At 41.4% G+C, this 71510-nt stretch overlaps 2 protein-coding genes and 4 non-coding genes across 8 annotated transcripts; 5 read left to right on the top strand and 1 right to left on the bottom strand.

Moving 5' to 3' along the window:
• Nucleotides 1-30793: 30793 nt before the first annotated feature.
• SUMO1 (small ubiquitin like modifier 1) lies at nt 30794-41461 on the bottom strand. 3 transcript variants are annotated; one of them, XM_059820431.1, is made up of 5 exons: nt 41373-41461; nt 36103-36177; nt 34784-34861; nt 32786-32857; nt 30794-31885 (listed from the first exon to the last, which is right to left on the bottom strand). In XM_059820431.1, exons 1-5 carry the CDS (start codon nt 41382-41384, stop codon nt 31817-31819), a joined length of 306 nt encoding a protein of 101 aa, XP_059676414.1. In that variant the 5' UTR covers nt 41385-41461; the 3' UTR covers nt 30794-31816. The 3 variants fall into 3 exon arrangements, with proteins under 3 accessions (XP_059676414.1, XP_059676415.1, XP_059676416.1); XM_059820432.1 differs by lacking the exon at nt 32786-32857; XM_059820433.1 differs by lacking the exon at nt 36103-36177.
• Nucleotides 41462-45526: 4065 nt separating this feature from the next.
• On the top strand, nt 45527-70801 carry NOP58 (NOP58 ribonucleoprotein). The gene is made up of 15 exons (XM_059820162.1): nt 45527-45620; nt 49089-49165; nt 50916-50968; nt 52819-52943; nt 53978-54114; nt 55301-55365; nt 56677-56811; nt 57687-57832; nt 58798-58924; nt 59597-59760; nt 60494-60628; nt 61898-61959; nt 64330-64463; nt 69581-69702; nt 70472-70801. The coding sequence occupies exons 1-15, from the start codon at nt 45576-45578 to the stop codon at nt 70529-70531; spliced, it is 1587 nt and encodes a 528-aa protein (XP_059676145.1). The 5' UTR covers nt 45527-45575; the 3' UTR covers nt 70532-70801.
• Nucleotides 51244-51332, top strand: LOC132317454 (small nucleolar RNA SNORD70). The gene has a single exon (XR_009484088.1). It is a non-coding gene; the product is annotated as a small nucleolar RNA SNORD70 (small nucleolar RNA).
• LOC132317455 (small nucleolar RNA SNORD70) lies at nt 55960-56047 on the top strand. The gene has a single exon (XR_009484089.1). It is a non-coding gene; the product is annotated as a small nucleolar RNA SNORD70 (small nucleolar RNA).
• On the top strand, nt 57937-58020 carry LOC132317452 (small nucleolar RNA SNORD11B). The gene has a single exon (XR_009484086.1). It is a non-coding gene; the product is annotated as a small nucleolar RNA SNORD11B (small nucleolar RNA).
• On the top strand, nt 59094-59179 carry LOC132317451 (small nucleolar RNA SNORD11). The gene has a single exon (XR_009484085.1). It is a non-coding gene; the product is annotated as a small nucleolar RNA SNORD11 (small nucleolar RNA).
• Nucleotides 70802-71510: the final 709 nt, after the last annotated feature.

The raw sequence follows: 71510 nt of genomic DNA, 5'->3' as shown, positions 1-71510 counted from the left end.
CTCTCACTGTTTTGCTGTGTCCTTCCCTGGGGCCTCACTTGGTCTCTCAATTTACTAAATTAAAGGCTATTTAGTAACAGTGGGAAGATTATTCCTATCAGTCACTGTTCAGTCCAGGTCCTCAGTAAAGTGTTACTTGGCAAGGCTGCAAAACCTGAGAGCACAAGCTGGGGTATCAGGCTCCAGTTGCCTCAACGCATGTATTGTATAAAGAGATGCAAACAAGAAAGCCTTATATCTCAGTTAGCAATAACACACCTCAAACTTGGGAGCGATGCTTGAAAAAGAAAAAAAGTTTTAAGAGAAGTTTCTCATAAAAGTAGTTATTTCTCCCCCCACACAGTTCCACCCACTTCAATTATCATTACTCTGAACTGCAGAACTTTCTAACAAAGCAAATAATTGAGTGACAGCAGAAGGGTGGGAGGCTTATTTATTTATGCATTTATTTTTTATTACAGGAAGTTCCTGGAATGCAGACCAGACAGGCATTTCAATCTAACAAAAAACTAGTGAGTAGATAGCTACTGGAAGATTTTTCAGGATTTATGAAAGCAACTGTCCTCTACAAGAGTTAGGTTACAAGGAAGAGGAGACCATCCCCAATGCAGCAGCGGGAAAACATGACTGGTGTCACTGTCACTCCAGCCTAATACCTAAGTCTGTTATTTTGCAATCAAAAAAATCAGTGACTGCAGTCATAAGCACTGTCCTGGACCTGCATATTACACAAAGTTGTCCATAAAATTACTCATGTGCATAAGCAGTCCCACATGGTTCAGTGGGTCTCATTACGTAAGTGTTAGCAGGGGTCTTAGGTCAGGATACTGCATTCCTTAAACCAGACAGATTCCCATTGAAGTGATTAGGAGCGCTCCATTTGCCAAATAGAAAGCATTCCACAGGTATTTTTTTTGAAGTATGATACAAATTCACTTTGGCCACATTTCAACCTTTCTTCATTGTTTTCAGGAAAAAGCTATTTGAGTGCACAAGTATTACTGACCAAAGCAAATTTCAGACTTATATTCACAGGTATTTGCACCGGAAGTTGTGTATGCAGCTTGTACCACACACATTAGTTATCTGACCAAATCATAACAAACCAACAACTCAAACTTCTGTCTCTCACACACAGATTTACTGATTCCCAAAAGCATGTGAGATTTTTGTTAATTTTTATACATATGAAGAAGTCGTTGCCCTTCTGCAACTGAAAGGTGGGCTATATTCAGTGCCAGGTAAATCATTTGGTTTGAGCAGTGAGCAAAAGCTGCAACAGTGAAACGCAGTAAATTAAGCAGACATCTTGCTAAATCAGCAACACAGGATTGAACCCTTAGTGCTATTCACTACAAATGGATCTATTGGATTATGGGTCATTAATTCAACCACTTTTAACAAGTACAACCAAATAGGAATGTTATTAAACATTTATCTTCAGGGGCAGATTTACTGGAGAAGATAAGGAGATTGTAGAGAGACTCTCCATTAGCACTGCCTATTTCAGCATGCATTCCTGTCATAAGCACCTTTCATTCATAAAAATATCTCAGGAACCCAAAGCATCCTACAGATGTCTGCCTTTACATGCTGGTGACTGCACCCTGGCACCCTCCAGACACTGACCGCTGACCGGTTATTTCCAATACACATTACTTGATAACCTCTTGCTGCTTTCCTATGCCATGCTGTCAAGACAACAGGGGCAAACTTTTTTGAAAAAAATACAAACTAAAAGCTGAATTTCCCAATATTCAGTCAGTCCTAAGCACACCAAGACACGAAGCTTGCTCCTAACAGCAGGCCACCAGCATTTTTTCAAAACCAGAACAATTTAGAAATGTAATTTCTGTCTCCTAAGGATTTATTTAACTCTCACCCCGGGCCTCGACGTCTGACCCCTGCCTCCTTCCGACCCTCCCACTGGCTAGAGCAGGAAGGCACAAGGCAAAGAACAGGGCCTGCCTGTGAGCCCCGGGGATGTCTCGGAAAAAATCTAGACAAAGAAATTATCCCGTATGTTTTGCAGGTCTTAATCTTGAACAGGCTCCCCAGCCAATCTGTAACACAATGGCACCAACAAAAGTGGCAGAAAGACATCTCCCTTAACAAGAGTGGTTTGTCAGGGCAAGGACAAAGAAAGAACATTAGAAGAGAAACAGGAACAATTTACCACCTTGGCTGTGGAAGGGAATGGATCTTACTAACTGCAGCTGAAATCGTCACTGACTTGCTAAGAAAGAGGGTAATTAGACACACAAAAGCAGTCTCTCTCCTTTTCCTCTGAGGTCAGTTTGGGTTCTTAGAAATTTGTACCTTGGCCCAGAAGTAACGAATTAATTAAGCAGGAGGAGAGTGCAGTTTTCACCACCCTGGTCTATTGTTTCAGCCTCTGCAGACACTAACATTTGTCATTGCTACAGTTTACACTCCACATTTGTGGTTTCACCACAAGAAATCAAAACTATTTAAATTTTAATTTAATGGTCAAATTCCAGAAGAAAATAATCACATGAGGAAGGATGGGTTGGGAGGCTTTTTGTTGCAGGTTCCTTGCAGGTTCCTTCTTCTAAGAGTGAGTCTCAGGCCTTTTTGTATCCCTTTAAATGGATCAAGACTCAAGCAAATGAGATTGTTGTTCCATTCCAAAAGTCTTCAGACCTGTCAGAGGATAGTGACAGAAATACACAAACTGCACCCTAGCCAGCCTTGTGATATGAGAGATAGCTAGCTGAGAAAGAACAAGCCAAAACAAAACTCAAACCCCAAGAATAAAGTATTGAAATTCTCAAAAAGGCAGCATATTTCACTGCTAAAAAGTGCATTTTTATGGAAGGGTGTTGGCTCTGTTATCAACTGCCATGCCCTTACTAGCTCTTAAAAGCAGAACAAATGTTAGGAAGGGTTTATGACTGGACAGGGGAAGGCAGGAGATAGACTATTAAAAAAGGTATGGGAAGGAGTTAGCACAGAGCCAAAACAATCTTGCAGCTGCATTACATTATCCCAGTGGGAAGTTGCCAGGCTGGCAGCAAAGTTAAGCTCTATGCTTATGAAAGTAAAGCACTGATACCACCAGCTACAACTTGCATTAAATGAGCTTCCCACACCTCAGTGCCAATCCAGCTTGGTCCTGATCTGCAACAATTTTGCTATTCCAGCCCTGGGCCTGTTTTACGTAAAGGCTGCCAGTCAATCTGAACAAACTGTACATCCAAACTGTGTAGTGATTTACAATTAAGCTTCTTTCAAACCATCATAATAAATAGTGAGGATTGTTATATGTAAGTAACAGCTAGCAGGATAAGTACTTCTCTGCAGTCTGCAAGCTGCTACCCATCCCATCGCAATCTGATCATAACACTTAAAATCTATAACCCAAATGAGCTCCTATGTTATTCGTGCTAATTGTTTTATAGTACCACAAACGTACACAGTACTTTTTAAAAAACAAGATAGAGACATTATCTTTTCAAGTCAGGAGAGTTTACGTTAACCCAAGATAACAACTTTGGAAAGGAGATTTATAGAAATAACTGTGGTAAGAAAAAACATCTTGGAAAAGTTTCATAAGGTAAAGCAGGATCAAGAAGCAGTACGATGGATAAATACCAAAAGGATAGGCTATGCATAGGGTAAGATATGGCAGAAAGCCTGAAACTTTCTTCATGTCCTTGTCAGCACGACAGAGGCTTAGCGTGCCAGCTGAATGCTTTCTTTCACCTGCAACTGTATCTCCGTGGTCACTCACTAGACCTTTCGACACTGTTCAAAACCTACTGCTTCCAGAGACTGCCAGAATTTGCGGAGACCTTCTCTGCTGATGTTAAAGTGAAGCCATAATGCAAACACTAGCGTGGAACCACAGAAACACAACCAACCTACTTTTAGTTCTTAACTGTTTCGTAGGGACACAGGCTATGTTGTTGGTTTACAGTTGTACAGCTCCTCCAGGTTACACAAGCTCTCAGGGAGGAACAGATGTCAAATAATACAAAATTCTGTGCCATTTAATTCAAAGCACTTTATAAATGTTAGCAAAAACAAACCCTGAGCTATAAAGGCAAATTATAGATGGGATGACCTCACTAGTGAAATGCAGCTGCCTCTGCAGTGCAAAATTGCAGCTAATGGTTCACAGTGACATTACACAACCATCCAATGCCAGGAAAAGGACTGGCTGTCAAGCCACATTCAGGAGTTAACTTTTAATATTTGCAGTTACGAGAACTATTTCTGAAAATATTTCAGATATTAAATATCATTCATTGTAGGTCATGGCTCTGAAATTCTTCTGGTCATCTTCACAGAAAACTCTACAGTTTTTGGAGGCAGCTGTCCCGAAGAAAGGAGAGCCTCAGAACTTCAGAAATACAGCGCCAGTATGTTTGGTATTTGCACGTACCATTTATGCGAGTGTGTTGTCTAGTATGTTGTCATATACCTGCATGACAAACTTAACTTGCCAACTCAAGAAAAGGGAAGCTTTCAGTTGTAAAAAACAAAACAGCAAAACCAACACACACACCACAGATGACTGAATTTTTCAGTAACTAGTGGGCTGGGTAACACATTTCCAAATAGCAGAGTGACTAGCATAAAACAGCTCTCACAACAAAAGAGATTATATTTAAGAAACTGAGCAAATCTTCTGCTCACCACCCATGTTCTGACCAGACAGGTATTTGCAGCCAGGCAGAAATCAGTTCCTTCATAGACAGCTGTTCTTTATCAGCTTTATCTGAATGCTCAGATAAAGATGTAGAATGATCATAGACAAACATATCAAAGTTGGGAAGAGGTAATACCCCAGTACTTCATTTCCAAACTAAAGTTTGGCTAGCTTGAGGCATGTTAGAAAGGCCAGATTATACTTTACCTTTTTTTTTGTTTAATATCAACAGTCTAGCCTATGCTGAGAGAAATATAACTAAAGACCTTAGGCAAGGGATCTTATAGTCCGAGGACACAAGAAAGCCTCCATAAACAGAAGTCTACTCTCATAGATTTTATTGCAGAAGCAGCGTCTGAGATGACAGTCAGAAATCCTCAAAGACAGTTTGATATAAATTTAGAGGAACGGGAAAGAAGACTAAGTCCTCTTCCTGTACTATGTACCCTCCCACAATCATATAACACTATCATGCAGCTGCACAGTTGCATCTGCCACCAGAACAATAACATTTACCACTTTCAGAATGCAAAAAGCAATACAAAACCCAGTTTATGTAATCTAAACACATGGTTAATATTCCTATGGGAAAATAAAGTCCAAAGAAATTAATACACCTTCTAAATTCCTTGCATTGACCCACTGGCCCCAGTTTAGTGCTGTTCTTGGTGTTTCTGATCTCTGAACAGTCTAGTAAAGAGGCTAGAGTTAACTCATCAGTGTTGGTGAGTGAGTTAATCAGTTCTTTAGTTATAGTTTCACACTGGCTCCAAACTAAAGTAGGCGTTGCATCACACTGGCTTACATTAAGTATTTTTTCCACAGCTCTTTAAAGTATTAAAATAGGGCTTTGCTTTGATTAGATTATTTCAGAGCAGAGTTCCATGGGAGTGAATCCATTTTGTAAATATAGAAGACGCAGAGTCCTATACACTTTGCTGTAGCTTTCTGTAATATGTTGAATTTACTGCCCTTTAAGGGGCAAATGCAAATACATTTCTTTATTAAATGTACTGACTATGGTGCTCTGGATTACACTTTCCTGACTTGACCAGTTATGCCTCCGTCCTCTCTTCCAACAGAAAATCCCCGCAAAGATGCAGAATTACATAGGCAAATTATTTAAACAATGTTCTTAAGAATCAGTAGGGAACATTTATTTGCAGACAAAAAAGGTTCCTACTTGTTTCACTTGTATCTTCATCTTTCCCTGAACAACTTTAGTATTTACAATAGACATTAGTCTCTTTGCTTTTGCTAGGTTCCATAAGGATGCACAGATTCCTTCTCAAAAGTATCCAGCCACAATACAGTAGCACTGGGGGAAGAATTTGTTGGAAAAATGCCATCTGGATTTGCAGAGCTCTATAAACAAAGATATCACCAATCTGATACACTGTAGGTCAACTCTTCCTTTCTTTAATGTTCACTTTTCAGCAACTGAAATCACAAGGCATGAAGTCAATAGATATTTAAGCTATTTAAATAGCACCAAGGATAAAGGTCATACCTCTTATGTGATTTATCTTCACAGGAACCCACCCAAATCTTGGAAACCACTGCCTTGGAGATAGGAGATTCTGGGGGTTGTATAGATAAGAGGCTGGTATATTCAAACTAGAGATAGCTTATAGAGTGTATTTAAATAGCTTAGAGCAAGGCCTTAGGTAAAAACAAACAAACAAAAAAACCCCGTCAATGTGATATACTCAGGAAAATGCCCATGGAGTTGTATAGAGTTGCTGTCTCCTGCGCTGGCCGAGAGGCTGGTGTTTTCCCAAGCCTGTCACAGTAAAGGAAATCAGCCGTCAGTTCTTCCAGTCACTGCTGCCTCATGGCCCAGCACTTGTTTTCTGTCATGCTCCTCCCTTTACTTCTAAGGTAAGAATAATTCTTTTGGGCCCTGTTGGTTTGTCCCTGGCCTAAAAAGGAGGGAGACAGCCTACCCCTTTGCAAACCTCAAGTGCAGTTCAGTGAGCCAGGCTAAACAGCTGACCATGCCAAAACAGGTACCCCACACTTGCCATCTTCCCCCAACCTACCACACACACCCCCTATTTCCCTTATGCCAAACGTGGCATTTGCCTAACTTCTCGATGAGTCCATCAGCTTGCTCACCCAGCTGCAAACTAGCCCAGGGGAAAAAAAAAAAAAAAATAATCCATCTTCTGACAAAGTAGCAAACTGGATCATGTAGTCAAAGGTCAGTCAAACATGAGAACTGACTCCAGTGAAAAAAGGGAGAAGGTAAAGTGGCTCTCCCTGAACATCTCAGGAAACTAGTTCCTAAAGAGGTAGCAGAAATAGACAACTCCAGCACCACCACTACATAGCCACATGCAAACATGTCAGCAAATAACTTGGTAAATAATAAAAAAGTAGTGAAATCAGACAAACCTAGAGAGGAAGGGCAGTATCTCCCTGACCTTCTGTGCACATTACTACACACATGTGAAAAACGACTGTTCGCATGACTTTAAAAAGTTTTGACCAGTCCTATGAATTCTGCTACAAAAAGTCTAATTTTTGTCTCAAATTTACTCTGTGAAACAGAGCTCCAGCTTGTGTAACAGAGACAGCAATAGCACAATTAAAAAATTCCACCTGAGGCCAGCTCTGTTCAGCAACCAGAGGAAAGGAAGAGAGCTAATTAAAACCATGTTCTTTAAAATCAGAAGTGGTTAGTTGCACATACCAGAGAGAACTTAGTATCTGTCACAGGCGACTGACCTCAAAACAGAGGAGGGAGCAGGGGAGGTGAATGTAGTTAAGACAAAACACACAGTCTGAAGGAAAAAGTGATTTAAGAGCTACTAGAATTATTGGTATTTGTGCTTGGGTGAAAAGAACAGCAGACATGGAACTAAAGTAGATACTAAAAGCACGTTCATGCAATCCTGGCACAGATAAAACTGGTGATATAATTGGGAGTTTTGCCTATTTTCTTCAAGATCAGTGTCTCAGTAATTTATTAAGTTCTCTTAACCAGTCAGTCCAGATAGGAAGGATTTCAGATTAATTAACTACAGGCTTAAACCTGCAAAGGGGCATTTTTCATCTCAGAGACCACCTCACACCTTGCAGGAGGGAACTGGAGGTATCTCTTGAGAACAAACATGGGGACCATTACTGTTCAATTTCAAAAGTTTCCCTGCATTGCCCAAATCTCCGTAGACTACAGCAACTATCATTTTTGCTTCTACAGCAGTCAGAAAGCTCTTGAATAATTAACATGGGAATATCAGCATTGCTATTACTCCCAGACATTTCTTTCTTCACTTTCCAATGTTTTCTCTGCGCTATCTGTCATTACCTTGTTTTCTCATTTTCCTTTTCATTAAAGATTATTATTCAAGGGAGGAAATGTACCACAGTCTGAGAATTCATTCAGCATGAATGGAGAGACATACGGTCTAGTGACTTAAGCAGAGGATCAGGAGCCAGGCTGCTTGTAAGACCTAGCCTGACAGTCTCCCTCTTGGCCTTTGTGCAAGTCATTTAAGGTCAAATACTTTTCCCTTCCCACAGCCAAAAGTTTAGTAGGGGCTCAATTCCTTTGCACAGAAGAAGGAGTTACCTCACCAACATTGACGCTCCAGCTTGTATTGTAGTTACACTGTCCTTGTGTGAAGGGCAGATACTTCCCGCAGGCTTATCCTCACCACACTTACAACACAGGAGATCATGAGCTCAAATATTTTGCGATCACGTCAATGCATAGCATGGCTTTACAAACACCGCAGGCGGGGACAAGCTGTGTATACTATATCAGCTGGTCAAGGCAAATTTGACTTGGATGAGAGCCTTCTCCCAGCATGACTGAAATAAAGAACATGGTTTTTTTCTCATCTGCTCTAGCTGCAAACTTGTGTGTTTGCAAACATCACACAAACCAGCCCCCAGCAATAACTAGTGCTGACTGGTTCACCACAGTCATTCCATGAAGGCAACTCACTGTGGTTGATACCCAGCCACCTTTCATCTCCTTCAGTCTCATGGCATTGCGATTAAGGAGGAATTCCCACAGAATGGGACTCTGCAATGGACAGTGTGTGGAGTCCAGGTGCAGTCCCCCATGAGCATCCCAGCCTTCCCATCAGGTTGCCAAGTCTGCTCTGCACACACATATGACAGAGCAGCAATGCTTCTTTCAGCCTGCTTTAGTTCTCCAACTGAATAGAATAATTCTCACTTAACAACAGAGTTGGGAAAAAGACACTAATTCACTTCAGCATTAACGTGTTTGTTTTTCTTTTTACCACACAGAAAAGCAGAACCAGACAAAGTAGGTCCTTCTCAGGAAATGAGCTAGTTAGAAGTAAGTTACGTGAAATTTAGTCTAATTCCTGTGGCACCATTTGTTGGGTGCATGGACCTACAGCTAATTTCTCCCTCATTTTTCCTCTATGAAACAGGAGCACTATTGCTGAATTCAGAGAACCACAAAGTCAGGATTGTCTCTCTGGAAGCTTCAGATTAATGCAGGATAAACAGACTAAGTTGGACTTTGGTTCTCTGCTGCATTCCTGTGACATACCATGGATACCTGAAGCAGAACATCAAGGTAACATCAATTCTGTGAAAGGTGCAACTATCATTTATATGCAAGCTGGTACATTTTCAGAGTAATAAGGGTGAAGGAATTTTCTTAGTAAGATGAATAGATCAAGTATGGATTAGACTGAATTAGCAAGACTTTTGTTCCCTGTTCCCTTTTTTTCCCCCAGATATTAGCTTGAGAGTCATTGCTGCACTTTTCTTTCCAGGTTGAGAGAAAAAACAAACTACCTATCTTTCAAAGCTTCTCCAACAGTCAGGTTTCTTTGTCCAAATTTTCATTACCGGAATTCTAAGCAAACTGAGGGTTGTCCAGGTACCTTACACCTTCAGTTCACAGTTTCAAAACATGGCAAACATCAGCACTGGCACAAAAAACCCAAACAAAACCACAGAGCAATACCTACATGCCCTCCCTCCCTTATTCCTTCTTCATGTTCTCACTCTGATGCTACATTGCCCCTTCCACATATGCCAGCAAAAGTATTAGTTTGAATGGATTTGAACTTAAAACTAACCAAGTAAAAAAAGGGAAGGTTAGTAAACCTCAATCCAATTCACTAAAAAGTGATACAAACCTTTTGGCCAGGCTCAAGTACATAGCATTTTAGTAAGTGTCAGCTGTAAAATATTGATGAAAATAACTCTCAAAGCAGAGTTACACTGAAACTCCCTGATCTAAACCCCTACACACCCAAAGCTGCATTGAGAACTGAAATACAGGGACTTTTAAAAACATACTATTTTCCTCCTTTCTAAAAAAGTAAGCAGAATCATACTTGTCATCTTTGTGGACAAAGGCAGAATCCTACTAAACATCACCCTTAGCACTAGTTGAAAGGAGGAAGTTTGGGTACAAGTTTAGAGAGCATTGGCTATTTGGCATTCACTCACCACACAGGCATTAAGCAGAACGTGATTTACTTTACTTTCAAAGCTAAATGAACTGCCACAGAGAAAGGCACCATTACCATGCGCTAAGAATATCCAAACACAGGGGGAGCACAGAGGAGTTGGTGCACTGTAAATTCATATTCCAACATATTGCACACTAACTTTCCTGTACAGACAAGCCCTTAGACTAATAGGCACCTGGGAGTCTTCAAGTCTGAGTGCCCAATAAATAAAAGGCTATTTTTTTTTTTTTATTGGTGCTCTGGAACCAAGCTCTGATGTCCCTAACTCAGACAATGCTTCCATTGAAATCAAGTCTTGGTCTATTATTAAATACCATTTCTTTTACAGCTGCAAGCTTTCCAGGTTAGAGGATAGGGATTTCATATCAAGCCAAATCACTAATCTCAGTCCAAAGGGGATTGTGCAGGCATTTATTTTGCTTTTATATAGGTACCTAGATACTGCTTGATTCAATAGACTTGCACTGATGCCTAGTGAAGTAACTCCCCTCATGTCTACCCATTCCCAACTCAGATAAACTCAAAACAAAATAAAAAAATAAAAATTCAAATTTAATCTCATTTTAAAAACTGGTCCACATTCAGATTTGTTTGGGACAAAGTTGACAACCACTAAGTTGTTTGAAAAATCATTAACACAGCTTTCAGTTCTAGTTCCCCAAGCTTTAAAACCATAATAGACCCTCAGAGCAGAAAATGGTGGGTGTTCAAATGCTCCACAGTACTGACTTCATATAGCTCTGTTCCTCAAGTTACTTTGAGCTGCTCCCCCAAACAACTACAGTGATCTTCCATACTGACAGACGAGGCTTGAGTCCACTGAACTCAGTGAAACACCACTAGAGATTAAGTTAACTCCCTGCCAAGAGTTCACAACCCAATTTATCAATTCCCCAATCACAGCAAGCAGTCCTGTTTCAGGTAATCTCATAGCCAGGCACTACTAGGAATTATTTGCAATTCTGTGGAGCTGCAAGGAAGCGACTGCAGAGGTGAGCCCTAGGCTAACAAAGCAGACCTAGCCAGCATTTCCTTGTTAGCTCCATCTGCAAGAAGCTGCTCAGATTCTGACACAAGAATCCATTTCCCCCCTTGAGGTACCCAGCCAGCACATGAAGGAAACAATCACTTACATCCATGCTATTTTAGCTTCCTTCCTGCTACACTTTCTGCTTTTTTAGAATGATGGGTCAATGACAAACATTTTCCTTCTAGGCAGTTCACTCACTTATAGTGGTGTTCATGGAAAGTTTGACAGCTTTATCTTCTTTCTCAGCTACTTACAGCTGTGACTCCATTACTTTGAAGTCAGCTTGGATTTGGGTGGAATGAAGTGCAGACATCAGTGACTCAGGCTTAGTGTGTCACCTGCATTTGTTATCTTGCAGTAGACAATTTAATCAATTACACTTTTTTGTCTAGGCACAAGAACAAGGCAAAAATGCTGATCAGCATTTCACAGGGTTGTTTCTTCGCTGCTAGCAGGCCATTTAACATCTGATAGACCATATAAAAAGGTCTTCCCAGGGGCTTAGAGTGTTTGGGTTGTTCTTTTTATAGTGCAGAAGGTCATTAATGAGCAAGTGAAAGCAGCGTGGAAATAGCTAGACAAGTCTTGTTGAGTTAATAAGAAACTGTCATTCTGCTTCAGTACGTTCTCATTAAGCCTAGCAACGTTCACGTCTAAGGAGACTGATGGTACAAATCTATTTTAATGCTCAATTTAGTTCCCCAAGACTTGAGTCAGAGCAAGTTTACTCTTCCTTTTTTTTCCATGACTTTTTCAGTTCAGCAATTTCTGAGGAAAAACGCTACAATAATTTTTTTTACAGATACAGCTCAAAAGATGAAATTCAGATTTTTTTAAGAAGAGCTAGATGTACCTTGACTTTTCTGAACACAAGACCAGTCACTTCAAATCAAATTTTGTCCTCCTGCTCTTATAAAACAGCCTATAAAGCTAGTCGCCATATTATCATACTTAGCATGTTTTCTTGGTCTAGAGTCTTACAACAGCTTTGTTGTTGGGTTTAAGTGTCACACATTATGTCCTCATTGCTTAAATAGAAGCAAGGCACAGACACCACCTTTAACTGAGTCTGTCATGCAACATTAACAATAAATCCAGAAAGCCACTTCTTGGTAAGAACTACATTACAAGAAAGCTTTATTAACTCTTTAGCTACTCTCCTATGCCTCACTTAATTTTGGTACTTCTGACTAGAATCTTAACTGAGTTCACTTGCCTTTGTTCTTGCCAGGTATCCTTCCACAGAGGATCAGTTACCTGTTTTTCAGAGCTTTTATTGCCAGATTCAAGCACTTTCTCTTAAGCAGCTTTTACTTCTGTGCTTACTATTCCAAGCAACTGACAGTAGAAGCTCAGCATCACATGGATTGCTTATGCAACAGTGACCTTCATGTCACACTGAGGTAGGTTCCCATCAGCCTTGTCACACAATGCATTTAAGTGAAGATATGGGGTAAAACATAACGTCCTTGCTGGTCAGTTGCTGATGCTTGGTGACTGCAGGGTCAGGCTCTACATAGCATCACCTCAGATTGTGCACAGAAAGCCACACTGGCACTGATGCAGCATTCGGTAACTTAGGCCTAGATTCAGGCATATGGGAGTCCAAGAGAAGAGAAAAGGAACAGATTAGAGCAAAGTTTAACAAAGGAAACGGATGGAAAAGAGCCACATGTTCCCTTTTGTACTTTACATGCACAAAACCTTCATGTGTGTATCAGGCCAGAACTGCTAACATTGAGCAATACCAGTTCTCTCCTGCTGTTTTTAACACTAAAGAAAACAGTGCAGTGCATTAGTGAGGGAGTTTCATTCTCTTATCTGTTATTCTCCAGCATTTGTTAGCTAAACCTCTTAACTCTCCCTGCTACCCATTGCTCACACCAGGGAAGTTCCTAAAGCACACCTTTTCACACAGCATGGGTTTCATCTCATAGTTGATTTCTCTTTTCTGAACTCCACACATACGGAATTTCTTGTTAGTAAGCCCATAACGACTGCACATCCCAGGTCCGAAAACTCCCTCTAGAGCTGTTTTCACAGAACTCATTTTTATGTTCGTTTCTTTTCCTTTTCTTCTCCTTACAACAACCTTCCAAAAAGTCCCTAGATCTTTCAAGGCAAAGTACTACTTCCTGCAGTGCAGATACTGTAGTAAGGACCTGAAGTTGCTGAAGGTTTGAAATCTCAAATCATTAAGGTCATACAAAGGTGAAAAGCATTTAAAGGACTGAAAAAAAGAGGTGAGAAAGATAAGATGCATCCCAACATACCAAAATACTGCAGAATTCCAGTAAGGTAAATAAATGGTTTTCATTATAGGCCATACTGTTTTTGTGGGATGCTTCAGAAACCAACTGATCTGAGATAACTTGAGAGAAGTCTCCAATTATTTTAATTCCATGAGTGCTTCCCCCTATCATTCACTGTTGCAGAAACAGTGCAAGACAACTGCAGAGTCTTTTTCCCTCTCAACTACACTTTTGCCAGCCGAGCACTGGTAACTTTCTCAGTACTAGCACTCTTGACATTAGTGCAGCTGCCAGGGAGGAGAAAAATGAAGACTTTAGTTAAATCTATAGTATATACCCCCCACTACCTTAAAGCAAATTTAGGGCTGGTGTTGGAATCATGCCTAGCATTACTACAATCTACTCTGCACCATGTGAAGACACAGTGGACAATAGCATGAGACCACTATATACTAGTATAAGTGATTGCTTTATGGTCAAAAAAGACTTTAACTGCATTTTTCTGGTGAGAGAGAAGGGGTGGCAGCAAGGCAGCAGAAATAACATAGCCACTAAGACCAGTAAGAGCTGAACATCCAGAGCAGCAAGCATGCATGCTTTGATTGTGTTTCTGATTCTTTCTGCAGCTGGTCAGCTCTGTGACATCAAGTCATTTAGGCTTACTACAATATGAAATGCTAAGAAATAAGCCTGCAAAAACAGTAGTGAGAATTCACACAAGGCTTAAAAGCTACTGAAAGATCAAACAAATGCAAAAAACACCCGAACAGTCTCAGGAAGTTTCCTTTTCTGTGTTGTGGTTGTCATTGGAAAAAAGATTAATATTTAAAGACTTATCTCCATTTTGATATTTTTATTACATACCCTGCATCATACAGGTTTGGCTTTTCTTAGCATATACTGCTGATTCTGGATACTTGAAGTAGATCTCCTGAAGTCAGTATTATGTATTTAAGGAAGGAACTCTATTTGGCAAAAGGTAGTTTCCTTGCTCTTCCATCTGCACTTCAACTTTTAGTGACAATTGCAAGATATGTCAGCTGCCATCACTGCTTCCTTCTTGCTGTTTCATCAGGGCTGGCCTTAGATTCTACAGGGCTCTACATGTCAGTATCACATACAAGCTGGTATCTGACTCCTTCCTCAATTATGATTAAGTCAATATAATCAGCCAGCATGGGGGAACTATGCAGGCGTTGCCTCCTTTCTGGAGACAGAAAGATACTGGAGTTTTTCTCCCCCAGGCAAAAAATGAGAAGTGTGAGATGTGATTTGCGATGAAATTCAGAACCACACAAAACTTGCCTGGTTTCAGATTTCATTACCCCCACACTAGAGAGGTTTGGCAAGGTAAGAGATCCTCCGCCAGTTAAGGTCACATAACATCAAGAATTCAGGAAGTTTCCAGCACACAGCAAGGGGAGAAGCTGCAGCTTCAGTCGTGTCTTCTATTGCGATTTGTTCAAGCTCTGAAGTCCTACAGGGTTTTGCTCATGGGCCAAGAAGCTGCCAAGCAGCTACACATGCCCCAACAAAAGTAAACAGACCCATTTCAGCTTTGCAAATGATCATGGGTAACAAAACAGCTGAGAATGCTGTGTTCCTTCTTGGGCTTGCAATATCAGCCTTACAGCCAAAATAAGACTGGTGCACACTCTCAGAAGGAAGCTCAAAACAGGATGATAGCAACTCCCCCACACTAAGGATGCACCATTTTCAGCACTGCTGACAACGTTGTATGTCTGAACAGCAGCTGATGACTTCAGGAAGAACAGTTCGTGCAGTTACATTGAATTTGATTCCCATCACATTTGACATAAGTTTCAAGACTCATAACTACATATTTAGTTGGAATTCACATCTACTTCAGCCCTTTCCTGACCAACATCCCATGGCACATGAGATTGCCCCCACTCTATAAGCTCTTTTGAGACAAGCTCTGCACATACCCTAGGTAAGTCATTAAAGGTTACACATTGCATAAAAAAGCAGTAGCATGGATTTAAGTCTTTAACGGTTAGGTGATCCTTGTGCAACTTTGTCCCAGTGTTGGGGGGGGGGGGGGGGCGGCTTTAGGAGGGGAAGATCCTTCTCTACAAGAATTCTTTTATCTGCTTAAAAATTTATGTGAGCTTTTACAGTAACACACTTCCGTGTTGTGCCCTGACAGCAAAGTGTACCATCTATACGACTTTTCACACATCCTTGAAACAATGGCTCTCTCTGCTGGTGCCTTCACATCCTATACCACAAGCCAGCTCTGAAGACAAAAGCACTGAATACCGACAGCAGAATGGCTTGCTTTTTTCAGGGAAAATCCTGCTCCTTCCTCTCCAGGCCTGAGGTTCATTCTTTTAGTAGGTGTTTCCCAAGTACTGTCCTTACATATACACTGGAATGACAATCTTCTACTGCTAAAGAATTGCTTACTTCTACAGTTTAATCTCTTGCACTTTCAGCAGATGCTAGCAAGAAAACTGTCTCCTAGGGCTTTGCCAGGAAGAGAGATAGACCACTGTTTACAGATCCCCTTGCCCTTTTTTATTATTTACCCAACAGTTGAGGTCTGATAATTGACAGCACTACAGCATTGATCTAGCAGCTTCAGTCTAGCTCATAGGTCACCTGCAAACTTTTAATTTAGAAAACAATCCCTTTACTACTGCTGCCTGGTATAAGGTTTCAGGACACCTTTTACTCGTCTTATAATTGGAAGGCTCAATACTAGTTCAAAGATTTGGAAGTACATCTGAACCTCAAACCTTCAATTCTAAAATACTACCTAAAAGCACCCAAAAGGGGGGAACTCCCTCCCCCCACCCCCAAGCAGTACTATTGTCATTTTTGCCTCTAGAAAGTCTTTAACCTTAAACCTAAGTTTGGAGAGTTATTTTGTTTTTTTGCTTTGCCCCTCAATTTTCAACTAATTTGAGATCGTAACCACTAGTTCTTATTTAAGCCTTATTACAACTTATTAAATCATTCTTTTTACCACCCTATACGTTGAGAAAGAATACATTTGAAAGGACTATCAGAAATCAGTAATTCAAGCCAGAAGATACTACAATATCAAGTTCCAAATTTCTCTTGGGGTAAGGGAGTTCATTTAGAACTACAGCTATTCTCTCATCCTATGGTTTGGCTACTTATTTACTGAGACCAATGGCACTGAACCACAGCTGCAGCACAGATGTTCAGAGAGGAAAACTATTCTGCACAAACTCGAGCCCAGCCTAACCTGACCAAGAGTTGATCTTCACTTTTACATATCCAGACAAGCAAATGGACAGAAAACCTGAATGCAGTATTACACAACTGGAAACCTGCTTTGACCATACAGCAAACTTTACTAAAGAGATAAATTTACACAGAAATGGCAGGTTTTAAAATTTTAACTTTTATTTTTGAAAACAAGACTCAGACTAAGTTTCCACTTCCTTTGTTTCTATTTTAGTCAGGCATCTTAATCACATTATTGTCCATCACATTGTCTAACACAGTGAAGCATCAGAGTGGAATTTCTCAGCAATCGTACCCCAACAATAGATGTCTCTAAGGCCCAGTATTCATAGCAAGAAAGGACAGTCACTGCCTCCTATTTATACAGAGGCAGATCCCCTGTCAGAATCCTCAGATTAAAATGTTTGACTGCTACAGCATTTAAGTGGTTTTTGGAACTTTGAGACCTTTTAAAACTGGGACTGAGGAAAAAATAAAAGGCTACATGAAGTTTACTGCTCAGGTGTAAAGCCATTCATTCAAGTTAAACATATAACCATACATTCCAGTCTAGACAGATTCTAGAGTAAAACTAGCAAGTTGTACAGAAAATGTATACCAGAAACAAGCTGCATGGTGACACTGCAGAAAACTTAATCAGATCGTTAAGTTCCACAGGCTTTGTGCTACATGGATGATACAAGACAACTATAAATTAGTCTTAAACAGCCAGCTAAGCCAGGTTTATGACTCTTCTGCATGGTGATGTGATGCTAAGTACCAGGGACTCTAGAAACAAGGGGAGAAGATACATACTTAACACAGATTGTTCTCCACAACTCTCTACATTGGTCTGGACAAGTCCCTCAGCATGTATTTACAGTAGGTGCCCAAGGAGAGGATCTTCAGTGGAATTTACACCAAATGACCTCAAAGCAGAATGAGTTTTTAAATCAAAATGAAAATAAAACTAATATCCAACTACGATTAAGAAAGACTTTTTTTGCCTTCTCTCTCACCCTAGTAAGTGAAATGAGGTGTTTTATACAGAACTTGTGTTAAGCTGAATGTAATAGTTATTACATTCCATGCTCAGAATGAACATTTTTTTAACTACTGTGATATTCTGGCAAGAAGAGCCAGGCACCATGATAGTGCTAACTCTTTCATACAAAATCCTTACATTCAGGTCACACCTTTCAGAATCAAGTGCCTCCTCTAGACCAATTTACCCTAAGACAAGAAGCAAAATAAAGCCTCTCATTTTGTCTTTTAATTATGCTATTGATTTACAAATGCACCTCTTAGAGCCGTATTCAGGAAATGCACTCCAAACAGGACTTCACAGAACATTCATACAGAACTTATTGAAATGTGGAATATGTCACTATTTGTAGCTTGATCTTCAGAGAAACTGAGCACTTACTGCTGCTGCTAAAGTCACTGGAAGCTATGGATTCACATCACTCCTAAAGTAAAAAATCAGACCATGAGTTTCTAAAATACTCCAAGATCTTTGGATGGTAAGTGTTACAGAAATACAACTGTAATTATTAAAATATTCACCATTATTAAATATGCAAGGGACCTGCAAATGAGTCTTTGGATCTTCACTGCAGCATAAAAGAGAATGGGACTCTCTTTCCTCAGTAATGAGGACACAAGTAATCTCCAAGGAAAGTAGCAGCTACCTGCTAGGGCCATTACAATTACATGAGCTGTTCATTATATAATACTGGCAAATTATTCTGAAGAATTTCAGGGCTTACAGATGTGCAAAACATGATGAGAGGTTAAGGCAGGAGCAAAACCAAACTCAAGATTTTTCTACACCTTCCAAAGCTGTTTTTTTAAACTGGAATCAAGTCTAAATTTTAATGGTTAATTTTATTGTTGCTCTCTCACATCTCCCAATCTTTTAAAGACAGGATATAGAGCCTGAATGTGGATCAAGAGTTTTGAGACCTCCCAGTCATCAGGCAACGCAGAAGATGTCTGGAGTAGAACCAAGCAACCCTGAAAAGCAGTATGCAAGAGAAGAGATTTCCAAACAGAGAGCAGGAAAAAAACCGTTGGCAGCAGCTTTGATATTGTAAGTCCTATGGCAGCAAAACTTCCTGCCCCTTCTCCTGGAATGTCTTTGACTATATGTTATAGACTGGTTTCAATCATGGTTCAGACACCAAATGCAACACAGTAAGTGCTGTCTGGCTTGTAGTACAGATTGTCTGCTTCACACCATCAGGGTAAAGTTAAGGTGGCAAAACAATCATTCATTTGCAGATGAAATTGTATATAGCCAACTGCTAAGTGACATATATGTACACATAAGTATAGACACTACTGATTAATGGTAGAACACCATTCTTCCTTATAACCCCTCATAGGCCAGCAGCACTGAAAAAATACAGCTGGAATAGCAGAGGACAAGTTCTGACTCAAAGTATGTTCTGAGATCCCATCTATTTTCCCTCACTGATCCAACAGCTGGTCTTAGGGTAAAATGAAACAGGAGGACCCCAGTGCACAGTAAACAGCCAATCTGACATTAGAAGGAACTACAGGAACAGTTATATCAACAGCAGATAATAGAAAAAAACAAAACCCAACAACCCACATAGAGCAAATAGCAGTTCTTTATGCAATCAATAGACATTGGTTTAGCTTTTATCATAAATCCTAAACTGTAACTTATAGAGGAACATATTTTCCTTCATCTTTTCCTCAGCTATTCACCATCGGTGAGTACACAGAGCAACTTGAAGTTGTCTTCATGTCTCAGGTATGTTTTCATGTAGAATTTTTAGACCTGGTAGCACAGGAATAGATTTCATTCAGGGTGCTTGTACAACAGCAGACTGCAGCAGTTGTGGTGAAGTCCTAGTGTGCAAATCCTAAAGAGATACAAATATTCTCTAAATCAACAACTCTTGTGAGGTAACTAAGAAATCGGGACAATTTCAGCATTTGCTCTTTGCCAGGAGATGAATCAACACCCCTTATCACCATATATCATGAAGAGCATCAGACAGAAGTTGTCAAAGGCGGATCCAGCATCCAAAATGCAGAAAAACAGCAATAAAGACTGGCAACACAAGGCAGAATTCGTTGTAGGTAAGGTTAACAAACAAAAAGCAGATTTTTTAGCATCGTGCTGAACATCATTGTATGCACCTTTCTAGTTATTGCAGTGGGAGATATAGCAAGGATATATAAAGGATTAGCATGTTATAGTCAATTTCTTCAAAATAGAATGAAAGAGACAGTCCAGCCAACTTTATTTTTGTGCTTTTGCTTGGTAGTTGCTTACAGGATCAAAGACCAGGGAAAATTCATGTATTTAGGGATTATTTTGTAGTTTTTGTGAGTAGTAATAATCAACTGTTATTAAAACTAATTTCATTATTATTAAGCCTCAAACAAGATACATCAAGCATCACTAACAGTCAGAAATATTTTAACTACACTTAAAGTGTAAGGGGTTTTTTCCTTTTTATTTTATGTCAAAAGTCAAGGATTACAAATTGTATTAACAAGCAGACACAGTAGCTAGATTTTTTTCCTCTCTAGACTGTGCCTGTAAAGCAGATAATCTCCAAGTATGTCTGCTAGAGCATGCACTTACAATAAACATGGTTTGAGGTTATTTAGGCATGCCTGTTTGCATTAGGGTGGTACCTCAAAACAGAAAGTTGGATTTTGTTGGGTCTTACACTGTAGGCAGCAGACTTTCAGAAACAGAAAACTTGTGCAAAATTAACCAGCAGGCCAGAAGCAGCACAAAGCTCACAACTCACCTGTCTCATATTGCAGCTTCCCTCTGCTGGATATCATGGCCTTCTACCATTTGCCCACAGAAGAGGCTAAGTTAGTGTGAGCGTTTAATCTAGACAGACAGACAAGAGCCTCAGCCTTTAGGAGAGCAGTCAGAGCAGCAGTACCATTGATTAGGACAAGATAATTTGTTATAGGTTAATAGTTGTCTGCATCAAAGTCTTAACATTTTCCCCCAGTTTTTCTGTCTGAAGTTCACTACAGTCCTGATGATGCATTTGTTGCACCTTTTTGACCATAACAATGAAGATGCAAAATAAGATTCTTGGTGTATTTGATTAACGCAGGTGAAGCAGGAAACAGAATAGGGAGAAAGACCAAGAATAAAAGTTTTAATTTCAAGAGTCACCAAGTTATATCATAGAGGAAATTCTCACCTAGAATGAGATTTAGATGAAAACACAACACTCATCCTACTTATGATTTGTTCTGATACCTTCCCCCACCACAAAAATACTACATAAATCCAAAAATAAACACATTAACAGAAAGAACAGGTTTACCTCTAGATTGAAACATTTGAACGAACAACCACCACAGTATCCACAGAACCCAAAAGCAGATCAACAGCAGATCCAAACCCAGATCAACAAGGTACTGCTTTGGCAGTGATTTGGCCATATTAGGTTTGGAAAGCTTTGTGTTGTTCCAGGAAAATCAAAAGAGAAGGGAAGTACAGGGAAGAAAAAGACCCGTACAGAGAAGGAGCAAGGCAGAGCAAGGTGACTAGGGAGAGGGGAGCTGGCAAGGTGGCAATGGCCAGCACACCCACTCTCCTCCCAAGGAGGACAAAGCCCTCCTGACAACCAGCCCCATGCAGATGACTGGGGCCTTCCCCCTGGCTTGGGCTCCTTGCCTCCAACCATCAACCCAGCCAGCAGCACCCACACAGCAGCAGGCGGGAGCAGTAGGGCCGTGGAGGTGAGAAATGACCCTTGCAGGTACGGGCAAGGACATGCGCTGAAGCAACTCCCATGCAACAGGGATACAAAAAGAAGAATAAAGACTTACCCGGCATGTCCTTACCTGCTACTGTAGGAGGGCAGCTCTGCCGCCAGCCTCCACCACCACAAGATGGCTGCCTCCTCAGGATGCCCATGCCCAAGCTCTGAGGAAGAGTCAGGCCCCTTTCTCCTCACAGGTGCTTTCCCAGCCCCACAATCCCCTCGGCACACCCTGTCATCACCCTGGCTAGAGGCTTCCCCTCAGAGGGAGCAGCACGAGGGGCTCCCTCCCAGGGCACGGCACCAGGGGCTTATATCCCCAGCTCTCACCCCGCCAATCCCACAGCTTCACAGGGCAGCACCTCCCCACACAAGGCCTGGCCCCTTGGGCTGCCCCATGCCAGACAGAGCTCACCAGCAGCCCTGGCTCATTTTTGACCCCAAGCACAGCTGTAGCCAAGCTCAGGTCAGCCCCACACTCATTTATCCTCATTAGCAACAGGCTTTGTTTTGGTTTGGTTTTTATTTGCCTGAGCATCATCCACACAGGCAGGTATGGGATGAAGCCATCACTCCTGGAGGCTTTCTGGCAGGTTAACTTGACAAGAGAAAGGAAAGGAGCAGCTCCCACCTGCCATGTCACAGCAGGCTAGGGCAGTGAGTGCTCCATGACAGCCTGGCTGAGGGTGACAGGAGCAGTGGGTGAGCCCAAGCAGGCCCCCACTCCAGCGCACAACCAGCCCACTCCCTCAGATCCTCCCCAAGGGCTGGTTTCTCACCTAAGCCAGCAGACCTCCTCCTCCGGCCAGGCAGGCGAAAAGCTAGTCTTCCTGTCATTAACTGGAGCTTCCCCTCAAGAAGCCCTAACAGACATGGAGCCCCCTGCACAGGCGGGCTCCTGTTCACACCCTCTCTACTTCGCCCCTTACGGTCCTTCGGTAAGGGCGTTTTCGCTCACACAGCCTATCCGTGGTGGTTTGCTCACCTGCCTCAATGTGAGCGGAGATGCTCCCCCGCCAACCGAAAGCGGCAGCAGCGCTCGGAAGGGCCCGTGGGGAGGCGCGGGAAGCAGGGCGCTGAGGGGAGGCTGGCGGCGCCTCTTGCCGGAGGAGGCAGCGGGGAGCGCGCAGCCCCAGCCCGCCCGGCCCGGCCCGGCCCCACGGCGGCAGGGCACGCAAAAGCCGCGATTCCCAGATCGTAAATCTTTAAAACCAGGCTCAGAGAAAACCTGGAGCACACAGGCGCTCTCCGATGCCTTCTTTTAAAGCGACAGCTCGGACCAAGTGTCAGATACGCTCCAGAGCTGCATCTTAAATCCCTGCAGCTCCTGGAAACATTCTCCTCAGTCCTACTTTAGAACTGGAGAAATACGGACTGTTTGTAGGCTTCCCATTTCACTATAGCCTTCCTCTAGGTGACAGATCAGCTACCAGACTTTTAGGCTTTTTTAGACTTTACCTGTTTCCTCAAAATGCCCTCTTTTCTGGGGCTAGATTGAATCCCTGTACCTGCTCCCTCATATATTACAACTTCAAAACATTTAGAAAAAATACAGGGGCAATATGAAGTTGGCAGAAGTTCGGAGAATATAGCTTAATTAGCAACTTATTTGGACACTAAATACTAGGAAATTAACCTAAGAGTCATCAGGTATCACAAAGGCAAGTACCTACTGGAAGAAAAAAATAGTAAAACATTTACCATATAGAGAAAACAGGTACTGTTGGCCACAGCGACAGGAAAAGTCCCACATAAGGCAAATTTACTTTAATATGTGCATAAAGCATATATCTTTCAGGAATTTAAAATCTCAATTAATAACAAATAAATCATCATTCACAAAATGTCAACTTTAAGTGCATTATTAATTATATTCCTGTTCAGATTCCTCCTGGAAAATGGCAAGAGAAATCTGCACAGGAAAAAGTAAGAGCAGAAAAGGCAAAAAGGTGGCAGCTACAAGTAGAGAAGAGGAAGGAACAAGAACAGCAATGGAGAAAAAGAACAGCAGGAACAAATGGAAGAAGTGAAGGCAGATCTGTAAAAGGAACAACAGAGGATCACAGAGGAGATGCTGTTAGTGAGGATAATATTATTTGAGAAGGGAACATTTGAATGGAATTATGACACAGAGCTACTGTAGTCTTTGTTTTGCTTTTTGTCAGCCAGGCATATGCATGCAAACCCATCAATGTTCCAGCATGAAGAAACATTTATATAACAAAGCATCTTCTAATAGAATAGAAGACTAATAACGCAAAAGAGCATAAAGGAGCCAGCAAACTGATCCAGTACTCCCGGGGCAAATTCCAAACTGGAGTATAACATCAGAGACCTTTTCATCTGCAACATGTGCATACATAAAGTTCCATCTTTTAGTAGCATATTAGATTTTTCCTAAGTTTAGTATTGTGTGTATGTTTACTAGTTTAACTTATTTTTTAATACATTTTAATACATCCATTTATCATTACTCTGAATTCTGAGTCTGTCCTAAAGTTACAATTTTCTACTCAATGAAAAATCAGTGAATCGAAGTCATTAAACAAATTCAGTTTTTCAAGCAATTGTACCTAGCCGAGTTCATGAAGGTGGTATTCCACACTTTCCACAGAGCACCAAAACCACTACTAAGCATCTTCCCTGGCAAAAATCTCAGCATGGTTACAACTACACGGTTATAAACACATTTCATAGCAATGTAGGTTATTCCTTAATGATACAAGAGTTTTATACTACAAAAAAATGCAGTAAGAGCACTTCTCCTCTTTACCTCTACTGACATAGCTTTAGGAAAAAAACCCAACAAATACTTAAGGCAAAGCTCTGGGAAACCCATCAGTATCAGAAACAAGCTCCGGTATAATATAATTATCACATTTCTATTCACTTTTTGAAATGTTCTGCTTACACAAAACAACACATTCTGACACCATCTTATTGTTTTGCTTCTGTTATACTGACTTTTTCATAAGAATTGTATTTACTGGGGAGAACAGCGACCTCCAGGGGTGATTTTGAAGAGCTTACAGCCTACCTAGAAATCACAGAACCACTAAGGTTGGAAAAGACCTGTAAGATCATCAAGTCCAATCATCAACCCAACACCACCATGCCCGCTAAACCATGTCCTGCAATGCCACATCTACAGGTTTTTTGAACACCTCCAGTGATGGTGACTCCACCACCTCCCTGGGCAGCCTGTTCCAATGCTTCACCGCTCTCTCAGTGAAGAAATTTTTCCAAATATCCAGTCTAAACCTCCCCTAGTGCAACTTGAGGCCATTTCCTCTAGTCCTGTCACTAGTCACTTGGCAGAAGAGACCAACACCCACCTCTCTGCAACCCCCTTTCAGGTAACTGTAGAGAGCGATAAGGTCTCCCCTCAGCCTCCTCTTCTGCAGACTGAACAACCCCAGTTCCCTCAGCCGCTCCTCATAAGACTTGTGCAGAACATGGAGGATATCCCCCTGGACATGGGCATTTGTAAGAACCAGATTTGTAGAAGCAGCATCTTTTAATCAGATGGTTGAAAAGGACGGGCAAATCTGACTTATGAGGCATTTTTCGATATTAGTGCCATGCTCTGCCTAGCTTTATTTCAGGAAAAGCAAGTAGGCATTCAAGTCAAGCTGCTGGACTGAGAACCCAGAGTAATTTGGAAGCTATTTTAAATAGCACTCAGTGAAGCAGAAGACCTTTAGTTTGATTGTCCTTAGCTTCCCATTCCCAAAATAAGGAGAATATTCCTTCGCCTTATGAACCTGCTTGACTTTCTTTCATGCTTCTTACTCACAGTGTGAATCCTCCTGCAAAAATAGCCCATTTGACCACCATTCTGTTTACACCTAAACCTCAGCCAAGGCTTTCCATTGCCACCTTGCTTGTTGCATAGCCTGTGTTCTTGTTCTGGGTTTGTGTTCTTGTTCCACAAAGACACATTCCAATTTTTTCTTCCATTTCTCGTTCTCTGAGCTTTCCTAGCTGTCCCTGTGCTCTCCTCCATCCCTTGTCTCCCCATCTTTGTTTCCTGTAAACCACATACCTGTATCCCATAGTCCTCACATCCTCCTCAAAAGCACACATGTAAAAATTATAATTCAGGTTTTTGCCCCTTACAAACAGTATGAAGGAAAGTAGAGAGTAATTTTTTTTTTTAAAAACTAATTTGCAGAACCAACCAGACATATGCTAAGTATCACTAACCAGCATCTGTTCTCTCTTTATTCTAATTTCTCTCCCCTTTCACTTTGGCAATCTGCTTAGCTCTTTGGGCTAGAACTTGCTTTTCTTCCGGCAAGAATGTTCAGCAAACCCAAGGTTGCTATAACAATTAATAATCATTCACATTATAGTTTACAGAAACAAAATCTAGAAGAGTGGAGACACCAGGAGGAGGCAGCAAAGAAGTCACAATTAGAGAAAGCAGTACGAGAACATTATTTGGCAGCAGCAGGAAGATTATCACAGAAAGCTTCTGCAGTTCCAGAAGAGACAGCTATAGGAACAAGAAGGAGCAGGTGGTCTACAGAAAGGCTAATGCTTACTTTAGCTGCAGATAATTAATCTGAATAGATGATTTCTGATAAAACATAGACTTAGCCTGTGCATCTGCCATGGAATTCCTGTGACACCAAGTCCCAAACGTGCAGTACCTCAGCTGCTCTTCCTCTATTAAATAGATATGGCAACAATAGTCCTCTCTCCCACAGTCCCTGCAGCCTGAAGAAGAGAAATTCCACAGCCTAGCTACAATGCAACTGTGCAAGATGCTAACAATAATAAAATTAATGCTACACCTGTTCACTTCTTGATGTTGTCATTATATATCCTCTCTGAAAGCCCAAATCCCAGTGGCTGCACAGTTTAAAAAGTCTATTTCTAACAAATAGTTGCAGAGGAAGGCTTAAAAACATAAATGTTAAGCAGATTTTTTTTAAAAAAATCCAATTACAGTTTAAGACAAACTCATGTGTTTGAGACAATATTAAATACTGTAACGTCACTATTATAACAGTATTTTCTTTCTATTTGTCATTGATGAAAACAACATTTCCTAAATAGGAAGTACATGAACAACTACTAGTTGTTGATGATCTGTTTCTAAGAGGCAGAAAAACGCAGACAGAAAGAAGGAGCAACATGGTTAGAGGAGGAACACCAGCAACTGACTGGAGATGGCAGAAGAATGCCTGGAGCATTAAAGAAGAAACTGGGAGAAGACTAGATATGAGGCTGAGGAGCAGCCGAAGAAAGAGTAAGATGCTAGACTAGCTCTAGAGGAAGCCAAGACACAAGCACAGCTTTTAATTGGGTATGTAGCTATTAATCAGAGAGCGAAGTTTTTTTTTTTTTTCCCCTCAGTAACAATAATACATCTTTACACCTAGTGCCAGACTAGACAAAAATACTTCTGTAGTCCAGAGTCCTATCAGTGCAGTTAACATTGAAGAGCAGCATTAGTACCACAGGAATTAGTTAAGCTGCCTTCAATTCAAACTCCAAGACAATGCATTTCTTTTGCTATTTAACCAGTTTTCCAATGTTTCCCCAAATTCCATCAGCAATTCACGTACATCTTATCTGTATTCTTTAACTGTTCTAGAGTTCATAACATCCATTTACACTACAGAAAGAAGCCCAACGAGATTTCTCCATACATCTGAAACTATGATTACCTTTATGCAGTCCCTCGAAGCAGACTCCAGCATAATGTGCTTCCAGAACTTATTCCTGCTAGCATCTCAGAACACAGGAACTGGGAGTCTGCATACCACATACTAAAACACTGCAAATAGCGTAACAGGCCTTCTTAAGGGAAGCCTAGATCAATTTGTCAGGCACAAAGCAGTGCCAGAGGAAAGAGCATACATGAGAACTACAGCTGAGGAGTAACTATCTCCTGCTTGCTCTATTCATACTGTTGTGACAGGAGAACAAGAAGGTATTAGCATAAGCCAACATTTTCTCCCCCAGCCCACTCCAAACCCTGCTCAAAGCTAACTCCTGGGGGTAGTACAATCTCCCATCCAGGCTCAGTGCCTCAGAAGGCACTGTATGCACTGTGGCAAAGTCAAAGAAACTGCCAGTGAACCAGCAATGAGCTAGATGACTGTGTAGGTTTCAAGTCAAAGCACTAGCTTTCTAACCCAAGGAGGAATTCTGTCCTGTGTCTGAAATTCACTTTATTAATACTGTTTGCAGGCAAAGAGCAGATCTGGAACAACATCTGCAGTTCCAATGAGCACTACTAACAGAAGCTACCAGACTAGAACACCCTCAAGATGTTCCTCATCCATGGCTGTTTCTTGTTTTTCAGCTGCTTGAAAAAACTATGCCTAAAAACCATACAAAAGCATAAATGCCTGGTGCCAGGAATGGGTCATTTTAGTGAGCTGTTTCAGTTCCAGTCTACTCCAAGGTTCCAACCCGATTCAAAAAAGGAACAACATTCCTTTTCAGGATAGGTGCTACACTCATTCAAAAATTATTTTCCCAGACTGCAACAGTAGTCTGTGCATACATCCTATTGACAGGAAGTAAAAGCATTCATGCTTTATCAGCCAGTAGAAATGAATCCAGATAGACCTCCTGAGGTGCCAGAACACATTTAGTTTATCTTTCGCTGTTTCATCCCAGATTCTTTGGTCCATTTTGTGTTAAGAGAAAACAATGGAATTGTCAGTTTACAAAAGGTATGAAGACCTCAGTGCTGACTTTTGAAGGAATCCTCCAAACCAATAAAGTGCAATAAACATGGTACTGTTTAAGAAAAGGCTAGATTTCAGTATCAACACTAAGACAACAACAGAGAAACTACAGCAAGATAAGAACATTTCTTCTTTGTTAAATAGGTTTATCTTATTTTCTGCTTCTCTAATATTATCTAACGTAAGAAAACGTAACATTTGTAGATTCAACTTGTATTGCAGTTCCTGTAGAGAGTCTCCTGTGGAGAAGAGCAATCAATTTTTGCAGTCTCTAAATTGAAGCTGAACTTCATTAAATTAAATATGCATTAAGTACTGGTTCTAAAAGCAACACAAAACCAGTTTACACTACTTCCAACTTGCACAATTCCTACAGTTCTCTGTACGGCGTCTCAGAAGCTAATCTTTTCATTTAAGAAAATTTACCTGAACAGCAATAATTCAAAAGTGCATACAGAAGATGTGCAGGTCAGCACAGATATTTTAGTATTGCATTCTTAAAAATAATTTCCATTTAAAGTAGGAAAAGTTAAAAAGCTAGTATACAGTTGTAGTGCTTCTAAAACAATACATGGTTAGTCAAAATCTGTGGCAGACTTCAAGTTTAGCATTATCTGACATCCTAACAAGTTCAAATCCTGCCAACATTTAATTAAAAAAAAAATCTCATTTTGTCAAACTGATGATCATGTAGATATATTTATAGTTAAGAGGATACACAAATCCTTTAAACACACCAGCTTTAAGAAAATCTGTTGAGACTGATAATTTTGTAAAGCGCTTATCAATACAGCTTTTATACACCACCATACTGAATATTAAATATATTAATCTCACAATTTGAAATAAAGCAAGGATTAGCTTCTACCTTCCACTGCATAACTGACTCAGTGAAGATGGTTTCAGTCTCCCACCACCACTTTTTTTTTAAACACTTAAAACCAGCCATCAACAGCTGAACTCAGTTGTTCTACTATACAGGTAAGCAAGTAAACAAAGACAAAGTTAAGTTGCAGGAGGAAAAAAGATTCTTTTCTGGTTTTCTCCAACATATGAAGGCCAATCTGACTTCCAGTCATGTGCTTCAAAACTACGAGTGGTTTAAAAATTCCACTCCAGACCACCTTTTCAGAAAGAAACTCTTTAAAAAGTATTAGTTCTTCCAGAGAAATGAAGAAAATTCAGGTCTGTCTACTCCTTGACTTCAAAATTCAGGTTTTATTTCAATGTACAGCTTCCAAGAATGAACTTCCTTAAAAAGGGTACTACTGCATCTGTGTAGCATCTTATCTTCTTGTTTTACATGAAGCTCTAAATACTAATCTTTGAGACAGAGCAGAGTTTTCCTGTTATTACTGTTCCATCAAGTTATTACAGTACAGACATTGCTTTAGACCAGCAGCTCCATTGAGGCACTAGCTCTGAAGCTTCACAACAAGTCAAATCAATGTGTCACTGGTACCATATTCATTCTATAAAGAGATCATTTTAGGACAATGTTACACAATAGAAAGAAATCTTCACCTTGAACTTCAGCCTACTGAAGCTGCATTCTGCAGGAAACCCTCCTCCATAGTCTCAAGAGAACTAAATACAGTGCTTCAACTAGAAAGCTGATATAAATATGAGCATATAAAACAGATTTGGAAGAGGAGAGCGAACACAGTAAGAAGCAAATAAAGTTGGTGCAGCAACTAGAGTACTAGCATCAAACCCAAGGGATCTGGATTCTGTTCTTAGCTCCACTTTCAGCTTCCAGAGTGACCTGAGTAAACTACCATCCCCTGTGCCTCAGTTCCTAATTTGCAGAAGAGGGATAATGGGAATTTGTCTACTAACAAGAGCATTATACAAATTTAAATTAGAAGATGATCTGATAATAATCACAAGGCTGTTTTATTTTTGGCATTCTGAAGCAGATATATTTAGTATTCTAAAAAAGCAATCGGAGATAAGTGCAAAGAAGCCATGTTGTTCTACATCACAGTAGCAATCCCTCTTCCCCCTAAGAATTGAATTACATAGAATACTTCAAGAAAACCCCATATTCTGACATTTTGTAAACAAAAATTTTAATCTTTAAAATATTGCTTAGTGCAACTATGGGTACAAAAGTATTACTAAATCAGAAACAAGACACAAACCGCAAGCATGAAAGAAAAATGCATTTCTAGCTTTACAGCAAGTGCCATGAAAACTACTTTCAAAATCTGCAATTTCTTCCAAGTATGCCAGTGCTAAAATGTGTCTTTAAATGAAGCTGACTTTCATAGCGAACTTGATTTACCAAACCAAATCAGAAACAAGGCTGCAGAAAGGCTGAAGCAAGGACAGTACAGAAACCTTCTCTCCACACTACCCTGCCCATAACCTCCCATCTGAACTTTCATTTCCAGTAACACATTCTCAAACTGACCATTTAGAACCTGCAACTAGCTAGAACACGAAGTGGACCCTCATAATGATGCCTGATGAACTATGATGACACTGCCATGTCATCCATAATAGAGATTATTTAATGGTACCACAATCACATAAAACGTAGACATTAAAAACCATCTTCGTATTTCCTTCCAAGTTGCATTTTCAGTTTACCTTTTGTACCTGAAGTGAAGCTGTATGTAATTGTATGTGAATATTCTCTAACAAGAAAAGAAACATCTAGTAGTCTCACACAGTCACCTGCAAACCAAGCAGATCAAGTATTTTACTAGGGCAAGTAGAAAAAAGTAATTTTGTTTTAAAAATGAGGTACATTTACAAAGCACTTTTTTTGTGGCTTCAACATATAGTTACCAGGAAAGCAAGCCCTAATTTATAACTTTTTATGGTTTTGCTCATTTCCAAACATTTGAAAAGAAAATGCAAGTTGTTTATAAAATTGTTTTTCTTGTTTATTTTAAATGAAGCTGGTACAGACAATGTCCATTCAAAACCCACGTCCCAGGCCAAAAGGTACAAACAAGAGTGTCAAAGTAACACCGGTTGTCTGCTGTGAACATTCTTGCATGAATACCTGCATGTACTAATTGCTATATGAAGTTAAAATGCTTCTGGGCTCTTCTGGCAAGACTTAGGAATCATTAGGGTTTTCAATTTCATGTCTTCAGCAAAGCCATCTCTGGAGCAAGGTACAGATGACAACAGTTCTAGCTTTTCCATTTCCAACTTGGTAATCTTCTTCGTTGGGCCATCAGCACAATTTAAGCAAAATAGCTCTGAGTTATGGATACACAATTTCTCCACAGTTTAGTTCTCTGAGAAACTTCATCTTGCACTGAAAGTTATAGTCCAGGAGTGAAACAGTCACACATCAAAACTTCAGGGCAGATATGGAAGTCATTAAGAACACTCGCCCACCCGGCAGATCTTACAGCCTTCGTGCCTGAAATGCACGAACCTAGTGAACATACAAATGCATGTGTGTACGTGTATTTCTAAAGGGGAGGGCAGAAGGGAAGAGGGGAGCAAGGCTGCAGCTGGATCACAAAAGTTCAGCACAATGAAAACAGAAACAATAGTGTATAATGAGCACGAGAATTCAAAATACCAGACGCTTGAAAATAAACTCCCAGAGATGGGGTGCCAGTTTCAATTCAGTGTTGAACACCACATTACAAAAGAACTATTATTTAAAAATAAAAAAGGATTAAGGGGGAAGAAAACAAACAGAAGGATCTAAACTGTTGAGTGACCCCCCGTCTGTTCCTGATAAACTTCAATCACATCTTCCTCCTCCATCCCCAGCTGTGAGAACAGAGAAAAACAGCATATAATTGTTGTAAATCTGGTGTACTGAATTCAGAGCAGGTCCTAGACAAGTTATACAATGGTTTGTTCCTCTGTCCCATCATAATTCAAAGGGGTGAAAAAAATTTCAGACACCATCTCACTAGCCAACACATGATTTTTAGTCCTTTTCCTTCAGTCTTATACATCTAAGTCCAAGCAAAGGCCTTATCAGTGAAGTCTAAATCCACTTGTGGAGCAGTACACATCAGCCTGGAAGTTCCTAACTTTACCTTTCTCTAAATCCCTTCTTGGGCAACAGATGCACAGGAACATAACCAACATCATAGCGAATGCACCAGCTGTACAGCCATGTGAATTATATATAGCACACTACTAGCTCACAATACAGCTAAGACCTACAGCTTGCAACTCAAAGCCTGTTTACAAACGTTTTCTCAGAGGGTAACTTGTTCGATTTCACAGTACACATGTTTGTCTGATTTTTCAGAAGGTCATTATTATAACAGTGTTTCTTCCTGCTTTGTCATAACAATTGGTGGAAGTCACTGGACAGCAGAAATAACCTGTTTTCTGTTTATTTACGCCTTCATCTAATAAATGTGAACTAAATACATATTTATTCCAAAGTCGCACTGAAGTTCTAGTTCAACAACTGGGAAGTTCACTTAGTTTTTTTTCTCTCTGGTAAGCAGCGACTACACCCTCCCTTCTGAGACAACACTACACATGAAGGTCCAGTCAGTCTCTTTCTGAACTGCATATTGGCCTTATTAAAGATTCTAGTTAGACAAATATAGTCAGACTATAACAGTCTAGCAGAACAGAGAAACTAACCAATTTAGTATTTAGTTTCTCCAATGAACTACCTAACACTTTTTCTATAAAGAAACTCACCTCCTTGGGGGTATGATTATCAGTAATTCTCTGACCCTCGAAGAGGAACCTGAGTGAATTCATTGGAACACCCTAAAAAAAGAAACAGATATACAAGAAAAAAACTTACTGAAACTTGTGTGCATTTACAAGAAAAACATTTTTAATAAAAACAACACATGCGAAAGTCAAAAGAAAGTGTTAGTTCCTGTTACACAGAGATCTCACCTATTCTGTTGTAACCATGTAGACTACAAAGAAGTGACTCAAGGAGCATGATAGTGCTGAAATGCGTGTTTATTCCAAAGTCTCACTCGATTTCTAGCTCAACAACTTGGAAGTTTCCTTAACTTTTTTTCCTTTGTGGTTTTTTTATATTTATTTATAAAGTACTGACTACACCCTCCCTTCCAAGATGACATTATACATGAAGGTCCTGTCTTTTTCTGAACTGCATATCAGCCTAATTAAAGAGCCTAAGACAACAGAAGGAAAATTATGTTTACTTCATTAATTCCTACCCTTGCTTTCCCTATCTTATATCACCACAGGAAGGAATAGCAACCTTTACCGTCATCAGTTCTGCAAAAACTCTACACTGGGGACAAGAAAGAGCAGAGCTGAAGGGGTAAAAAAGGAACACCAATCAAACAGGGAGAAAGGAGCATCCCAATGGTAAATAAAGTTAAGTTGCAGTATGTCTATTGTACAGTGTGCCTGTGTTACAGCAGAGTATCATACTTCACCCCAATAGATGAGGCAAACACCTCGTCTTTTTCTTCTCTTTCAAGTTGTGAGCAAACACACACAAGTGAAATATGACCTGTTTTGTGCATCAATTAGATCTCAGAAATATTGCTTGCAAATCACTAGGCAGAAAAATTCACAGGAAAGAACAGCTCCTCACACTGTTCCAACAATCCCTCTGGCCAACTTGGAAGAAATGTTCATGGTCCCTTTACCAGAGAAAGGCTACCCAACACCAAAAGCTGTATTGACTGCTGATGAAGGAAATCATAGACTCTCCAGAATTCAGCCCAGGAGATATAGCTGTGTTCATTTAAACAATTATTTCTTTCTTCAAAAAGGATTCCACACACATACACTTTCATCAGTCAGTAAGACTGCTGCATGAATTATTTCCAAGATTTTATTTTTAAATTTCAAGTTTTTCAAATGAATCACAATTTTAATCACTTGGATTTGGCTACAAACATATCTGGTGTTTGATCTTTTTTTTCCTCCTACTCCAGAAGGATAGCAAAAAAGAACACATTCTGCAAAAGAACACTTCAACTGACAAGTTCAACTTGTCTCAAGGTATCAAGAAAAAACACAATTATTTCTTATGATTATATTTCCTAAAGTGAACTCCAACACAGATACTCAAGAAAAGGCTACACAAGGCATCTACCCCAAAGCTGGGGGTAAACTAGGCCAGGGCTTCTGGAAACAGCAGCAGTGAATCCACAGTATCTGCCACAGGATGTGGAAATGAAGATATGTTTTTGTCCTGTAACAGTAGTTACTATTTACCTACATCCACAATTAATGTTGCAGATTTCTTTAACTTAGAGCATAATAGCTAATGTTAAACAATTACTATATTAATGGCTGTAATAATGCCTAAGGCTGCTCTCGTCCTAAGCTGCAGTATTCTACAGCTTTAAGGGAATTTCGCTTGGAGACAGGAGATTTTACAGTAACTATAAATGCATGCCTGGGCATTCTAAAAGGTAACTTCTGTGTCTTCTGAGCAGCCACTATATGTTTTCAAACAGTAATTTTAACTTACTACAAAATTCACAACTGTCTTAAATAGAAAAACTTTTGCTAGTCAGAAGAAATGAGGGGATCCATTACATTTGTACTGTCAGATACCTGTCTTGCTGGTAAATAGACAGAAGCTTGACTGTCTCAATAAATGTCTTTATTTGAAAGAACAGTGAGAAAAGTAAAGCTGAAGTGTTTGGCTTTTTTATTTTCTTTTTAAAGAGCAAGTGTCATTGTTTCACAAACCTGTCTTTGACAGTATGATTCTTTGAGTTTCTTGAGGTGTGTTGTCATTTTCACCTTGAAGTGAATTTCACTGCTGTCCTAAGAACAGAAAAGAAAAAAGTTACTCTCTTTTTAGTAACTGCTCACTTTATCTATGCTAATTTTAAGACTTTCATTAAGAAAAAATTATGTAAAACTAACATGAAATGCAGTTTAACTATCACTGTGCATACCTTGGTGCCTCATAACCCGAACCTCCAGGATGACTTATCAGTCACTAAATTCATCATGCACTTCCACAGGAAGCTCTATTTTAAAACAGATGGCATAGTATAGCCTTAGGCTCACTATGGAGGTTTTGGATTTAAGAGTATAAAAACCATACATGATTCAGTTGGTGCTCCCATTTTTACTCAGCTGATGTACTTATGAAATACAAACGTACATACGCAGGGGACGTCTGCTTTAAGATTCCAAAAGAGACAAGTTAAAGCTTGCACTTCAAAATATATATGAAACCTCATTCAATTAGAATAATAATCTAGAAGTAAGGATACAGGCAGACTTGGCAACACAATGCAAACCTGAGGAGAAATCTTAGGTCTCATTATTCTATAGTCCTTCCTTCCAGCCATAAGATACAAGTAACTAAAACTGTCAAAATGGCTACAGATAAAACAGACTGCAAGAGGTTCTGGCAAAAAGCATGCGGGTCACATTTAGCTTTTGAATGTGTTCTCATCATTGCCGGTTAAACCAGCAAGAGGTAAGCTACTTTGTGTTAGTCCTACTTTAAGTCATCTGTCTCCAGTCAACAGCATAGCAATCGCACTAATACTCCAACAAAGAATACTGAGTTAAGTCATATAAGCTAGGGGTTCTTTGCACAGAAGGACTTCTGTTCAAGAAGGATCTCAACATTCATGTTCCAACACAATTTTAATTCAGACTTACAATCCACCATTCACATCCACCAACATGCCAGCCAACAGAAACTTCTTCCCATCCTTGTCCAAGGAAGCTGACCTCATGCTTAGTGTACTACATGAATTCTGAAGGCCTGAATTTATCTATTTTGCCGCATATTTCATTCATATCCTCGGACAAATTAAGCCCTCAATGCATCACGTCCCCTAGTTGTAAGATGGGGATCACACTCAAGCTTTAAAAAAAACACACCAGACAATATACTAACACACATTACTGGCAATTATTAAGTAGTTTATGGCAGGGGAAGAACCACATTGAAGAACTGAAAGTATCAGCTTTCATTTGTTCATTTATACAATACAACCTCACACCTCCACCAAATATCAATAAGAAATTATGTAAAAACTCACCTGCCCAATGACTTTGAGTTTAATGTATTCCCCTTCTTTCTTATCTCCTAAGTCCTCAGCTGAAGGTTTTGCTTCCTGCAAGAAAAACATTAAAACAACCTGATCAGTTCAACATTTTGTTGTTTTCACTGGACAGTATGACAGCTCTCATCCTCATTATTACATGAAATCAGTCTATCCAAGGCACCTTATTTCTTCCTTTCTGTGTGTGAAAATAATAGCAACATAGCATTATGAAAGGCTGCCTGTCTGCCTGTGAAAAGTTTAATTAATGACGGAAGAGAAACACTGAAGAACATAAGAGATGAGAGAAGGATCATTTGGAAATAGACAACAGATGCAAAAATGAGAAGTATGATTTTATACCACTAACTCCTAGTCAACAGACTACAATAAAGAAATACAGGAAGTGTACTAAGAGGATCAGATATTTGACAGAAAATAGAACATCGTGAGGAGAGTAAACAGAAAGCACTTGTGACACCCTATCAGTATAAAGGGAATGAACCATGAAAACATTTTTCAGTCTATTGCATCAGCAGTAGTCACTACTTCCAAAGGGATGGTCAGCCACCTTCTTTTCTATGATAACAAAATAACATCAAGTAACAGCTTCCTTCTAGCATATTTGTTTTAAGACCACAATTCTTAAAAGTTGCAGTTCTAAGAACTATGTGTTTTGGTATCTTCCCAAGATAAGAATTAATTGTACAGACAAGTTTGATTCAACAACTTGAGCACAAAAGCTCTTCAAAAGGGTTTAAGTGTTATGTTCTATAAGACATGAATTAAGGACAAAGTTTTCATGTTAGCTGCTGATAAATAAAACAAGTGAGAGGTCAGGTACTATTAACCTCATCCCTTGCCTGTCACTACATATTCTGGATCAGGCCTTTAGTTATGTCCCACTGCAGCACCAAAGGATTTCACACAGACACTGCCTCAGGTCCAAATGATGCCTGATGAAGAAGTCTTCCCAAGTAGTCAAAAACAAGAACACCCTGGCTGATCACGTTTCAAATCTTCCTTCTATATTATTGCTTAACACAGTAGACAAAACAAGCAAAATATGTACAGGTGCCTACCACATAAGTTTTCCCTGCCCTAAAGGGACTTTTTGCTGAATTTACAGAAATATCCTTTGTATGGTTGGACTTGAATTTTAGGATCAGGTGCCAAAAACACATACTAACCTTCTGTATTAAGTCCATCCAGACAGGTCTCTAACTCCAGATTAAAATGGCAGACAAGCTTTTTCAAGTTTTTTTTTCCTTAAAGAGGTTAAACATGCACAACTTCTTTGAATGTTAAAAGGAAGGGCAAGGGGGGAAAGTCTGCAGACACCTTCCCTATCTATACCAGTCTCAGTCTGGAAGAAAGAAAGAGAGATGAAGTGCTCTTTGTATCAGTTTGACTCACTGCCTCAAGCCAGATCCACTCCATTTCTGAGATGACAAAAAAGTATGAGCCAGAGACTCCACCTGGTTTGAATACTTTTTTTTTTTTAATACCCAGCTGCGCACAACCTAGACTGTTGGGACTGATTCATGACCCTTCAAGCTCAAACCCAAAAACTGACCCCAAGATTTCAAGAAACTAGACACTTAGCCTCAGGTCTCCAAGTAAGTCACTTTTGAAGTGTGAAAGGAGCCTTCACGGGTAACACAGTCACAGCAACTGTGCTCCCCTCCAAAATTTTCCCTTTCTAACATGTCTGAACTCTAACCTCATGGGACTACTTGCAGGAATAAAAATACACTGGTTTCCACTCCTGACTAAAAAGAAAGAAAAAAAAGAACCTGCAACTTGTTTTAATAACTTGCACAAACAGCATTTTGAATGTCCACATGCAGGATTATTAACCTCTAGGAATCAGAAAGAGATTCAGATCTCTACAAATCTGAAGTCTGTAACTTCAAAACTATCTCCTGTTTTGCTATCACTGAAAGAATCTGAAAGAACATCCTGTCCCATTACATGATGTTTCAGGTCAGCCACCGTCTTAGTTTACTTTGCGTAAGAACGAAATCGCATAGCAGCATATTATCCCAGCAGTAGAGGCATTTGTAGTAGTTCATACAGTTCTGTGCATTTTAACAGATCTACCTAATTAGCTTTCCAAAACAAATCATCCTGTACAAGGTATGACAAATCGTCACTGCTACTATGACACTGCCTCTGGCCAGTATGAGTGGAAAGCAATGATTCATAAGATGCTTGATTTCCACCCTCAGGGAAAGGGGGTTCTAGCACTAAAAACAAATAGGGGAAGCAGCAAACAGTAGAAAAAGCAGAGGGAATTGGAGTCTTGAAACATCATACCATAAAGATGCTTGTTTAAAGCCCCAGCAACCTCTCACCCACAAAATAAGAGCAGAGCTGTAATTTCAGGAAAAGAAAAATAAGATCAAATCAATGTTGACAACGCCAATAGTTGAAGCTTGAAAAAAAAAAGAGCAAAATATTTGAAATCAGAACACAACAAGACCCAGCAAGTCTGAAACAGCTCTCTGTATTTTGTCAGTGAACTATACTGCCATTCAATGCCAGATGGTAAAGCCAACATAAAACCAGTTAAGAACAAAGAAAGCAAGGAGAATGCAAAGTTACTAAACTATAAGCATTCATTAACAAAATCCTGGATCAGCAACCTGCAAGCAAGCCTCCAGACTTTTACTTGCACTGTGAAAAGAACTGATGTTTAGGGTATCTCATGAAACAGTACATAAAAAAAAGACTACCATACAAACAGAACAGGAATACCACAACACTCCAAGTTCTCACTTTTCATTAGATGCCTGAAGTTTTAAAGGCTTCATTCCACAGTTTTCCTAAAGAGCGCACAATGAGGCTCCTAGTACTGTCTCACATTTATATATCAACACTAAATTCATGACCATAAAAAGCACCCAAAGTTTCTTGGATGAAGCACACTGGTATTGCTATTGCAACTAATGAAACCACAAAACAAACATTGTAAGGCAGTATATTGCAAGCTTCCTCCTCCAATTTTCTGAAGTGCTCAAACTTCAATGTCCAAGCCTAAAAAACCCCCCTATACTCCACACAGTTCAGACAATCTTTAAAAAATTAACAAAAAAATTACTAGAGGAATAGAACTACAACACACTTCCTAACACAGCAAATAAACTCTTATATTTGTTATAGAAGTGGAAAAAATGCATACAAACTATCGCATTCTTTATTAGTAGTGCATGTACACATAAAAATGTCAGCATCTAGATTCAATTAAAGCAAAAGCAGCCTGAGACCCTTGAAGGGAGGGCAAAACTGATTCTTTTTGTTTCTGCTTAGATACCACCAAGCAGCCATGTGGTTTTTGAAGTCTGCCCTTTTTGCAAGTATTTTCACTTGTCATAGAAGTTAATTACTTTATTTCCAATAGGAAATTAAATCAAGTATGCTTCTTTATTTATACTAAAAAGACAAGCCAAAGTTATCATAAATGGTGACAAATTATGTCCCCTTAACTTAATTCCAGGGCCAAAAAGACAGACACTGTAAGCAATCCACAATTTTGGGTAATCCAATTATTCCTGTAGGGTTGATAAACAGAGGAATGAGATTTACAGTGCTGCATTACTGTATGTTATACTGTTACTTAAGCATCTGTTTAGCTCTTGTTGCACAGTCGCCCCAGAAGTGAATGACACAACATAAGAAGGTTTAGTTTATCTATTAAAAAAACCAAACAGGGTCCTTATTCAAAGACCCGTAAGACATGTATCCAAAAAAGGTTATCACATACAATGAATTTTACATACTTCAAGCAGTCCCAAAGAACAAACATGTATGTGTTTTAGCAGAACTTGCCTGGAAAAGGAATTACCTAATGAAAGCTGCTATGTGTTAAAACATGCCTTAGTTCACAAATGCAGAGAGCTACAAAGCAGGTCACGTGAAGATCAGGCTACAAACTCTAGTTCAGAATTTGCTTTTTTTTTTTTGATGCAGCCACTTTCACAGATTTTACTACACTGGAAATGTGTCATAATGGGTGCCAGCAATAGCTGTGCTCCTAGCTGCACTCTCACAAGCAGAGATAGGCAGCAGCACCATCCTCACCAGTAGAGTTGCATGGTGCTTGAAAGTCAGGGGCAGGGAGGAAGACCACCAGCACATACAGCAATGGTTTCTATTCATGGGTCATAATGTATCAAGGCCATTCCTCAAAGCAGACACAGTATATAATAAGTTTAGCCTTGTCACTGGATACTTTTAGCTAGTACTATTGACTTCACAGCACCACAAGAAACATTTGTAGACACTGACATTAATTTTTCCAAAGTCAAATCGTCATGACAAAGTTAGAAAACACTACCATATGAAGGCAATATAAAAAATAAAGCAAAACAAAACACAAATTAAAACTGGAATGCTGTTTTAACTTTCCACCAGCAGGTCACATAGCCTAAAGCAATAGTTGTAAGCAGAGGACTGTATACATGCCACGCCAAGCAAGCCAGGAACTTGCAGTACAAACAACTATTTAAGTCCCCGGTTGAGAAGTCAGAATTGACAGGAACGTAACGATGTACAAGAAGTGAAAGCAGGACAGAGTCTTGGTGAAGAATGGGTGTTTAATACAGGCAAGCAACGCTCAGCTAAGGAAGTCTGCGTTTCCCCCCCCTCCTTTTGCATCCCTAGGGCAAACAGAGGACCTGGCAGGTCTAGCCTAACCCGCACAAAGCCTGCTCCGGGGGAAGAGCATCCTACCACACACCCGGGAAATGGAAAATGAAAGGAAGCAACTGTTGTGCAACACAGCTCACCCCTCGCTCCACTCCCGGGTTTCCAGGGCCGGGGCTGCCCCGGCGACGATCCCGGCCCGGGGCCCCGCGGAGGCGCCTCCGCCCCGGCCGGACGCCGGCCCCGGCCTCCGAGTACCCCCCGCCTGGAGCCCGCCCCCGTGTTCTTCGCAAAACACCCTCAGGGAAGGGGATTAAAATACGGGGGGCGGGGGCAGAGTTTGGCCGAGGTCGAAGACTGGCGCACGCACACACTCCCCGAGGGGAACATTCCCCCAGCGCCTCCCCGGCGGCCGCGGCTCCGCTCGCCCCGGGCCGCCCCTCACAGAGCGCGGGGCCGGGCCGGGGCTGCCCCACGGCGGGGGGAGGAGTGGGGGGAGCCGCAGGCAGCTCCTCCCGCGCCCCCGGGGCTGCGGGGCCTGCCGCTGCCGCCCGCCCTCCCGCGTCCGGCGGCAGCTCCCCCCGGGGTGAGCGGTCGGTCGGGGCCGGCGGCGCCCGTACCTGGTCAGACATGGCTCGGCCCCGTTGCGTGCGGCAGGCTCGGCTGGGCCGCTGCAGGCGCTCCGCTCCTTTCTCTGCCCGCAGCGCAAACACAGGCCGCGGCGCGGGCGGGATTTCCTGTGCGCCTGAGCTCACTTCCCGCCCGGCGCGGCGCGGCGCGGCCCGGCCCGCAGCTCCTCCCAGCCCGCCCCGGCACCCTGCGGAAGGCACCGCCTTCGGCCCCCCGGGGCCCCCCGCCCCACGAACGCGGAGGTGCCGCTGCGCCGCGCTCGCCCGCACCGGCCCGTCCCCGGCCGGAGGCGGGGAAAGGCAGCCAGGCCGCGGTAGGGACCGCGGCTCTCCCCGGGCCCCACCGCCAGGCCCGGCGTCTGCGAGCACAGCCGGCCTCCGAAGACCCGGCCGCAGAAAGGCACCTAATGGCCTGCCCAAAGAGGAAAAAATAGGTGTGTTCATAAACTCCGCCAGTTATAGGCAGTCTAACGACTGAAAGGACGGGTCTGCATGGCCGTGTTGTCTTGCCCCGGAGGAGCTAGGCGAAGTCACATAACCCTTTTGACATCAAAAGTCACTCTCATTACACCTACCTGTCATGACTTGCTAAGGTTTTTACTAAAAGATATATTTAACAACAAAACTCACTTCTCTATTTCTGCGCTGTTGGCATTTCTTTTTAATCATTTCAACCATGCAAGTAATAGGATCCGCATGTATTAAGCAAAGTTGCACTGAGGCAGTTGCATTTACACAAACTTTTAGTGATACACCATACTAGCACAGAACGGATGTCCTGCTTTACATCAGCACAGCACAGCTATTTAGAGGTTTGCAAAAGAAGCAACACCTACACCTGAAAAAGATTACATTTAGGCTGCAAGCTGCTTGGACTGCAGTATGTAAAACTAACATCCCTCTACAACAACTAAGGCAACTCCTTCATGGCATCACTGCTGGAATCACCGCATGCTTGGCTCTAAGTGGCCAGTAAGCAGAAAAAACACACGTGATAACCGTAAAATAACATTACTGTAAAACAAATGGATCAACAGGAGTCAGCCCCACTGAAACAGGAGACTCTAACCTGGATGCTACTAGATAGGTTTTTAACTTTACCAGCTACCTTTGGGGAAGGGTAAGAAATCTCTCCAGGCAGAGCACTTCCATCAACACAGTGTCTCTAACACTCTGCGTGCCATGTTCCTTTGTAATAACACCAAACACCAAAGCAGCTGCACTCTGTGCCTGCACTGCTGCATTTCACTAACTGAATGGCATCTTACAAACACGGCTACACCAAGGGATGCACTTTCACTAACCAATGAAACTATACAGTATCTAAACTCATGTGAATTAGTTTTAATCACAACTGTTAAAACAATTCAGAATTACCAAGGGAGGAAAAAAGCTAAAGAGAACCAAAACATGCTACACAGAGCTACAGAACTGAGATGATCTTTCTTAGGCGAGGCCTAGGAGGCAGGAAAGCCAAATGTGTTCATACTATGCCAAGCTCACAGTAAGAGCTCTTTATGAGCTTAATAACACTACACAAGCCACCAAAATAAGCCAATTCAAGGGCTTCACAGCTACACATGATACTAACAGAACAGAAAATGATAAATGCTTATTCTGTCTTAAACATCACTGCTATTCACAAATTAAAGCAGTTTTAAGAGCAGGGAGAGCAGCCTTATAATGATAAGGCTAAAGTCTGAGACCCTGGCATGAAACCTGCGTGTAATTCTTCATTTTATCAATTTTTGTATACAATTTTGTAATAAAAGCTAAGACTAACATGAGTCAGAAAGCAGTTAACTATGCCTATACACAGCAATAAAGGCACAATGTTGAAACGTGCACATCTGCATACATGCTAACAGTAACACCACCTCTCCTTACTTCCTTCTTACTCAGTTGGTTGTGGACGCATTACTTCTTCAAGATACAAACTACATTTGTGCAGCATCAGCAGAGCTAGTCTCTGTTCAGCCCATGAGAACTATGGAGGTACAGCAGCAGAACTCACACTTTTCTTGACAGCCCAAACTCAACACACAACATACTTAAAATTAAAACACAACAAAAATAATACTGTTTTAAAAAAACTAAACATACCTACACAAGCTTCTTCCCACAAAGCCCAAAGTCATCCTTGCTGCTGCAGCCACCATCAAGGCTACTTGCCCTAATAACCTTACTTAATTCTCAGGTGTTTTATAACTTCTCTCATTTCCCCATCCGCAATTAATTTCAATCACCTGAGGTCAATAAAGGTCACCTCTGTTCCTTCAAATTGCTACTAACTACATTCTCCAAAGCTGCATATATGATTTAGAAGCCAAGAGCTTTTAGTGGTTTTCTCAAAATTATTGGCTCGTGTAGTCTGTGCAAAGCCTCTTCAGCCTGTCAAAAACAAATTTCTTATAAAACCAGACCTAAAAACAATCTGTAATCTCATAATGCCAACATATTTGCTTGAGAGCAGTTAGTGCTGGCAAACAGGTTGACTACAATGTTTTAAGTCAGACAACTACATAACTTTTACTCTTAAATCTGCTCTTCACAATAGTAGTATTCCCCCTGAGCCAGCAGCATCAGAACCCCGTTAAAACTAGGGGGAACCTAGAAATTCTCTTTCTAGCTGAACATAATTTTTTTTGCAATATTACCAGTTGTGGGACTTCAAAAAAATGTTACATTATCCAAAGCACCACTCTTTCCTTTTAAAAAACAGTAAGAATAATGTGAACCCCTGGTGGCTATTGGCTTTCCAGCATATTCCTTACACAAGAAGCAGGAGAGGAAACGAAGGCGTGCTGACTCATACCGATGGTTGCATAAAATACAGCAACTAACGTCTGATATTAATCGAGCCCAAGCATCTCTTGGAGCCTCTCTTCCTGCAGGCAGGAAAAACTCTGTTTTAAGGAAAAACTACTTCCTGCCTGTATTTTCAGTGCAGGTAACCCTCTATGTGAAGTAAGCGGGAATTTGTAAAGGCAAGGACTGGCGTTTTTCGCCTGTACTCCAGCAGCACGCAGCTCTTCAGTTGTTCAGTAGGGCTTGGACCCAGGCACCGAGTAGGACAGAGGCAGCAGCTCGCACAAAGACGCTCTTTGCCAAGGCAGAAACCAGTAGGTGGCACAAATGGATGGCTTCAGCAGCCTCCGGCCTCTGCCTTCCCCCGGTCAGAAGTGCCTGTGCCCTGGGGACACTACAGCAGTGTGGGGAAATAAGCAGCCTTTATGTTTTAAACGCACATAAGCTGGCACTTCTCTGTCGGAGAAGCAAACCTTTAAAATGCACACCACTGCGCTTAATCACAACCAATTATTTACGAAAAAGAATTGTATCTGTACGAAGATCTGCAGACAAGGCTTTGGGAAGAAGCCCCAGGAGCAGGAGCAGAGTGGGCGGAAGAGGATCCACGCCGGTGCGTGGAAAGGGCCGGGAGCGCCGGCTGAACCCCGGCACTGCAGGCGGGCTGGATGCAGCGCCCCAGTGCAGCTCGGGGCCACTCAGAGGGCCACCAGCTCCAACCTGCGTCAGGATCCACTCGGAAACAAAAACACCAACATGGGCACCTGAGTGCTCGAGCACAGACCCGTTTCTAGTCCCAGCGGCTGTCCCCCCGCCAGCTGCTGCCGCTGCAGGGCCCGCGAGGCGCTGGGCAGGGCCCGCTGCTCCCCAGGAAGCAGAAGTTGGTGATGCCGTACCCAGCGGCCAGGCCGGCACAGAACACGGGCGGGCTGCCACAGCGGCCCCCCCGCGCACCGGGCAGCCCTCTGAACGCTTACAGGGAGGTTTTTTTACACCAAGAGGCTCGAACCTTCACGAACACGACGCAGCGGGACAGCTGATGCCAAGCCGCCGGCCGGCCGGCCCGGGGGCGGGCAGCACCGCCCGCGGCGGGAGGGCCCAGAGGGACAGCGGCGGGCAGGCCGCAAAGGGGCGGAGACTGGCGGTAACGGCAGTTAACGGACATAGCACAGGCTCCGCCCCCCGCGCGCGGCCACGTGGTCCCGCCGCCCGCCACGTGGCTCGCGAGAGCGCGCGGGGAAGGCGGCCCCACCGCTTCCCTCTGCGCTGCGCGCACTTCCGCTGCCGCCACTTCCCCTTCCGGCGCGCGCGTGCTTGACCGGGGGTCCCGTCGGCTGGCGCACGTGGCTGTGCCCCTCCGGGCCCGCCGCTGGTCCCGGTGCCGCCATGTTGGTGCTGTTCGAGACCGCCGCTGGCTACGCCATCTTCAAGGTGAGGGGTGGAGGGCCGACCGAGTGCGGTGCCTCTCGCCCGGCCGCGGTCCGCCCCCGCCCGGGTGGGTCTCAGCGCGGGGGGCGGCTGCCGTCCTGCGGGGAAGCAGAAGTGAGGGCTGGGGCGGGGGGAGCGCTCCGGGCGTGCGCTGGGCTTACAGGGGGAAACACGGACGGGGAGCGAGTGCCCCCGCGCCGGGCGGCTCCTCAGGGAGTTACTCCGCGCGGCGACCGGGTGCGGTGCCTCTGGGGCCGGGCAGGAGCCGGGGGGGGGTGTAGGAGCAGAAAGGCCGCGTTGTGAGGGATGCCTCGGGCCAGAGGCGCAGGGAAGGGGCTGCAGCTGGAGTCTGAAGGCGCTTGGGGGGAGAAAGGGGGGCCTCCTCGGTGGTCCTGCCAGGCATCACCCGTGGCGCTCGTTTTCCCCCCGCGTAGGGGTGGATTTGGTAGGAGGGCGTCCATCCGTGGCCGTGCCCCGTTTGGAGCCTCTGGAGACATCCGGGTTTGGGCACGTTGACCGCTTTCTCTTCCTAGCTGCGCTCTCGTGGCTGATGTTCCAGCAGAACCTTGCGGATGCAGGAAGGGGCGTGTGGGAGACGGGCAGCGTGTTCCCAAGCGGGTGTGCAGGGTGCCTGGGCCTGAGGGCGTTTCCAAACGCGGGGCTCGTCTGCTGGCTGAGCGCGCGGGCAGGCTGAGCGTGCCTGCAGGTGGAGCGCGTGCTCTCCCTGCCCGTGCTCAGCGCAGAAGGAGGGCTGGAGGGACAGACCGCTTCGCAGGGCTCCGCCAGCCCCCTAATGAGGTGGCTCAAAGGCGGCAGTTTCATGCGGTTTGAACACGTCTAAGCTAGAGCTGCTACAGTGCCATGCTCCCCTCTGGCCTGTTCTCTTGCTCGAGTGTTGATGCCTGTACAGTTCCACCCGCTCGTTCATAGAGTTTGATCATAAAACTTGTATTTTTTTCCCTCCACCTTAGTCGTTTTTTCTGGGTTTAGCTTGTGTGAACACAAGTGCAGGTGCGAAGAGAGCGAGGCTCTGGTTTCTTTTGCCCTTGCCTGCTGCAGAACTACACCCTTGGTGCTCTACAGAGCACTATGTTTACTTCATCTGTCCTGAGACCCTCATTGGGGTGCAGCTGTGCAATTCAGGCAAGGAGGGTTTCAAGATGTAAGCCTCAGGGAGAAGACAGAAATAATTCTAAAAGCACATAGCTTCTGTTCTGTGCCTTCTCCACCATCTCTAACACTTATACCTGGGCAACTAACACATACGGAGTCTTCCTGAAGGTTTTGCTCACTGGATGTTCACACTGGCGAGTATGTTGCACCTTCCAAGTTACTAAAAAGAAAAAAGTTACCTCTTGAGCAGGCTCAGACCTCTTGTGGAGTGAGCCAAGGCCTTTTAACCTTTCACAAAAGCCAGGAAGGGCTGAAAATAACCCATATTTTAATTTCTGAAAGCAGGGTAGGCATAAAGCGAAGGTAGGAGGAGGAGCATAAAGAGAAATTAAGAAGCTTCTCTGCAGAAGTGCTGCAGCAGTCCCCTGCAGGTGTCACCAGCTGGGGTGTGGGGTCTGGCTGTGATGTGTGTGCAAAGCAGCTAGAGGGCACCAGGCATCAAGGAGCAGTGTTCAAAGGCAGGCTGTTAAACACCTACTCCGTGGGAAAGACAGTGGACTGGACTGCAAATGATGTCTGGGCTGGATTGGGAGAGAGGGGAAAGCTGTCTGCTGGAACTGGGCAGAAGTAGTATTTTATTAAAATACATGTTTTGAGACAAGCTTTGGTTTTCCATGCCGATTCTGTTTACAGCTGCTAAGGCCAGATACAGCAAGCCCCAGCCATAGTGCGCATCTGCAGGGCAAGGCTCTCAGTCACATAGCTTTCCTTTCCTAGACACAGTAGCTGTTCAGCTGCAAACTTGTGTCAGTTCATTCTGTATCAAAATATTCTCTGCAGAGTTTAGTGCTTTTTGTTTTTAAAGCAGTCTTTAAATGTTGTCACTGTTGGGTTTTTTGGGGAGTTTGGGGGGTGTTGTGTGATAGGGGGGTTTTTTTGGTTTTTAGTTACTTGACAGTTGGACAGAATTTGTACTTTGAATTTTGGGATACAGTCAGATGTCCATTGCCAGCATAACTGTGCTCTGCCTTTATGCCCTGGTGATCAAGAACTGTTGTCCTCTGCAAGCTGTGTAGCTCGCAGGTATTCTGTTGTAGGTGTTGCTCCCATCAGAGAAGCAGTCTAAATAGTGAGGGCAAATGGGACATAGCCATTTTCTAGATCTTGGAAGGCTTTTTCCAGTGAGTCTTACTATCTTGCAGGACACAAAATATCCATAGGCATGTAATTTCTATATACTAACAACCTTGATTTAGCAGCTTGTCTATCTTCATTTTTCTTTATGCACCCATGTCTGTTTATAGAGGCTGAAAATTCTGTAGGCCTTGGGGTAGGAAAGATGAATTGGAGGAAAGAATCAGCAGGTTGAGGAAAAGAAGAGTTGCTCTGAGGTTTTTCTGTGCTTCAGTCCCGTGGGAAATGAGTTACTATGTTTATTTGCTCAGCTGCTAATTGAGTTTAAAAAAGACAACCTCCTTTGACCGGGATTTAAAAATCTGCAAGGGAGCAAAAATCTCATAATCCCAAGAACGATTTCTGCACTGCACCAAGTTGAATAGCAATTGTGTTGCGTTTGAGTTGTGGGGACAAAACCGCAAGATTTTTGAGTGAGGTGTAAAGAACATGATGTTTTGAAGATCTTGACCGTACTGTTCCCCTGGGCACTTTTCTAGGAATTTGCAGTACACTCTGCATTTTGTGAAACGAGTGTAGACTCTAGCGGTGTAATTGTTAATCTTGTGCTGTTTAAAAACTGAGGGGGATCCCCTTTGTACAGAGATGTGATTAAGCCATTGCTGCCTCTTAGGTAATTCTTGACTCAGTTGATTACCAAGCTGTGGTGAAAAGCCTTCTTTATAGAGACGTTCTCTTTCTTCCTTGGGCTAGCTCAGATTAATGAAAATAACTTGTGGGATCACTCCTTCCTGGTAGGTGTCCCAGACATGTTCGCATTTTCCCAAAGTAGTGGCAGGTTTGGTTTTGGGTCACTGAGGTTGTGAATGAGTCCTGTAGAGGGGGTGGAGCAAGCCCAGTTTTGGCAAACAAGGAGGGGGTTTTGCTTTAATGTGCAGGTTCAGAAGGCCCCAGCCATTATTGAGCAACTTCTGTAATTCAGTTGAAAGTAAAGACACTGTAATATTGTGTGTATATTAGTAGGATAAAGCTGCTGAGAGAGAATGATGAAACTGGAGATCGCCAAAATTGAGTTTGTTGACTCAGTCAGTATTAACTTCCAGTGGTTGGATACACTGGAAATCTGCTTTAGGTCTTCTCTGCTGAATGCAGGGTTGAAGGTTGTTCAAAAGTGCTTTAAATATAGTTGTGTGGTTTGTTGTTGTGGTTTTTTTTCTTCTGCAGGTTCTGAATGAGAAAAAGCTCCAAGAAGTTGACAGTTTATGGAAAGAATTTGAAACTCCTGAAAAAGCAAACAAAATGTAAGCAGCTTTGTGTGGGGATAGCAGCCTGGCTTTTGGAATTATGTGACTGCCTGTCATTATGCACATACAAAGTTCAGAAAGAAGTATTGATTTTCATTTTTCAGTATTGTAGAACCTAAAAGCTGTGAACAATGATAATGTGAAGTTAGATACTCGGAGAAATTTAAAATGGAATATCAAAGTGAAAGAAATAACTTATTTTTCCTTGCAGTGTAATTAAGCTGTGAAAAGCATTACTATGTGTCACCAAAGCAAAAAAATTGAACGATATTTTATGGAGATCTGGATGCTTTGACAAGAACATCCAAGCTTGTAATGCTGCAACTGGCTGAAATCTCAGGGCTTTGTGCTCACAGGAAATTCTTAAAAAAAAATTAGTAGTTTAATACAGCTGAAACTAATAGCATATGAATCACTGTGAAATGAGAGTTAGTGTTGTTGCCCATGCCATCAGTGAGCGTTAGCACCACTGCATAGGGATTGCAGCATCCACTGACCAAGCTGGCTCTTCTAGCAAATTGCCCTAAAGCTGGTGACAATGGTGGATTCCTTTCAAGTCTGTCTAGGGTGTTTTTATTGGAAGATTTCTAACCAGCTTTGGTTATAACAGATACCTCTGAACAAGCTATGCGTTATGATTTGGATTTATCCTGCATTGTAACAGCATTTAGAGGAGAGGCTGGAATATCCCACATCTGCCTGTTTGTAGTGTTGTTAAATCTTGTCTTGAAAACATCATCTTGGCCACTTGCTAGACAGGATGTGGCTCTTAGTGGATCTTCACTCTGATCAAAGTAATTCCTATCTTTCCTGCCTTTCTGAAAAGGCGTCAGTATAAGCCTGGAGCTTCTGTTGGGCTCTGCGAATGCTTAACTCAAGCATTCAGCTTTATCTGTGACCTTGCTTCCTTTGCAGATACTTGACTCACAAAGAGCAGTGGTTAATCAGAACTGGATTAGTCAAATGCCTGTCCCTGACAAGGAATTTACCGGATTGAGATAGCTTCTTAACTGTAACTCTAGATATCAACACCACAGACTGTGTGAGGGGGAGAGGGAAGCTGGGCCTAACAATCTGACATAGTGTGGTTAAACACTGTCCATATGATTTCTTGATTCTGGTCAGCAGTTAGGACACGGAAGAATTTTCTGTTGTTTGTTTTGAGCTCAGCTCAGAACTTGTATTCTAACATATAATTACAGGGACGACTTGAGGATTCATGGGCAATGAATCAGTTCAGTTTTAAAGCATTTGAAGATGCATTTGATGAAAAGCGTGTTAAATCGGAGCTGTGCAGGCTATGTATACCACAGAGGCAGAAGGTTCCCTTTTGAAGATGAGTGGGAAGATGCTATCATCAGTCAATCAGCAGTGACACCTAGTTAATCAGGGTGCAGTGCTGAAATTTAAATGGATGAATCTGTCCTTACATATGAACTAAAAAACAAAAAGGGGGCTTAGGTTTTCTGATTATGTTGGTCCTAGTAATACTGAATCAAAATTCCTTCCTTCTTTTTTTTTTAAAATAGAGTTTGTGGGACCCAGCTGAAAAGTCACATCAGGCTCAAACTTAATCAGCAGGTTTAGTGCTCTTCCTTCTTTTTGGGGATCTGGATATTGATCTCTGGTCTCTTGCAGTCTTAGGAAGAAGAGGGGAACTATAATAGCGGAGGCAGAAAAAAAGTAATATGGTTCTAGTGTCTGGTTTATGTAAATTCATTTACATGTTTGTATTTTTCTTCTTTAGAGTAAAGCTGAAACACTTTGAAAAATTTCAGGACACAACAGAAGCACTTGCTGGTAAGTGAGTTAACACCACTCTTAAAAAAAAAAAAAATAAAAATCCCTGTCATGCACTAGTTCACTCATTACTTACCTCTGTCCCTGCTCTGTTTATTTGTTTGGTTTTTTAAATTACAATTTTTTCTAAGTCAACTGCTTTTGTTGTTTTTTGAGGTCATCCACCCAGTCTATAGTGCAGTAGAGACGTAATAAAGTCTATTTTTTTCCTACCATGCTTATTTCCAAAGCAGCTCACTAATGAGCACCATATAGAAGGTTTTGACTGGTGTATGTAGCCTGTTGTCAATGATGGATTCTTGTTGAAGCTGATTATAACTGATTTGAGTCAACGTTTCGTCACTACCACTGAGACAACAGACAGATATCAGAGTACATATATTATTACAACTGCCGTTGGTTTATGGACACATAGTATGCCTGTGTTTTTTCAGCTTTAAAAAAATGCCTGTATTCCACTTAAAAGAAATTCAGGAGTTTAAACAAATGGAAAGCCTTATATTCAATAATTTTTACTAATTCAACACTTAAATGCTTGATGCTGTGGACTAGTTTGAACAGAAATTATAAAAGTTCTAGCTAATCATTCAGAAATGGTGTGACTGTTACTGCTGAATGTGCTGTATGACATCAGCAGCTGGATGTTACAGGTCACATTTACGACTAAAGAACGGATCTTCGTATTCTGATGTGGTAGGGATAATTTATAAAGGAAGCTAAGGAAACAAGAATGGAGGAGACACTGCCATCATACATGAGATGCAAGTGAAACAACTGAGATTGAAGCTGCTGTATATTCTTCTCCCTGGCATGTTTTTTTTTATTATGTTGCTTTTGCATACGTTTAGGTTCAGATCATGTATAGTTAGGCTGATTTAAAAGAAAAAAGAAAAAAAAACCCTGACAGAGCAAAAGAAAAAAAAAAAAAAACAAAAAACCCCCAAAACTTCTATCGCTTTGCTTCCAGTTTACTTATCTGTGAAATGACTATGTATGTGGCCATTTTAGGTGGCTTAGGAGCTATTGGCCAGCTTGAAAGGTAGAAACTTATCTCCATTGGAGAAAGGTTGAGAGGAAACTCAGCACAGCACTTAGATTTTACCCTTACATTTCATTAAGGTTCTGGAAATCAAAAATCATTGTCTTCTGCTCTGTTTACTGTGATGAAGATGTTGCATCAATCACAGAAGTTCAGTGGAGCACAGAGCTGACCTGCAGAGTGTTGTATAAGTGCCTGCTTAAAATACATTGTGTGGGATTGTAAAGCTTTTACAGATCTATGAATACTTGAAAATGAAGAATATCCTTTTAAAATTCTTCAGTCTACATGCTATATTAAAAGGGTCCGTGTCTGACTGCCTAGCCAGTGTGTTTGGCATCATTCTTTGTTGGGCTTTAGATAGTACATTATCATCATCAGAGGATGCAAGTAAGCCATTACTCAATTTAGGATATCATGGTTGCTGACTAAGGGACCTGGAAGATGGCTGGTTAATTAAATGATACATAAAATGTTTCCATATAACCTTGCTTTTGGAAATGTTAAACATAGATCTAAAGCATATGGCATACTGTTTGTAGAGATCCTTAAACAAAATTGACAGAAATAGAACTGAAACCACATGGAGAAAGGAGAGGGAACTGGGAGAAGGGTTTTTGGTTTAGGCCTTCAAAGGAGCAAGTATATAATCTTATATTTCGATTTTAGCCACTGCGTGGCGAAGTAGTATTGCAGCTCAGGCTAGAGCTACTGTGGGCAGTTAAAATAAAAATACCACGTTAGGAGTACTATTTTTACAGGTTTTAGGAGGTGAAAGAAATGGCATCTTTGGTCTTTTTGTTTTATACAGCATCCACAGCTCTTGTAGAAGGCAAGCTCAGCAAGAACTTGAAGAAAATTCTCAAGAAGATAGTGGCAAAAGATGCCCATGAACAGTTGGCTGTAGCGGATGCCAAACTTGGAGGTGTCATAAAGGTGATAATGGATTTTGCCGTTCTTCCTTTTGTCTGATGCTACTGAAACATTATAGTCAGGTTCCAGAGATTTTGAAATTATTAGCTTTGGATTACGCTGCCAATGCTGTGTTTGCAGTGTGGAAGATATCCTTGTGATCAAACGTGTACTGCATGTATACTGGGAAGATGTTGACTTGAGTACACAAGTGAATGATATGGTAAAATTGCACTGAGGTGTTCAGGTTTGCTTGATTTCTCTCTTAAATATTGGTTAGAAACCCAGCAGATTAAAAAATTAATTTCCCTAATGATCCTATCCAGAAAAAGAGGAGGGGAGGAACCAAACAAAAAAACGTCTGGGCAGATATGCTTATTTCTCACTAACAGATGCAGCAATAGTGGGGTGATGACTTATTGTCTTGTTGGGAGTACGCATCGTTCTGCCTTCCTCAGTCTACAAGCAGTAGTGCACATCCTTCAGTCATTACCTACCAGAGGAAGGAAGAAGTACGGTAGAGGTGGACTGCTTTCTCCAATGTCTCCTAGGTGTCAAATACCAGGTTCTCATCTCGTGTCTGATTGCTCCCTGTTCCAGTGGTTTTTATACTGAGCACCTCCTCATGCTGTCTTAGGAGACTGGTGTAGGCTGCAAAATGAGGAGGATTTAGTGTTAAAGTGATAGTACCAAGGACTCTGAACTAATTATTCAGTTTTGTTCTCTGGAAAAGAGCCAAAGCCCATAGCCTTCTACCTCTGAATTTTTCTCTCTATGGACGAACTGTTTCTAGTAAACTGCAAAATCTTGACTCTTTGGTTCCAATGTCTACATAGCAGATAGAGCATTAATTATAAAATCTCCTCTTCAAACTGGAATTGTTACTGTGTGGGGAACTGGGGGTGTCACTACCTTGAGCATCAAAGACGACTGAAACTGTTGTGTGATCACAGGATTGCAGTGGGAAAACCAGGTATAATGAGAGGCTACTGGAAGAAGGGCTTTAGAGGAATGTCATTGTCATGCCTGACTTTGGGCCATTGATTTTTATCCTGCAGGACAAGCTGAATTTGAGTTGTATACACAGCCCAATGGTTACAGAGCTGATGAGAGGAATTCGTTCACAGATTGAAGGGCTTATTACAGGCCTGCCTTCTCGAGAGATGGCAGCTATGTGTCTGGGTCTGGCGCACAGGTGAGTTCCTAGAACAGCTCTATTTAATCCCATGTCTGCCCCGCTCCTGTGTCCTTGGCTAGGCTGTGCTGCTTGAAGTGTCTGAGTATGTGACATGGTTTCATACTCGGTAAGTCAAGACACTTTTGTATCTGAAATCTTGGTTTATAAAGGAAGGGCTTTCCAGTTTGCACCCACCCTGTAGGGAAAGGCTTCATCTTCTCCTGAAGTTGAAGTTGATAGCTTTCCTTTGCATGTTATGTACTTTAGGATTTGGTTTGAAATGTCTCTAGCAGTCAAATGGGTCATTTAAAACTCCATTGCCACTGGGAGACAAGGTGAAGACTATGATTTGCTGATTTATGCCAGACTAAATATCGATATAATACATAATGTAAATGTTAAAGGCAGAGTTGTCTTCCTACCTTGCTATCACTGCCTCTTAGGTTTAGTGGAGCAGTAGTTAAATATAAAGTTGTTGGATCAGCATGGGATCAAGCATTCACTCATGAGTAACTTTTAATCCATATTCTGACGTGAGCTTGTCCTGTCAACAAGCCATTGGCAAGTTGGAGAACTGCTTTGCTGTAGCTAATTCCTTAAAAGTAGATGTGTGTTTGCTTAGAAAATGGGCATTAATATTGAAAAAGGACTTTGAAGACGCGAGTCCCCATTGATGTCAAGTGTCTTTTGCTGTAGCATACTGAGAAATTTTAAACATACATTAAAGCCAGATGGTAATGGGCTTTCTCAGACACTGAGAATCTGTTCCAGGAAGTTTCTTCTGTTGCTTCACATTAGCATTGCTGATATTTGCTGCTGGGTGGGTACAGTTTTGTGGATTGCCTCCAGCTGCTGCAGAACTGGAAGTGCTGTTGACAAATACTTTTTGTGGGGATCTGTGCAGAAAGAAAACAACAGCCAATTTCCTGCCACAGCGCTCATACTCAGTCTGCTGCACGTGGTACAGATAGCCTTAACTTTCCCTTTCACCCTGGTCACAGGGTAAGTGTATGTACATGTGTCGGAGTTGTTGTGAAACTTCTGTCAGTGTGGCTTCTGGCCACAGCTGAGAGCAGTCAGTGGCATAAAACTGAGCTGGTATGAATGAATATATGGACAGCTATATTCATGTAAAATAGGAGCAGGTGGGACATACACTCAGCAGCATGTCAGGATGCTGATGAAACTATTTCTGTCTCCTCAGCCTTTCCCGATACAAGTTGAAATTCAGCCCAGACAAAGTAGACACCATGATTATCCAGGCAATTTGTAAGTATATTTAGAGCTTAAATTATTAATGGATTCAGTTTAGGATAGCTGACTTATTTACCTTGGTTACAGAAAAGTATTGCTGTTAATTTCCTCCTAACATGTTTTGGTAAATTGGGCATTGGTGTTCAGCTAGGCGTAAGGTGTGTTTTCTTAATAGGGTTTACCACAAGCAGGAACATTTTTGGGATGATACAGTATACTGGTGTCCATTTTTTTCTTAGCATAGAGATCAGCTGAAATACAGGCAGTGTTAGTTCAGTCCTCTGAGGACTTCACTTCCCAACATGCCTCCCTTCTGAGTCGTGTTGGGAGAGTGGGCCCCATGGGACAGGACTTTATGACCTTTCATTTTTGTGGTATCTTGCATAGAGGGCAATGTGGAAATAGACTCTTATGTTAGGTATGTAAAACCCACTGCAGTGGGTAATGCTGCATTCTATCTCCTTGCTTTCTTAATGGAAAACAGGCTGAAATTGTAAACGCGGCTAGGAAAGCCCATTCCTCGTTTTTCGTTTAAGACATCTACATCATAATCATCGGCATGCTTGCTGTGAAGCAATGGTGAGGAATCCTGTTTGGAATATTAATTCCCAGACTGTTGTCAATGATGAAACATAGTTAAGCTGAAATTAATGATTTAATTCAGTTCCTTCGTCACTACCACTGAGACAACAGATGGGAATGTTGCTATTGCGTTAGCGGGAAATATTTTAGCCTCAGGGCTCTGTAGCAATATATGCAGTGGGTGTTACACTCTTGTGTTGTAAATCTGATTATTGGTCATATCTAGTAAATGGTGAGCCTGTTAGATTTGTGTTGGGTATATTTATATTATAAAGGCAACTAAAGGGCTTAATAAAATCTTTTAAATCAAGTAATTGAATACAAGATCAGTTTCTCACCATTGAAACATTTTTCCTTAAAGTTTATTAGATGGCTGAGTTTTACATCAATCTTGTGTGTAACACTTTGGCTGACTGAGAGGAAGAATAACTGGCTGCTGCTCCGCTTCCAGGGGAACGTGCTTTGCAGCTGTTCAAGGAGTTAGTCCAAGACAGTCCCAGTGATGAAACTTTCAGGCCACGCTCATGGGAATTCTAATATTTCTATAATACCGTGCCTGGGATTATGCAGTTCTCTGAAAAGTAAAGACTTCTCATGTACTGCAGCTTATGTTTCATTCCAGCCTTTATGGGATAAAATACTTCAGTTTATCTCCCTTTACACTATTTAAATTTGTTGATTTGAGAGTTTTCCATTTTTAGAGTACCTTTTTAGAAAAAAAAAGTCCATTCTTCTTTCTCTTAGCGCTTCTTGATGACTTGGACAAAGAACTGAATAACTACATCATGCGCTGTAGGGAATGGTATGGTTGGCACTTCCCTGAACTGGGCAAAATCATCACAGATAACCTAACGTATTGTAAATGTGTGCGGAAAGTTGGTGAGTAATAAGGAGGCATGAGCCTGGAAAATGTGGCATGTTAGTATGCAATGCATTAATGGCACTGATTTGTAGACCAAGCGACTCGCTTATCCAGCTAGTCATCATGACCTTGTATACAAGCTTGCCTTCAGCAGCAGTGTAAATAGGGCCAGTAGAAAAGTAGTGTATGCTTGCATCTGTATGTTGGTGCAGTTTACCATTTTAAAGCTTAAGAGAAAGCTAATACCATATCACCAGTCAGTTCGTCATGGACCAGCAGCATATCTTCTTAGAACCAGAAGAAATTAGCTGCCAAAAAGTGATGTAAAGAGAATTGCTGCCTGTTTGCGGGTGTTCTTGGAGACTACAACTGCTATAATTATTCATAAGAGCAGTGACCACTGTAATGTTTTGGACACTTGCTTTGCCTCTTAGGCATGTGCTTTGTATTGATAATTTTATGTAATTTTTTTTTTAAATAATGAAGTTTGCAGTCCAGAGAGACTTGTGGTTTTAAGGGAGCTTTCTTCCCAATTGTAGGAAGAATTACATAGGTTTGGTTAGTGGTAAGTGACTGCTCACTTCCTGGAATTCTTCCTTTGTAATCTTGTGACTGAAAATTTTGCAGCAAGCAGCTATTGAAAAGGTGAAGTATGCAGTGTTACAGAATAAGGGCTTTTTTTTTCTAGTTTCAAATTTAATATTTCCAACCATTCTCAGCTAGTATAAACATGAAGTCAGAACATTGACATATATTTTGGGAGTTTGGAATAGGATGACAGCAGACTTGACTCGCAGTTGTTATTTTGGCCTTTTATCTTTGTCTGTTTCTGTGCTTTTTTAGTAGTTCATCTTGTGCCCAGCACAAACATGCTTTCATCTGTCCCCCACAGGAGACAGAAGCAATTTTGCCTCCTCTGATGTTTCTGACATCCTACCAGAGGAGATCGAAGAGGATGTGAAGGCTGCTGCTGAGATTTCCATGGGGACAGAAGTATCAGAAGAAGATATAAACAACATAATCCATCTCTGTGATCAGGTATGTACACGTGGATGAATAGCAATAGGAACTCTATTTAGTTAGCCATGTCAGAGCCTCTTCTACCAAGGAGAGGTTTTCCCAGGGCATTGCTACCACACTTGTGATGGCAGTGATGACTCCTATATTGTTGCTCTCCTGATGTACAGACATGAGGGTGCACAGTCACTACCTCATCTGAGCCATCTCAAACGGTTGATGTCTGCATAGTCTTCTGAAAGTGGCAGGCTTACTTTTGGTTGGAATTTTGGCATCATTGTGCTTTTATGTCCTTGAGATAACGCTACTGTATAGCCTCTTTTTAATCTGTCACTTTTGAAGCTAGATGATAAAGCCTGGGTTAAAAGGGGAGCACTGAGGCCCCAGAAGAGTTAGGAAACTTACCCTGCTTTCATCTAGATTGTTATGTGAACTCCTTCTGACTTCAGTCGTGCCAGTTGGATCCCTTTGTGACTTTACCAGGGAGTGGCAGGGTTAGGAGTAGTGAGTTCCTGTTCTTGGTCTAGACTGGGCTGCTTTTTTATGTGCATTCTAATTGTGTGTATTTGTATGGAACAAGTAAAGAGCATTTATCCCATTTCAAGAGAATGGTGGCAAAGATTTATGTGAAAAGTGAATGTTCCAGGGTTTTGTCCTAAAGAAAATGTCCTTACTAAGTATTCTTGTTCTGCTTCGCTGTCTTTGGCATGTTGTCAGCTCCTTTATCAGGAGCTTTGCTGAGAAAATAAGTTGCATAAGGGAATGAGCAATACAGAACCAATATACTTTGTGGACGGAGCTCAGCCCTGGAAATATGCCCTATATAAAGCTTTCTATAACTCCAGCTCATGGTTGTCTGTACATTTTGCATTTTGTTAGTCTCCTGTGTTGGAATTTTCAGTGCTTTCTCATTTCAATATATTTAGCTCTTAATATTTGTTGGTCAGCTAATACTGATTCCTGTAACCAAACTCGGTCTGTGCCAGGTGATTGAAATCTCTGAGTATCGGACACAGCTCTACGACTACCTGAAGAACAGAATGATGGCCATTGCTCCTAATCTCACTGTCATGGTGGGCGAACTGGTTGGAGCAAGGCTCATTGCTCATGCAGGTGGGTTACACTGATCAGTGTAAATAAAGCTTAGATGACCTCATCAGAGGTTTTCTCTGAGGAGCTGGTCAGCTAAAAGCATTATGCGAGGCCCTGATATGAACATCTCATGGTAAAGGGGGGGAAGGTGGTTCTTGAGGAATCTGAGAATACCAGCATGAGCTTGGTAGTAGTCTGTGATGATGAAGTTCCTACTTGGCCTGAACTGTTTTTGGAATGTGAGGGCAACTTAAGTCACTACCTCTTCTGAGACACTTACTGAGCCTCCTGCTGATAGTCCAGTCAGTTCTGAGGTAAAATGCTGACAAGCTGGCCTTAGGCTTTTATAGTCAGATTGGCTCAAGGTAGCAACCTTATTTCAGTTATCTGTGCTGCAGTTCCGTGATGACACATTCTTGCTGCCAAACTTTGTCAGGAGTCGGCATTACTCCCGTGCAATATGTTTTATTGAGTCAGCCTTCTTTCCTGTTGCTGAAATCAAACCAAGACAGAGTTAGTCGAAGCATGAAAGACTGAAATGGCTTACTTGTCCTTCAGGAAGTGAACATGAAGCAGCTCTCATAGAAATAGATGGCTCTGAGCTTCCTACTTCTAAATAGTGTAGGAGTCTAGCCTCCCGCTTCTCTAGCGGCTCTTCTGACAAATTACTATTGCTGTGTCACCTCCTTCTAGGTTCCCTCCTGAATCTGGCAAAACATCCAGCTTCAACAGTTCAGTTACTGGGTGCTGAGAAGGCACTCTTCAGAGCACTGAAGACTAAACGGGACACACCTAAATTTGGCCTTATCTATCATGCTTCCCTAGTGGGGCAAACCAATGCCAAAAACAAAGGAAAGGTGAGTTGCAGAATTGTTTACCAGCTTGGCTTTTTCCAGAGCATGAATATCTGTTGATGAGATGGCTTGAGCTTCACAGTGAGGCTCTTCCCATGCCTTGCTTTACTGTATTGCTTCATGGTTATGCAGAAAATGCCACTGTCCCGTAAATCTTTGGATGTCATTCATTCCTGTTCAAAAAAGCGAACTGGATTGACCATTCAACACATCTGAGTAATAACAGATGCATTCTTGCTGAGTTATGATGTAACGCTGGCTTTCTCAAAGGCTGTGTTACTACTTTCTTCTATGTGATAGTAAACTAAGCTGTTACAGGCTTTGTCTTGCTTGAAAATCTGACCCTTGTTGTGCTAAAGCTAGTAACTTTTGTGGCTTGCTTTTAAAGAGCTTAGGCTTTTGTAATGCAGGTGGATCAATATGTATTTGAGTTGTGGAGAAAGCTATCCATCTGGAAATTACACCTCAAACAAACCTGATCTAAAGGTTGAGGTAGAGTGGGATATGTATAACTAACTTGCTGTCTCAGATGTTTCCCTCTATTTATCAAGAAAATAAGGTGTTACATTAACAGTATTTCAACGTTAAAAGAATGATGTACTAATTGTTTTTTGGACTAAACACTGCTAGTAAATGGTTACTTTGTCCTTTTATTTGTGGGTATGGTTTCCAGATCAGAGTGAATCATTGCCTTATGTTAAGTCTTAGCTTTTAATACTCTTTTTGGCTTTTCCAGATTTCTCGAATGCTGGCAGCTAAGACTGCCTTGACTATTCGTTATGATGCCCTTGGGGAGAATACCAGTGCCGAAATGGGAGCTGAGAACAGACTAAAAGTAGAGACGAGATTGAGGCTTTTGGAAGAGAGAGGGGTAAGTCTAGCAGAGGACTGCATGAAGCTGACATTCTTGTTTATGGTATGATTTTCTGATGCGCTACTTTCTGAGTCTTTTCCCTTCACTCAGTTGTGTGATCTAGTGTCACTCTTATTCTGCAGTTTCTCCCAACCTTGGCTGGAGCAGTAGGGTTTGTAAGCTGGCTGCATCCATTTGTTTGTATGTCAGTTTTTCTTGTTTTACATTCCTGTCTTCATTTTCATTATACTGAAAAATCTTGATTCTGAACAAGATGAATAAGATCTCATACCTTTACATTCTACTACATCTCTGGATTAATTGCAAAGATATGCTTGTTACTTCATAGCTGCTTTTTTTTCACCTTAGAAGAAAGGGCATTTGGGTTTTGTTTCCCCTCACATTTTCCACCATGGTTCCTCAAAATCTGAACACAGGTGATGCTTAGTCTTAAGGAGCTTTCTGTGTAGCTAAAGCAAGATATTATTCTGCAAGTTGCTGCATTGCCCTCCTGTTGCCTAATGCATATCCTGCCTCTCTATACCTGCTGTTCCATTTGTTGCCACTGGCACAGCATGCTGGGAGAATGTAGGGTTCACTTTCCTCTTTTAGGTGGCATGCATGCTGCATGTGATCTTGTAAATGATGACTAGGTTTAGCCTTCCAGGCTAGAAGATCTGATACTAATGCTGTAGTACTGGCATCGCTAGAACAAAAAAGAAAAATCCAGAAAAACCTGCCTGCTCCTCCTTGAGTATTTCATGGGAGGTGATACTTCCCATTGAAACAAAGGCAAGGAGACATGTTAATACCAAAACACAACCTGATCACCTGACCAGTACAAATTTAATTCAAATCCAGTTTGGGGACTGTATTGTGGTTTTACAGTTGGCTTTATGCCAGGCATAGGATGATACCTGCCCTGACATGCAGTTATCCTTGCAAAAAAAGAAAGTGTGCACAAATTTGAGGCTGGTCTTGGGAATTTAGAGATATGATGTTGTATGTCACATGGCTGTGGTATGTTTGATCCAGTACTAGATGCCCTTTAATTGAATTAAGCTTTTGAAGAGCAATATTAGAACGGCACATGTCTTTCTCATCTCAGTTACCTCCCTGTCACTATTCTGCTCTCAGGTGTAAGACTCATATAGGTATAGAAGAGCCTGACCAATAATATATGTCTATCTTTCCATTTTGAATTCCTTTCAAGAGCTGTAGAACTTGTGTTGTGAATTGTATTTTATTATGAGTAATTTGTTTTTAACTTCTAAATTTTTCTTGTAGATAAGAAGAATAAGTGGTACTGGAAAAGCGTTGGCCAGGACAGACAAGTATCAAAACAAGAGGTGAATAGTTTTTCCTTTCAGCTTGGCTGTGTATAAATAACTCTCCATGGTTTTTATTTCTGAGAACCTTTTTGGTTGTGGGCTGAGTTGACTTAAGATCCAGAAAACATTTTCTGTGCTCTTAAACGGTGATGACAAGTCCCATTGGTAATGGGAATTTCCATTCTCCCCTCATTTTACAGTTGTGGTAAAGCCAGTAACTGGAGAAACAGTCCTGATTTTTCTAGTAGCAAATTACTGACATCATCAGGTAACAAGTATATTTAGATGCTATCAGCATCAGCCCAAAAAGCTGAATAGTTTGGGGAGTTCATATGTAGCAGCTTTATTTAATGCAAGTCTGAATAAATGACATTTGCAAAAGTCGGGGTTTGAATGAGTTTCTTTGACATGGAAGCTGTACTAGAGAGCTGCTTAGTCTTATTCTTAGAAATGAAAAAAGCACCACTTGTTTTAAGCAAAGCTTCATCTCCTTGTTTAGGTCCCATATGTGATAAGTAATATGTACCTTAAGCAATAGATAGGGTCTGTACTCTAGACACTGTTAGAGCAGTTTCTGGTGCCCAAAATGACACTGTTAAGTTGCAACTGGGACAGCTGAACATCTAAGGATTGGAACAGGTTATTATTAGTCTGAGCTGTGACATCTGGGTTTTTCACTTAATTTGGTTGCAGGCTTCTTGCTTAGCTTGGCCTGCTTATTTTGCTGAACCTTCGGTGTAGAGAGGGCAAGTGTACAGCAAAACCAGGGCTGGGTGCTAGTTCTGCGAGGGGAAAAAATAGCACTGTTGCACCCATCTGCAGTCCCCAAACATCTTTCTCAAGCCTAGCTGTAACTTCCGTTTCCATATGCTAGGCATTTCAAAGTGTAGTGATAGCTATGATTTCTGGAGCAGCTTTTGAAGTCAGTAAATGAAGTATCAGAGTGTGTAAGGAGGCAGTTGAGGAGACAACATGCGTGTAGGTTTTTGACCTCTTGAAATGAGGAGTCATGAATTCCTGCCAGGACACGTTTCTACTGTTAGACATGCTCTGCAAATGTGTCTAGGCTTGGGGGACAGACTGAAGATAATTCCTGGCTGTTTGGCTTAGTCTGGCTGCCTAAAAGGGAAACTGACTCAGTCCCTGTCAAACTGTCCTTGCAGTACAAAAATGGCAGTATTGCTGCTTTATGGAGATTGTTTGAAGGGCTAAACAAGTGTTTTAAGGAGATTAGCAAGAATCTCTTTAGTCTTGTATGGAACTGTGGATCCTGTATGAATTAGTTACATCAAAGTAATGTTTCAGAAGTTAATTGTGAGATAGTTTTTAGACATGAGGTTCAAGTGAAGCATTTCAGTATACTTCCAAAAAAAGGTGTGAGAGAGTGCATTACTTATCTTTGGCATGTTTATTTGCTGATTATTTTTTATTATTTTTTATGTATTAGTAGTATTTTGACAATGACAAGGAAGCCAGTGAGCCTGGGTTTAACTGAAGCAGAGTCCTTTGTTCGCAAAAGGCTATGTAATCAGTTTCTGTAAAGCAATGTGCAGTGTTCATACTCATAAGAACAATTTCTGATGCTTAGAGAATGAATTGATGGTACTGTCTGCTAGCATTACCACATGCTTCCCAGTCTGGTCACTAGTCTCAGTTGCTTTTGTAACCTGTGCAAAGTAGCTACTTCAGATTCCTATTTTAGAGAAGTTCAGAAGCTCAGTATGTGGCTGGAGGGCGGAATAGTTTAGGCTTACTGTTTTAAAACTCCTTTCTCCTTCAGCAGGAATTCTGTTCTAAATGAGTAAGAAAAAAATTGCTTCATTGCTATTAGATGATTCAACTGCCCCTGAAAAGGTCCAACTAAAGAGCACTGGGTTTCAGCGTGGCTGGTTCTCTGCAGCCTGTAGAGGAGCTTGGGACTGGGCAAAGGAGCATGTAATTCTCAAAAAGAGGCAGTTTCAGACACAAATTAGGTATTCACGTGTCCCATGGTCAGTGATATAAATGATGCAGAGATGACCTATAGCATTACCCTGCCTTGTGAGTTGTGCCCTGTGAATGTAATGGTGGAGAGGCAGTGCAGAAAAAGCAAATGTAAAGCTACATCTAATTATATATATATATATATTTTTATATATATATAAAAAAACCACCCTTAGGGTATGCTTAAATGGACTTACCAAATTGTGGGGAGCTATGTGCTTGTGACCATACACAGCTATGATAGAAAGGCTTTCAGTGGCAGAGATGCTTTGTTAGCTGAGCAAGATTGATTTGCGAATATTCTCGGGAGGTTGTGTTGGAAAGTATGTATTCAACTACAGGATCTTACCTGGGGGCTAGCTCTTCTTTTTTGTTACTTAAACTGACTTGTTTTCTTCATTACAGCGAAGTAAAAATATTTGACCCATCTGGTGACTCTACACTTCCTGCTGTTTCAAAGAAGCGCAAAATTCAGGAGGTGGAAGAACGAGACGCAGAGGTTGCTGTGAAAGCAAAGAAGTTCAAAGCAGAGATGAAAGGTTAGTTGCTGCATCTGTGCTGCTGGCATGTTGCTGTGTGTATCGTGCAGTGGGGCTTAACATTTACAGCCAGCCACAATATCTGGTTATTCTCCTTGGGTATGACAGTGTATTTAAAAAAACCAAATAATCCTTAATGGACTGACCCCAGACTGCAGTCAGTTTACTTTAAATATCTGCTTTTGCACAGTTGTAAGTGTGTAAGAACATTTACAAACAAAGCTCTTACTCTTCTTGGAGAATTCTTGCTCAGCAGGTTTGTATTTAGTGGGTCTCAGTATCTTGCAGACAAAAAAGCGCTTCTCTGAAAAACCAGAACTTGCCCGATTTTCTTTAAAGAATACTTCTTTATTCTGTATAGGAATGTTCTCTGGCATGTTTCAACATAAAAACATTGAATGTCAGAATTTGAGGTGAAATGACACTTGGAAATTTCAGTCTGAATGTACATAACACATGAACAATTGTTATTCTCTGGAGAGCTAAAACTGAACTATGGCCACAATTGTTCTTTCCTTCTCTGGTAAGTTACTGTGTGAAGAAAGATCTTGGACTGTGACTTCAAAATAATCTGGGTTTATATTATGGTTCGTTTTAAGAAAAATTCTCTCTCTTCTCTCCAGTGTGCACTTCAGCACCTCTAAATGGCTGGCCTAATACTTGCTATGATAGTGGAGTACCCAGTGTGTAACTTGGGAGGGGGGAAAAAAAGGAAAAGGAAGATGACTTTAAGTCACTTCTATGAGACCCTGAGCCAGATCTGGGCATGCGCTACTCCAAGCTTTGTCAACTACCCGTGCCTGCAGCAGGTGAGGGTGGTCAGAGACTTCCCTTTCTGACCTTCTCTGTGCTGCTGTGTTCTAGTGTATCAGAGTGTAGTTACACTGGTTCTGTAGCTCTTCATGCTCAGCTGATGTTGATGTGTGATCTTTCCACATGCCGGTTGGCTCATGGTGTCTGTGTACATGGATGGAACAACATGTAGGAACCTAAACTTAGCTGAGAATTAAAGTTACACTGGAGGGAGAATCCTTTGTGCTATAAAGCTGAGATCTGTGCCCCAGCTTGTTGTCTTGTACTTATCATAATGAGACAAAGACACATGAGTAGTTTGGAGGCTTGAACTTTGCCCATTTGCTTTTTTGAGAATGTGGGTGTTCTCACAGCTACTGCTTTTGATAATCTTTTGAACTAACTTCCCTTGTTACAGTCTCAGAATTGTTCCCTAGGGCTTCCTTTGCATTATCAAAGCAAGTGTTGACATCTCACAGGTGTGACCTGCTCACAGGTGAAATATTACATTCATTTCCAGCCTGGTCTCTTCCGGTATGAGGAGGATGTTTCTGTTCATAAATATATTATTCAATGGTATATGCTTTTATACACAAAACGTGCTTGCATTTGCTATCTTTGCTTTATTGAGCATTGATACCTCCTGGTTTAGGGGTTGGGTACAGCTTAGCAGGTATCCTTGAGCTACCAAGAGTTATTTGAGTGGTAGGTGGTGTTCAGAATACTTGTGGACTACTGAAATCTGTGTTGGCTGGTTTGTGTTGGTTTTTGTTTGGTGGGGTTTTTTAACTTACCACAATCTGAAGTACAGGATTCAGATGTGTTGCTTTTCTTCCTGAAAAGATAGGGCATCCTTCATATGTATTGTTCATAGCTCTTGCTTTTTCCCAGTTCTTCATATCAACTGGGTCATTTTATTTGGATACTTGGGCATTAGAACTAACTGTGCCAGTTGCTTCAGATTATGGAAGAAGTGTTTTCAGAGAGCTTATTCATCTCATATCACCTGTACGCAGAACTAATCCCTTCAGCCTATATTCTTGTACCCTTTAAAATAGCACTGCCCCTACATTTGCAAATTCTTGTATTTGACCATCCAGTAAAGTACATGTATTTCCCTGACACAGGCTAGACAGGCCATGAGCTTGCCTTGAGTAGTTCAGTGAGTTCCATAATACACAGGAGAGCGCACAGGAGGTTCCAGCATTAAGATTTATGTTGCATGTCCACTTGAATATGCATGAACCTTTAATTTCTGCTGTTCTTGGCTCTATTCTTTTTGATGCAGTGCTCTATTAAGCTTTCCCCTGGTCAGAGATTACACATCCAGACATAGGGTTGTGAAAGAAGTCTCTGCCCCCTCCTTCCCCATGCTGTTTGTGCACCTACATGATAAATGGGGGTGGTGGAAAAGCAGTCCAGGAAAAAAAGGAATTCTTCAGCTAGATCAATTTTGATCCAGTTTGTATTACACGAGGAAGGTAAGGGACAGGAATAAGCTGGGAAGCTGTCACTGAAAAGTGATTTGTCAAACTATTGCTCTAGTATTTGTTGTAAAGGGGGACAGTATTTTGAATTGTGCTAGCCTGAAATGTAAATGTTACTGCAAGATGAGATGTGTGGCGTTTTCTCTCTCCCTGTTTGGGGTGCAGGTATGGCAGTACTTCGGATGGGAACTGGCAGCGGGGCTGGGGTGAGGCATGACTTCAAACCACTTTCACCTTTTACATCTGAAAAGAAACCAAACAGAAGGATAGTGCCTGAAACAAGTTATAATCCACTTAAGGAGTTATCTGTTAAAGCCTGGTTTAATGGTGGGGGAAGGGAAATAGGACAGCTATTTTTGTGACTACAGTCTTTGAAGGTGAATGTGGCTAGACAGAATGCATACCACCAACAGGGCTAGCCAGTGCCCCCAGTAAGGTGCTCAGCTTGTATTTAAGCATCAGGATATAGTAGCGGCTAGTCACTTGGAAAGATATCTCCCGAAAAGAGAAATATCTATCATCTTAATTTAATGGAGTGAACCCTGCAAGACACACAGCCTTAAATGACAGCAACATCATGACATGGTGTCTTTATTGGTAGGCAATGTGACTTGACTCTGTACATGTGGAGCATCACGTGGCAGAGGGAGGGTACATCAGGCTGGTGTGTAAAAGCTTAGAGAAAACTGGTGGAAAGTGGGTGAGTGGAACTACTGCTGGTGATCTCCAGCACTGCACAGGGCCATCAATCAAACTGTGTTCCGGGTGCTTCTTTCTGTGCCTCAGTGCCTGACAGTAAGAGCTGTTGGCTTTCTTGTCAGCTGCTGTGTATCACAAAGAAACCCCACTGGGCTTGAGTGACTTAGAAGTGTTGCACCCAGAGGGAAAAGACCAGCACCCCTGGAGCCTTTATCCTCATTTTACCTAGGTACAAATACATGAAGTCTTGTGATGAGCTTTGCTAGAAAGCAGCAACTGAAATCTTCAGGAAGGCATCTGCTGCTAGCTGTGAGAAGTGATAGTGCCTGTGAGTGCACAGTGCATCATCTGCAGTTGTGAATTGTGACAGGTTCCACTGCCTGGTATGTCAGACTTGATGACGTGTAGGGTAATAACAAGAAGTTATTTTTCCAAGGTTACCACTCAACATTTTGCTTGAAAATGCATAGCTTACCAATCCAGCTGAGTGCAAATGTGTTGCACAGCAAAATGTGATGCATATGCTCCTGTTCTACCGTATGGCTTTAATGTTAATGTAGTTTATGCTTATTTTTCAGCTACTTCTTATTTCCCTATGTCATACATAGGGACGTGAGGATACTTATTTTTACACATTTTGAATGCCTTATGCTTGCACACTGTTTTCTGTGAATGATATGTATGGCAGAATCCACCTACAATTATATTTACCAGTTCCTTTATCTGGAATCCTTTGCTGTTTTGCTTCTGGCATTTTTTTATGTCAGAAAACTGCATGTGTTAGTTGGCTGTATTTTCCTGTAGACATGTCTAAAAATTTTTTACCCTGAAGCCAATTTTTTCGTCTGAAGCTTATGTTAGAGGCAAAGATTGAATTTTTTTTTTGACTCATATAATCCTTCTGCTGCCTTGAGGAACTAAACTTGCGACAAAGAACAATCAAGATGTTAGGAGGTTGTGTGTTTTGGTTTTTTATAATTGCACTGTTTTGTTTCTGTTCTTTTTGTAAGTGGTAAGTGAGTGTGCTTCAAAATGAAATTGATTTTTTTGGGGGGGGAGTACAGTGAGAAAATTACTTCTTGAGTCACACTCTCAGTAGCAACTGTACACACCACAAACACCGCTGGTTTCAGCATCTCAGTTTTGTAGCTACTGAAGGACAGTGGTTGCTATGTCATGAACTTACTCATGAGTACATACTGAGAAACTTGGTATCCAGCATTGACTCCATTGTGCAAATAAATTTAACTTGGGTATGCTCCAGTAACAGCCTGGCTACTGCATAGGCTGTCAGCTTAGTAATGATTTTGCTTGGTTGCTTTACGTAGAGATAACAAAGACTGTGATACGTATTCTAGAAAATGAGTGGCAAATCATAGTGCCTTTACCACTGTGCTTAGATAGGCTAGCTGTTGATGAATAGTTCTGAAAAATAGATGTAAGAGGGCATTAATAAATCTTTCCTTGGGTTAACATTCCTCTCAGCTTATATAAATAATTCAATTCCTGTCTTCCAGGACAGGAAAGAGTTCCTGCTTTTGCATTAAGTGCTTTATGTTAGCTCAGCTTTGAGAGATCTTTGTCTTTGCCAGTCTAAACAGTTAAGAGAACTGTTCTGCTTCTTAGCAAATTTCCAATGTCACGACAGGGAAATCAGTTGCAAACAAGCTACTGCTAGTTGAACACATTTCTAATGTGGGTTTTAGAGTCCTTGCACTGCTCTTGTGATGCTGGTAAAAAGATTTGCCAAACTGTGGACAGTCTGTTTTCAGAAAGAGTACTTAAAGATAATTTGACAGACAAATGAAAGCATGCAAGCTTGTTTAATACTTTGGGAGCAGCATATAGCAGTGGTGTTTGTACCAGGAGATATGAATAGTGCTGTCTGAACAATCACTTGTGTCTCAGATAGTTGTATATTTTGATTATAGCAGGGAGTTGTCATGCAGGTAAGGGCAAAGTGGAGAAAAATAGGTGTAGAGAGATGTAAAGAAGGGGCAGTGTAGTATTCAGTATTTTGCATTCTTACTATCATCATTGCATCGTCTCACATCTCACAGAAAGCTTTTCCTTTTTTGCCTTTTATACTCTTAATAACTGACAACCTTCCTTTCGTTTCTTCTTCCTTCCGTGGTGCAGAAGAGACAACTGTAGAAGATGATGAACCTGTCAAAAAGAAGAAAAAGAAAAAGGATAAGGAAAAGCAAGCTGAAGAAGAGGAGGCACTGAGTGAGGAACCTCCCACGGGCCCCACAGTTGAGGTAAGGCAGAATTGCACAGCTTCCTGATCCTTCATGGGAATGGATTCTCTCCAAAACATACGGAGTGTGTGTGTGTGACATTTTCTTATCTGTATAACCCATGGTATGCAAGGACAGTTTTACTCTAGTAACTTTATTTCATTATATCTATCACTGTAATGTCCAAGGTTTGCATTACAAAATAAGGTCTGAGAAATTTGTGACTAATGCCTCCATGTACCAGGAGTGTTTCCCCTCCTTTCCTCTGCCCACTCCCAGCTTTAGTCTTCTCTCTTTCTGCATCTTTTTCTAGTGGGGAGAGTGTCCCTTGGTGCTGACTCACAGGCATCTGTCTGGTGTTTAGGACTCATAGGGAGCAGAGGCTGTACCTGCTGAATTGATGAAGCATCATTTGATGTCTCTAAGCAACAGTAGAGTGGATAAGACCAAACTAAACTAATTGCTCAGTTTTGAAATGCTGTTCTTAATGTGGGATTTCATTTTCTCCCCTCCGTTTAGGGCGCTTATGCTGCCTAAAGCTGTCTGACAGCAGTGCTGAGCTGCCAGCAGTGTGGCAGACAGCACAGCTTCCCTTCCTTGCCCACTGGCCCCACTGTGCTGTAAACATTAAGTGCATTTAGCAATAGAGGAAGGGGACATCTCTTGGGTTGTGCTTTGCTGAGTATGGTAGCTGCTGTGATGGTTTGAGTGTGAGCTTGGTTGCCTAGCTACATGTGTTGCTTTGCTTCTCCATTATGGTTTGTTCATAGCAACGTTTGTTTGTTTGCAGAATACAGAGAAAAAGAAGAAGAAGAAGAAGAAGAAAATGAAAGATGAGAATGAAGACTGATGAGGAGCAGGGGAAAACATTGGCCCTTGGACAGCTGCTTCAGAGTAGCATTTCTTGACATAATTTCTTTAGCCTCTTGCTGAAAACTGTAACTTCCCTGTGTTGCAAGAGGGCAAGGAGATGGATTTGATAGGTGTCTTCTGCCCCTGAACAGGATACCCCAGTGTCTCTGCTACTTAGGAGGATTGCTATTGCTGTTTCTTTTGTTGAAAAGCTCGCAATAGATCATCTTTTCATACGCAGTCTCCACTGATAAGGAATAAAAACACTTTTATGGAGATTTTGTGCCTCTGTCTTTTAACTCGTTTGCTAGTTTTCTAACTATTATCAGGACTATTTCTAAGATTTATTGTTTTAAAAGAATGAACAGAAAAAAAAATTCTGCATGTGTTCAGTTGCAGTTTATTCTCTAAAGAATTCAAAGGTTGTAACATTAAGTTCTCCATAAAACTGATACAACTATCTCTGCTTAATATCAAAGATGTGTTGAACAGCTGAGGTGCATTATTGAGTCTGTGCTGTAGTTCTCCTGAGAAAGCCTTTTTTTAATAATCTTTCAAACGTTTTGGTTTTGCTGCACTGACTGACAAGATTCAGATGCATGTTTTGAACTAACACGAGTTAGCTTCCAAATTGCTTGTGTGGCGATTGTGGCAACTTTCTTCACTTGATTTTTAAAAAACAAACAAACAAAAAAAAACCCCGGGGCAAAATTACTTCTTCAGCTATCTGATAATCAAGCTGAAAAGACAAGGGTTCTTTATTAGTAGCAGAAATCAGCCATTTGCCAATTCTGCCATTCTCTGTAGGGGATACAGATGTACTGACGTAGCATCATATGATCAAGACACTAAAGCTCTTGAAGCTTTATGGTGGAAAAGGAAACAATTTTTGACTATGCTTATCACTCAGTTTATTAATTAATATGAAAAAAGTTTTTTTTTTCTCGGTGTAGTGGTAGACTATTACCTAAACAAAA

This window comes from Gavia stellata, chromosome 8 (assembly GCF_030936135.1).
Source record: "Gavia stellata isolate bGavSte3 chromosome 8, bGavSte3.hap2, whole genome shotgun sequence".
In the NCBI taxonomy this organism is placed as follows: Eukaryota; Metazoa; Chordata; class Aves; order Gaviiformes; family Gaviidae; genus Gavia; species Gavia stellata.
Note: the sequence above shows the minus strand (reverse complement) of the source record. Positions and strands in the feature narration are given on the sequence as shown.

Bases quoted from the DNA above. Each gene is read 5' to 3' on its own strand.
- NOP58 (XM_059820162.1), top strand. From the start codon at position 45,576: ATGTTGGTGCTGTTCGAGACCGCCGCTGGCTACGCCATCTTCAAG. The intron at 55,366-56,676 runs GTAAGTATATTT...TCTTTCTCTTAG, and splicing joins CATGATTATCCAGGCAATTT to CGCTTCTTGATGACTTGGAC. The intron at 58,925-59,596 runs GTGGGTTACACT...ACCTCCTTCTAG, and splicing joins AAGGCTCATTGCTCATGCAG to GTTCCCTCCTGAATCTGGCA.
- SUMO1 (XM_059820431.1), bottom strand. The intron at 34,862-36,102 runs GTGAGTTTTTAC...TTCTGTTCTTAG, and splicing joins AACTCAAAGTCATTGGGCAG to GACAGCAGTGAAATTCACTT. The intron at 31,886-32,785 runs GTGAGTTTCTTT...CTGTTCTCACAG, and splicing joins ATAATCATACCCCCAAGGAG to CTGGGGATGGAGGAGGAAGA.